At 37.6% G+C, this 60,948-nt stretch overlaps 3 protein-coding genes across 3 annotated transcripts in view; 2 read left to right on the top strand and 1 right to left on the bottom strand.

Moving 5' to 3' along the window:
• Positions 1-6,264: 6,264 nt before the first annotated feature.
• LOC136239874 (uncharacterized) lies at positions 6,265-11,336 on the bottom strand. The gene is made up of 9 exons (XM_066030621.1): positions 11,323-11,336; positions 11,039-11,116; positions 10,913-10,990; positions 10,787-10,864; positions 10,661-10,738; positions 10,546-10,612; positions 6,979-7,021; positions 6,745-6,927; positions 6,265-6,326 (listed from the first exon to the last, which is right to left on the bottom strand). Exons 1-8 carry the CDS (start codon positions 11,334-11,336, stop codon positions 6,914-6,916), a joined length of 450 nt encoding a protein of 149 aa, XP_065886693.1. The 3' UTR covers positions 6,265-6,326; positions 6,745-6,913.
• A 1,264-nt stretch (positions 11,337-12,600) lies between these two features.
• LOC136239873 (uncharacterized) lies at positions 12,601-19,766 on the top strand. The gene is made up of 20 exons (XM_066030620.1): positions 12,601-12,684; positions 12,914-13,118; positions 13,166-13,282; positions 13,342-13,653; positions 14,498-14,899; positions 15,787-15,906; positions 15,974-16,049; positions 16,114-16,310; positions 17,065-17,131; positions 17,201-17,417; positions 17,461-17,664; positions 17,733-17,877; positions 17,920-18,196; positions 18,284-18,355; positions 18,416-18,483; positions 18,535-18,673; positions 18,728-18,767; positions 18,829-18,889; positions 18,939-18,982; positions 19,075-19,766. Exons 1-20 carry the CDS (start codon positions 12,601-12,603, stop codon positions 19,639-19,641), a joined length of 3,414 nt encoding a protein of 1,137 aa, XP_065886692.1. The 3' UTR covers positions 19,642-19,766.
• A 33,921-nt stretch (positions 19,767-53,687) lies between these two features.
• Positions 53,688-60,948, top strand: part of LOC136241691 (uncharacterized) — a 12,983-nt gene continuing 5,722 nt past the window's right edge. The window contains exon 1 of the mRNA XM_066032953.1: positions 53,688-53,794. The gene's annotated coding sequence lies outside the window, so the exon portion shown is untranslated. The remainder of the gene's footprint in view (positions 53,795-60,948) is intronic.

Here is a 60,948-nt window from a genome sequence, read left to right as displayed (position 1 = left end):
ATATAGACTAAGCGCCAGACTAATCGCCATAGTGATTCTCTCAAGCAAAAAAAAGTAGCTAAATAGACATTTTAAGTAAACAAAACCTAACTACTAAACGATGCTAGTCTAATTCTTACTATTCACACTGGCTAAACTCGAATCAGGTGGCATGACAAAACTGGTTACCACAATCAAACGTAAAGGTTAGTATTATTTAGAATATATTTGTTTTATTGAGTCATTGTCGAAGTGGGCTACAGTTTAATCTGGGCTAAGATGGCACCAGACTAGTAAGGTGTATAAGTACGTTTATATATATATATGTAGACTAGAGTTGTGGCCACCCGTGTTGGATTTTTCGATCGCCATTGGCTGCTTGTAAACATTATACGTATTGGTGACGTTATGGCCCACAATCGACCTTTACATGTCAGGCTATAAAAGAATTCGAGCGATCTGTGAAGTGTCTTTCCACCTATTAGGTGAGGTGTCGTAGTGGTATTCGCCACCGGCACTTGTGCTATGCTGCCCAAAACCGCAGCCAGTGCAATATCTGTATATTGCACTGCGGTCGGTGCATTATAACTTATAATGCACTCGTTGTGGTCTAAAAAACCACAACCAGTGCGTTATAAGTTATAATGCACTCGCTGCGGTCTACAGCAGTGCAATATACAAATTATGGCACTGGCGGTGCCTTTGAACTGCCCACGCAGAGTGGTACATATCGTTACACACTGCCTTAACGAGATATACGCAGTGCATATATCTCATTAACTTGAGACATTGCATAACTAATAGGCGTGCACACTATATCCAGAAATTATCAGATTTCTTTGATGTTTTACTGTTATCCTCTTCTCTTACATAGGGAATCAAGCAAGCTGTGATTGTGGAATTGAATTCTGCCAAACAATTTGCGATCGTGGGATTCAATTTTAATACATTAGCAGTAGTTTGTTTTTTACTTTTGTAAATGCAGCAATTAAAGTAACATAATTAACACTAGTCTCTTAAAATTGCTATATTAGCAATAATAAAATCAAACTACTGTTTGATGTATTAAAATTGAATCACACAATCACAGTTTGTTTAGCAAAATTTAATCCACAATCACAGCTTACTTGGTTCCCTATATAAGAAAAGGGTATAGCAACTAAAGATATTGCCAATTAGGTGAGTCTACATGCTAAAGTAGAACATATTAGTTATACTATGGGCACTAGTGCTTTGCCTGTATATACGCACTTGCCCTTGGCTCTGCGGCTCTCGGGTTTGTGTGTATATATCAGGCAAAGCACAAGTGCCCATGGTATAACTATTACATGTACCACTTTCACACCTCAGATCAAAGAAAAGCCAGTGCATATGTAATAGGTATACCATAGGCAAGAGTGCTTTGCCTGATATATATGCACAAGCCCGAGGCAAGTGCGTATATACAGGCAAAGCTCAAGTGCCCATGGTATAACTAATATGTTCTACTTTAGCATGTAGACTCACCAAATTGACAAAATCTTTCGTTGCTATAGCCTTCTGTTATATAGGGAACCAAATAAGCTGTGATTGTGGGATTACATTTTGCCAAACAAACTGTGATTGTGGGATTCAATTTTAATACAGCAAACAGTAGTATGATTTTATTATTGCTAATATAGCAATTTTAAGAGACTAGTGTTAATTATGTTACTTTAATTGCTACATTTACAAAAGTAAAAAACAAACTACTGCTAATGTATTAAAATTGAATCCCACAATCTCCGGTTGTTTGGCAGAATTCAATCCCACAATCGCAGCTTGCTTGATTCCCTATGTAAGAGAAGAGAATAACAGTAAAACATCAAAGAAATATGATGATTTCTTGATATAGTGTGCACACCTATTAGGTATGCAATGTCTCAAGTTAATGAGATATACGCTGTGCATATATCTCGTTAACATCTTGAGTCAGTGCAATATGTGATATATATGCACTGGCTTTCCTTTGATCTGAAGTGTGATTTTGCCAATTAGGTGAGACTACATGCTAAAGTAGAACATATCAAGACTCACGGTAGTGAGTCGCGCGGCCAGTAAAGCAGAAACGCGCGCCGCAGACAATAAATGACGCGACCACTACGTGAGGATTTTACAAGAACGAACGTTGTCAAATTCGGCCTTCCTGTAATCCACCCGTCACTTACGCTATCCCTCTGATACTCTGGAGTTGAATTCATCGCGTCACTAGTAACTACCACACAAGCAGTGAAGCAAACCCATGGCGATTGTTTCGTGATCGAGGTTGCCGACATCAAAGGGGAAGTTTCATTTTTTTTTTGGCCAGCTCTATAGCCACCTGTATACCGGTGGCGCTTAGAGCCACGAAAGGCTATTGCCACCGGTGGACGGTGACAGTCGGGCTACTGTCACCAAAGCGATAGCTAATCGCTGGTGGCATTGTAGCCCTGCAAGCGTTGCTCGTAGTCATTAGCGCTAGGTTGCGCTAAGCCTCCGAACAATAATAGCGCGGTATGGAAAAACTACGCCGCTTGCACGTTAGTACAATTGAACCATCCGTACCTTTTTATAGTAAAGGATATTAACTTCGATTGTGCAATTAAGATAGATACGTTTTGATGACGATCACCATCCCAACGAGGTACCTGATTAGCACGCGCCACCGGTGTACAGGTGCGTTAGAGCTAACCTTATGATTGTGGGTTTGAATTTATTATCAGGACTCTGATCGTGTTGATTACTGGTATTGCAGGATTTGGTTCTGTTGTTGTAGGTGGACTATTTAAGTGAGTTGAGGCATAATTTTTACACCACTGTAACAGAAACGTGGCTCCCTATGTCAAACCACTGATAGATTTAAATCTATGAACCTGGGGTTTATAATGCACCTATCAATTTTAACCCCATACCCCCAGGATGGGAATTTGACAATTCCTTGAACCCACTATATTAGACCCCCTGTTGGAATTCTACTATCATCTGTAAACTGAAATGAAACATTAGGTTCAAAATGGAAAACTTTTCAGTGGAAAATGTTTTACACCTGGGGTTACTTATTCTCCTCCCCAGACCATGTTGGTCTGGTGACACACAATAGAAAAAATTTAATTATAACTGACCAAATTAGTCACCATCAGAATCAAGAATGCGTTTAATGTATTCTATATATTTCATGTGACTAAAACTCATGTTTTTATCATTTCCTGTGGACAATAGTTTTTGATGGTATTCACATTATCACTTGCAGCTTAAGCAGAAACCGCCTATCCCCAATGGAGTAGGTCATGGGCCTTTATTATGTAACATGTGATGTCATAGTAATGTTATATGGCTTTGTGTAACCCAGTCAAGTGTTTCTATTGCGTGGCAACTAGACCCTTGTCTGGGCACAAGACTAGAGGATATTTTGTGGGCAAATATCTCCCCTACATATCCCATACTGGGGGTTATGAATGACAGGTGCATGAATGTACGGTTAAACATGAATGCAGATCAATTGTGCTCCAGTTACCAGCAGGGGGGGTAGGACAGGACCATGTGCACTATGAAGTGCTAAACGAAAGGCTAACAAAAATATTTTAATTTCGTTTTTACGTAGTAATACCAACTGTTGAAAGTAACAAATACAACAACTATTGTATTATGATCATTGATGATCATGGTACTGCTTCTGTTGACGTGAAAGTCATGACCACCACTAATCACCATCACTGTGTGTCTAATTACTTTGTAACAGCTGTGTTTTTCTGACTGTGAATCACACCATTGCAAACAACAAGCTACTGTAAGTAGAACTGAAATATGCATCGAGCCCTGTTGAGTCCCTTGCCCTACTTTTTCAACAGAGACTATTCAACTCACGTGAATATTTTCACTACTTACACGATTTTATTATGCGTGGATGTGGCCTTGTCCTACCCCCCTCCAAATTGCCAGGGCTTAGACTGTGCTAATATACCTGTCAATACTGCCACTTACGGGCAGTGGGGATTTGACTTTAATTCTCAATAATTTCAAGATACTTTTGAAAACAGGTTTCCTTACAGAAGTTACAGAAGGCAACCAGTTAATATTATTATTATTCAGCTTTACAGTGTCCAGCACCGAAATAAATTTGTGGTAGTCAAATGCCCTACCAGTGAGAGAAATTTTAGGTTCAAACCGGATCAAAGCACCTGCCATTATCCCACGTTTACCTGAAAAGAAGGGAGTGTGGCTGGCTCAATAATATTGATAGGTGTATTAGCTATGCTGCCTTATCTATATTGCATGGATTTTTTTGATCCCAAAGTGGACATTAATTACAGTAGGTATTTAGTTTACCTCTAACATATTTGATGTCCTTGTGGGTATCAGTTTTTAAACTCTGTATCTTAAAACAGGTCTAAAATCAGTCTAGCCTGTTCTAAGGTTGTCTTGACTCTCTGGTGGGCTTGAGTGAACCTACAACCATCATTTCACTGTAATTGTTGATATTAATTAAAAGTAGTTGAAATATGCATATTTTTTAATTTTATATCAAAATGCAAACAGTCACCCCAGTGCAACTAAACTTCTTCTGGCTTACAAAAATAACATATTTGTCTTGTGTAGTTTGCAAGTTTCCAGGTACCACAACACTTCCATTCGTCAAATGATACCAACCTCCTATATCACAACAACACTACAATGGAACCTGTTTGTTACAGTAACCTTGGGACCAGATATCAATGGCATTTATGTATAGGTGGCTAGAGAAACCTGCACAGAACGGTCAGCAGCATTTTAGTGATTACGACCATCATAAAAAAGGTAATTAATATTAAGAGACATCCGCTAACCACAACATTCCATAGAACAGTACTTAGCGTCAGTAGTACGGTTACAAAAGAGGTCAGCTGGTTTCCAATGGCTAATAAATATGTTAAGCCTGACAGGTATGAAGTGTTCATTAAAGTATAACAATTGCGTGTAAATTAAACAGTATACCAATGGTACATTAAGTGTTTACCGAACAAACTACCACTAGCTGATCATTATAAGGCAGTGACTGCTAAACATGGAGTCAAAGTTACATGTATGTATAGTGTATACAGAGATTCAGAGAATTTGTGACTGGCTGGTATACACATTAGACAGTTGACCGATCAATACAGACCACAACGCATGCATTTGTATGGGAAGATATTCGGGACTTTTGTCCCTTGACTGCTATATGAAGACAACCACTTAATTCAGGTGACCAGTAACACAGGCTCCACTATACTAATAAATCGTTCAAAGTAAATATTTTGATGACCAAACATAACATTTCAATAAGCAAAGGAAATACAAGGAAGTTACTTAGTTTCTCTGCATTGCTGCTGTATTATACGTATAACTTAATCAATCACAACAGCATCACAGTGTTGCTCTAAGATAGTAGGTGGTGGTACCTTATCCTGAGTGGGAACAACGCTGTTGTAGTGGCTGTTGCTAAAAGACAGTTCAATGTGTCTACATCTTGTAGTTGTACATAGATTGTGGGGAATCTGATTCATCCAATTTTTGGGAGTAGCCTTCTTTTCCGATCGGACAATACCATAAGCATTGTGTGAACAAACATATACTTCCAGATTAATAAAATCACTACACGCTTGAAGTTCTACTTGAGTCCCCAAATTCCAGGTTTTCCAATGTCTTCTACATGTTGGTCAAATAAAACAACTCCCAAGGCATATCATCAATCCAGTACTTGCTGTAAATATCACTGTTACCCTTGACCACTTGCAGTAACAAACTACGTAGATAAAAAATGATTTTCCTCACTGCCACACAATTGATGAGACAAAGCATGGTACATGCAGTTACCATCAGCAGCCACAGTGTGGACTTTACGATTTTGATTTTTCAAGAAATCTGTAATGTTTGTTAGCATTGATGATGGTGGCTTAGACTCGGAGACCAAACTAGCTAGATTACTGGATTCTGGTGCAAGTGACAACTTTGTTGTGCCTACAGGTTTCTAAACATCATTGAATACATTTGTGACCCAATTTTACAAAACCGTCAATGTACGCACACTTTTAAAATTTTATTTTATTGGTTTTATGTTATCTATAGGAACAGATGAATGGGCTTGCCAAGTTTTAGCCTCATTAGTGGAGTAGAGTGTTAATTCACTAACTAGTAAGGCGATAAATACTTGTGTAAGTTGTTTTTGTAGAACTTGTGTTTTTTTACCGATTGTTTTTAAATGCTGTTTATTACATAAGTAATGTAGTGCGCACATTGACGGTTTTGTAAAAAATTCAGTCACATTTGTTATTAATATTATTTTATCTACACACTTATTTCTAACAATTTCTTATTGTCTTTTTGAGAGATGTCTGTTAATTGGAATAAAATGAATTGGGTGGGGTAAAGTAAAAGTCAGAGAGGATGGACACTATTATAAGCACAGCGATTTTTTACAGTTAATTACATATTACTAACGGGAACATAAAGATGACATAATAAGAAGTCATGGCAATAGCCATGATATTACATTTAGTTGTGAAAAACTATAGAATCCAAATAAAAACAAGTGAAAAGGCTTCTCGTTTCTGTGAAGATGTGTTGGCGGTGTCCACTTCTTTTAACCGCAGACTGTAGCATTATATATGTACCACTTTCTTCAATCATTGTTAGGCTGAACTATGGGATGCTGTACAAGGACTTTGGGAATGATTTCAATACAAATGTTTGTGCTCTCATGCACATGCCCATCCTTTCTGAGTAAAAACATAAACCTACATATGTATGTACCTGTGCCATGAACTGCAGAGGTCATGGTTTCAACTGACTGGGCTGAGCATTTTCTCATGCTACAAGCCTTCTTTTTTCGCCCTTGTCCCCCAAACTGCTTCATAACCAAACATTCAGGGCACGTTCCACAGTTTGGGTGCTTGCAACCACTGCACTTGCCACAGCGAGTTCATTTTCGATTCGCTGTCAGTACATAATAGTGTCAAGTATTTCATACAGAATGTACTTCCTTACATGTTGTCTTATTTTCTATTGGGGGGTGTCTTCCCAGGGTGTTCTGTAAAAAAAAATTCAATAAGACTAATTTTACACATACCTTGCTGACATGGTGCTTAAATGATGAAAATTACCAGGTGAAGATAGTAACCACAACTGACCAATACCTATACTAAAATTTATGGAGCAAACTAATGTCCCTTATCTTTGTTGAAAGTTTGTAAACTTATTTTTTAATTTTGGTCAGGGAGATTTCTTTTAAATTCCTTTTGTAAGTATCTTCTGGTCGATTTAATGCTAGATGCACTAGGATTATTCCATAGAGGTTATTTTCATTGCGGAAAACATTCTAAGGTTGGGTGGATGCCATGCCGTGGATGCCATATACACTTAGGATATACCCTAAGCAAGCGCTTCAAATAGCTAAGAAACAAATGTGGGTTTGCTACAACCACTGTATGAAATAGTACAGTAGTACTGTTCAAGTAGGTCTTGCCCTTAAAATGGTGCATACCTGAAAAAAAAAAGACCATGAAAAACCAGCATAGAAATACCATACGTGACGAAAATCACTCTTTTGGAATAGTCCTAGTGCATCTCACACTATATTCAAACTACAAATTATGCACAGGAGTGTTTTATAATCTGCCTATTGTGTTTCCCGATACAAATTCTTTAGAGAAACTGAGAAAGCCACAAGGCTGCCCTTCATTTCCGTTTGCATAAGTACAGGACACGCCCCCTTTCATCACAAATAAATTTGTTATTCCTTGTAGTCTACTATGCTAGATATTCCTTTTCCGGTTGTTTTACTCCTGTACAGCTCATTGTGAAAGGCTTTCACAATGCATTCAAGAACTTGCTTCATCCATATTTTAAGCTGGCACGAACAACCCACCTAGAAGCAAATCTTACTTACCCAGAAAGTAATTACAGGTCTTATACAGCCTTCATATCTCTTACACAGGCTGCTTTTTTGCTAACATGGATTCTGGACAAACACCGTCCTAGATGGTTGCTAAGCAAAAACATTTAAAAACAATCATTTCAAAAGACAACCACACTTAGCAACCATTGCTATAGCCCAAAAGTACATTTATTTTGGCAACAGTTACCTAGTAAGTATCGTTAAGCAACCAGTTACTACATGTATGCCATGTGGTGTTCATCACCTATGGTAAAAGTAGTGAAAATTTTAATCCAAGTCCCGTCTGTCCAGCTGGTTGTCTGTGAGTTATGATTAAGTGAGCGCTTGTAAATTATTTCCCATATTGTTGCTGTGAAAATCAAATTTCTAGCTTTTTCATAAGTGCACTCCTAAATTATTCATCATACAAGACTGAAGAAACATTTGGATTCACTCTTTCATAATTACAATAGATAACAGGGATTCTATAACATGGAGTTTGAGGAACGTGCAAACGGGTCTGGTTTCTTTGCTCAGCTGGTTACATTTCTACAGACCAGTTTTACCATTGTTGACACAAAATAGATGCTTCCAAGCAATACTGGGTTGGTATAAACAGTGGACCCGGGGACCCGCGGGGACTCAACTTTTCGCGAAATCTTTTATACTTCACAATGTTTATACACTCTATACTTGTACCAGATACTTCTGCAAGTCTCAGCATGTAGTATTGCACTGCCAATCCACTTTTCTTCGTCACACAGAGTGCCTAACACGATAGAAATTATAAGCTCCTCTGAAAAAGAGTCTATTACGTCAAGTTTAGAAACTGTGAGCAAACAAAACAGCATCTAGCGATCACTGTAAGTCACCAGCAGCTCAATAAGCACTGAGATTTCATGTGTCATGTGATGCACAAAATCAAAGCCTTGTAAGAATTTAAAGCCCTCGATTAATACCCCGGGTGTGAAGAAGTGGTCTATGCAAGCAGTACATGACACATGAAATCTCAGTGCTTGTTGAGCTGCTATAACTTGCAGCAATCGCTTAAGATGTTTTGCTTGCTCACAGTTTCTAAACTTGATGTAATAGACTCTTTTTCAGTGGTGCTTATAATTTCTGTCACATTAGGTACTCAGTGTGACGAAGAAAAAGTGGATTGGCTGTGCAAGACTACATGTTGAGATATGCAAAGATATCTAGTACAAATATAGAGTGTATAAACATTGTAAAGTATAAAAATTCCATGAAAAGTTGGGTTCCCGCGGGTCCCCTGGTCCCAGGTACTCGGTCCCCAGGTCCACTGTTTATACCAACCCTTCACCTGACTGTTAAGTTTACTCCAGAGTTTATGGAGGGAGTACTTACTCTTGCTGCTTTTACTATTAAAACATTTGGCTAACTTGGTTGGGTGTGTACACACTTAAATACTCCCAAAATAATTACAGCAACTGAGAGCACATGCTGTTAATAAATATAATTAACACTTACGTCTTCTGTGCTGGATTTCACCCTTTTTATAGGTGGGATATTTTCAGAATTTATAACTTTCCTCTTCTTACACCAAACTGTACCACTGTGTTTTGGTCTCCCACACATCTTAATACATGGCTTTACCTTCATTGATGTTGCCAGCATTGATTAAGACAGTCCATGTTGAAATTGAAATAAAAGGAGTGTCTAAAGTATAGCATTGTGGTACTGGTTTTTAGGTTCATATGCTTATTGAGCACACATGATGCATATACTTGTGGTAGACACCTGTTTGTTAAGTGCATGTGATGAAGTAAATGTTAAGATATTTGGGAGCAGCAAAACAAACTAAAAACATCCAAGTACACGTGACACGTTGTCTACCACCTAACTCACTGCCATCACCTTTTAGTTATCAAGACAGACTATTAGAATAAGTCGGCTATTCAAAAAGCTAGCAGAACAATGTGGATGCAAATACTGCTCTACTAACAGAAACTCTGGGCAAGGTAATGCATAAGAACGTGTTAAACATACAAAAAGCTCCTCTGAAAATGATAACTACACGCACCTTATGACCAGACTGGTGTCTACAATTTTCATATGGAAAAAATCCATGTGTGCATTCAGAGGAAGTTGGACGCGCATTAAGCGCTACTTAAATATATTGCTCTTAATTGCATTCTTTGCACTAGTATTTCACGTGATCCTCAATAGTCGCAATACTAAACTGAATAACGATGGGGTTCATTAGATAATCAGATCATCCTTCAATTAGGCTTCAAGGCTATGTACTTTGTTTTCATAAAGCACTCGAGATTTTGGGTGAAATTAATAAATTGCAATTTAATCCATACAATTTTCACCAGACTTGTCACATACGTTTTTCTATAATGAAACAATGACCCTTCGCTGCATTACACTGAGGTCACTGTATTACCCTGCTCATAAAAACAGATTTTGCGCAATTCTTTATATTGGCGCTTCAAACTTTGGCTTTGTTACCGGCCAAATCAGCGGGGTTCACCATGCTGTTAGATTTAGGAATACATAAACTTTCTATTGCACTATAGTTTTAATACAAATTGTCTTGAAACAAAGGTTTTCCAATGAAAATGTACAGCTCACATGAACGCGTCCAACCTCCTCTGGTGTGCATTCAATGTACACTGAGAACTGAGGGTGTGCTACACTAACTGACTTACATTAGTACTTTGGCATGTATTAGCACTGCTATGGTTGTTGCATGTAGGATGAGAGCTTAGTTCATTCCTATAAGGGTCAATTTATAATGATCAAGTTCTGTTAACATTACCATACCTAGGTCCATTAGCTGTACTAACACATTCCAGTGTAGTGATGTCACCACTAAATGCAGGACGAGAGCTTGGTTCATTCCTATAAGGGACAATTTATAATGATTAAGTTCTGTTAACATTACAATACCTAGGTCCATTAGCTATACTAACACATTCCAGTGTAGTGGTGTCACCACTAAATGCAGGACGAGAGCTTGGTTCATTCCTATAAGGGTCAATTTATAATGATCAAGTTCTGTTAACATTACCATACCTAGGTCCATTAGCTGTACTAACACATTCCAGTGTAGTGATGTCACCACTAAATGCAGGACGAGAGCTTGGTTCATTCCTATAAGGGACAATTTATAATGATTAAGTTCTGTTAACATTACAATACCTAGGTCCATTAGCTATACTAACACATTCCAGTGTAGTGGTGTCACCACTAAATGCAGGACGAGAGCTTCGTTCGTTCCTATAAGGGACAATTTATAATGACCAAGTTCTGTTAACATTACCATACCTAGGTCCATTAGCTGTACTAACACATTCCAGTGTAGTGATGTCACCACTAAATGCAGGACGAGAGCTTGGTTCATTCCTGTAAGGGACAATTTATAATGATCAAGTTCTGTTATATAACATTACCAGGCAGTACAGTGGCATTCCATGACCATTTACATTGTAGGTGCCATCGATGAACATGATTTCCGGGAACCTATCAAACAGTTTAGTCATGTGATTTGTCTGCAAATTTCAAGGATATTATTCTCATTCAGAGGTGGCGGAGACACCTATATTTAGGGGGGGGCTGGGGGTCTAGCATGATGATGCCATTGCCTCGTTGTATATCGAAGACCAAAAAAAAATCATTATTTTCAGCTTACTACACTGCTCCTCAAAGAATACTGTGACTGCTCTATTAGAGTATCTCGATCTTGACTGCTCTATTAGAGTATCTCGAATAATGCTATTGAATAATTTTAGGGGGGCTAAGCCCCTCCAAAATTTTTTTCACAGGGGCTGCACCCCCCTTTGCCCCCCCTTCTCCGCCACCCCTGTTCTCATTTACCACAATTCCTGCTTGGGCATCCTGGGTAGTGGTAATATTTTGGAGTGTACTGAGTAGCAGCTGTGGTTCCTCAAGACCTTTCCGGGTTTGCTCTTTTACCTTTGTCTTTAGGTTACTGATGTCTATGAGGGTCACACATTTTCCAAACTTCTTCTCAACTAATTCTTTCACTCGTTTGGTATTGGGTTTCACAGTCGGCATCTCAGAAATTGTGGCTTCTTCTGCTGCAGTCAACCTTCTATTGACTGGATAATGTGTAAATATTGCAGGACCCACTTGATGAGTATGCTCAAGGTGACAATGACGTACGCACAACTTTTTATAAAGACTGCAGTAATGATTACATAAATGACAGCATTGTGTGCGAATTAATGTAGTGCTTACCTGTCATAAGATACAGTTATCTTCGTCTTGCAGTTCATAGCAAAAGTGCGATGGTAACCATTTCGCTTTAAATCGTCCAATGCCGTATGAAACTGTTCAAAAGTGTCGAATTGGGTGCCAACTTCCATTACAAGTTCTCAGTACAGCTCTGAAAAGTGTCCGATTGGGCGCCAACCACCATGACGCGTGCGGAGCACTGCTGAAAAGTGTCAAATTGGGCGCCATGATACGTGAAAATCGACACGTGGTGAGTCTGCGACCAGCATGGTTTAATCACGTGATCACGTGACAGGCGCAGGCCCATCAGCAGATGATTATATGAGGCACCGGTGGAAATAAGATGTACGTGGCTCTAAGAATAACCGGTACACCGGTGGACATAGACACTCCGTTTTTTTTTTTATCGAATCTCGTTATACGCAGAAATCCTACGACCTTTGAACTTCCTGTTTCTACAAAAATCACGTGATTTCTCCCGTCGTCCACTGAGTTTTGGCGGCAAAATGGCTTCCAGGGAAATCGTGTTTGACAGTGACCCTGACACAGATTGTAAAAGAAACGGTTACTCTCATGTTGATCATGAAAAGGTAAAGTAACTCACTGATTGTACTTCTAATCAAATCAGTAGCTCATTACAAAGCCAACAAATCAGTACTGAAATGACAAGTTTAATCTTATAGGTACCTATATATTCTATAGACTAATTGTTACCCATAACATATAGCGTTTGCTAGTTGGTATTATGATATGCACAGTTGTTTTTGTATATGGGCCATTCCAAGAAGGCAGTATGTAATTGTGTGTGTATATAACCAGCTGCAGGTGTTCAAATGCCCTGAGAATGAGTGCTGCAAGTCCTACAACAGAAAGGACAATTTACTTCAACACTTGAAACGAGACCACCAGATCCCAGCTACAAAAAGTGGACGGTTTAAGTGTCACATCCATGATTGCCAACAGTGTTACTTCCATCGTACTGAACTGATAAAACACTTACAAACTGAACACAGCATTCATATAGGTGAGGTACTGATGATACAACATTATATCAGGTGTACTCTTTAATAGCACAAGAAATGAAAGAATTCAACAGCTGGACTGAGTTTGAATCATGGAAAGATCAAGAAGAAGAAAGCTTGCATTGCTACTTTGTACAACCTACAGGAGAGAAGCAACGTACTAATGGTAAGAGACACTGCAATAGTTTATCAGTGACCAATACACACACATCTGTTCAATTACAGAGGAAAAGCGTATAGTAGTTTATACGTGCTGTCGGGATGGTGGGTACAGAGGCTGTACTAAGCAACGCAAGACTGATAAACAGAGGTCTTCCAAAGAATCTCGCAAACTCACACCAGAGAAGTTTTGTTTGGCATCAATCACGGCAACTGAGAATTTGGTATCAGGGAAAGTCACAGTTTGTTACACGGCAACACACACTAATCACCAACTGAATTTGAAAGAATGTAAACATCTGCCATTGCCCAAGGCCGTCATAGAAAGGGTGAAGACCATGTTAGCAAATGGCGTGGAAATGGAAACAATAATGGATGGTATGAAGTGCACATAATTGTTTGTATTCATTTGGAATTGCAGCATGCAACAATTACACAACAATCATATACACATGAGTTGAGCTGAGCCCTGAGAAAATAGCTAAAAAGAATGCGGATTATTCAGCCATTATTGATGACAATACAGAGCAAAACAGATAATGTGCGATTTGACTTCCTGGAAATAGACTATGCTCTTTTATGGAAATGTACAGTGACAACTTTGGTTATAAATAACATGTCAGATTTTGAATGAATAGATTATATTACAAATTGAAGAACTAGTGTAATTTTTCATCAGTATGATGTATTCAATGGCTCAGCTCAACATGTATGTATACCATACGTACTAATATGTACATACTACCTATATAGCACACACACACACACACACTTCTGCATTATTAACACTACACTAACCACAGTTACCCTTATGTTGCATGCATTGCACTTGTTAACTATTAACATAAAAGTTCGTGACCAGACATATATGGGCTGCATGTTTGACCACAATCAAGTTTGGTCAGACATACATATTCTGCACTGTGTGCATGCATACAGACAAAAAAGAAGATGCAGACTAAGGGATGTAGTATATGTGGCCCTCGTTGCTAGGAGATGCTACATTCTGGAGGGTGTTTCAGGCCAATTTTGAGTGATAGTTGTTAGTCTTCATCAGCAGTGTTCAGTGAATAATCTAAATAGTTGAAATTTAATATGTACAACTTTACCTTCTTCAAAAGAACATTAAGGCTGGTCAAACCTGCACATGGCATGGGTCTACTGTGAGATGTAATATTCATCTCTGAATGCTATTTTACATAAGTTATTTTCAACCACACAGACATCCGTGGTAGTGTGGGTAGTCGTGTAAAGAGACAATATTTCAGAGAAACTGCAAGCAGAAAGCACTTCGTTTCTCGCCAAGATTGCAGAAACATACGAAGAAAACTAAATGAATTTATAAAACATCGACACACAGATGATGCCATTTCTGTAGATCGTCTTGTCAATGAACTAAATCAAGAATCACCATCACCAATTATAGCTTATAAGCAGCAAGGGATTACCAATGCCCAGTACCTACTACCTGATGATAGTTTCTTTTTGGCTATCATGACAGAATTTCAGATGAGTATATTTGAAGAATTTTCAGCCAAAATTGTGTGCCTGGATTCAACGCACCGGACAAACCAGTATAAACATAAGTTAGTAACACTGGTAGTCCCAGATGAGTTTCGTAATGGTAAGACAACATTAAACTGCACTGTATTAATTATTAATCTGTTGTTATAATCATTAGACCATACCTATTTGATCTTATGTTGCACGAGCAAAATTATTTTAAATTTGGGTAGGTAGATCAGTTTGAAAATGATAGCAATTTTCATACAAAATGCAGTAGCTATATTTTACATACACAGTTAAAAATTCAGGTTTCATATTATCAGACTGCCTGTTTGCCAGCTAGGCTCCCCACTTTGAGCTTTCCCATTATATCTGTACAATTTTAGACTGTTGGACAATCTTCAATGGGCCCTTTTGGCTGTAACACAATTGTATGGTCTTTTAAATGGAACATGCCATCCACACACGTGATTTTCAAAATTATTTCACTTGAAGAAAAATGCAGTTGGTCGGGCCTGCACAACATGAGATCAGATAGGTATGCATGGCCTAATGAGTATAAGACCTTGAAATGCACATCCCCATGCATATACAGAATTAAGGGATGCTACTTTCACATTAATTTGTTAACATTTAATTGCCCATCTTTAAAGATAACTTTTCATGTATGTAATTTCTTTCCCTCTATAACAATCAGTAACATAGCAGTAGCAAAACATAAGGAGTTTAAAATAACCCCCCTCCCTGATTATTCTGATTTCTTGGCTGTGAGTCCCATATTGTACCCTGTACTGGCTACGTACTGCTATACATGCAGGTTTAATGGTTGGCATTGTATTACAAATGTATTTGGTATAAAAATTACATGTCATGCCAGGCTGCCAGTAATCACATTACAAGATAGTGTGCACACTTGTATTTCTATGAACAGCTAATCATTTGTATAATCCAAATCACAATTCTTAATATCGTTAGAACCTGCCGTGCATACTTATGCTTATCCAGGATGTCCTGTGGCTTGGTTGATCTCTAATAGAGAAGATGAAGCTACACTAACTATGTTTTTCAAAGTAGTTCATGAACGATGTCCTAAAGCAAAGATTACTAATTTGATGACAGATGACGGTATGTATCTAGCTATTGTGTCACAATGACAAGATGTGATATTTCATATTTCCAATGATGTTTGTAGATTTGGCTGGAGTCAATGGATGTAGTACTGTATATCCAGGAGTGAGACATTTGCTTTGTAAATGGCATATTGATAGGTACAGGTTAATGTGCTACCTCATTTTGTTTTTATCACAACATGTATTTATACAAAACATTTAGAGCATGGCAGAGAAAACTGAAAGCCCTAGTGAAGGATTCAGAACAGAAGGCAAACCTATATGCATGTTTATGGATACTAATGAACGAAGAGGACAGCGACACATTTAAAGATAAGGAGGAAACTTTCACAACTTATTGGTCTACCAGACAGCCGAAGTTTATAGAGTATTACAACAATGAGTATAGATCCAGAGCAGGTACTGTCATGATGTAAGTGGTCCACATTCCAAGTTGTCTGGCCAGGCCAACAACAGTACTTCTAATGGTTTGGCCAGAGCATATAATGTTGTCTCAATTGGTTCCTCGTTACAAGTGATCCCCACCCACTCACACAATACTGTAGAAAGTTTGGCAACTGTGTGGTATTACAACAAACTAAAATCTGCCAAATCATTTGTCCAATACAATTAAATCTGTAACAATTTCACCAAAACTTTTCTCACCAGAATCCTACTGCTACAACTTTCCTCCTGCCTAACTATCTAGCTATAATATGGTAGCTAGCTAATGACTCAAACCACAATGATACGGGTGATATGATATGTTCTCAACCAGCACGAATGTGATACTTAAAAGATTTACCATAGCTTTTACCTTTTAGAAAAGATACATGTTGAGTGAAGCAAAATTTATAATAAGGACTGGCTTCTGTTATTGGTGGTATGTATACATGGTATAGTTACTGTACACAATCATAAGTGAAAAGTGACGAACTCTGCTGATTATACAACTCATGTTTGTTACATGGGTTATTGTTATGTTAAATGGAAACTATCCAGTGCTGTAAATGGTCCGTAGGGACCATTTGTGGCACTGTAAGTGGTCTACGGAACCATCAGTAGTTGATATAGGTGGTCAGGAGGACCAACTTTTGGGGGACCAGTTGTAGCAATTACATGTAATAACACTTGTGCACATATTTACTGAAAATGTTCATTTACAATTTAATAGAAAAGTGGGCCATGTGTTACCGTCACTTTGATCACCAGAGCACAGACACTAATATGCTTGTAGAAAGGTAGGTGTATAATAGTAAGAGGTTAAGATGCAATTTACACATCATATATACTACTGCATGTATCTGTAGTTTTCATAACAAGCTAAAGATGAATCCAAGATATCTGGCACATCAAATTAACAAAAGAATTGATGATCTGGTTGGAACACTCCTACAAATTGAAGAAGATTTGTTTTTTGATCGCATGCGTAAGGAGGTCATGAGAGACAGCAGTGAGGCATCACTAAAACAAGAGGGTACTGACAGGCACACCCGTGGGATGGAAATTCCTGATGAGTCAATACAGGTATAGATTATATACTTAGTGATAATCTGTCATTCTACAATAGATGGTCAGTGAGGATATCTTTAAAGTTGTGTCTACAAGCGGAGAGAAGGAGTACACTATTCATGTTTATGCTGAGCAATGTGCACTAGGAAGCAAGTGTGTCCCTCACTGCATAGCCCCCGAGTGTTCCCATTTATGTCGGTGTATCATGGAGTGTTCGTGCATTGACTACAAATGTGGACACATATGCAAGCATACCCATAAGGTCATCTTTCATACTCTGCATATGTACATGCAGTATGAGGGAAACTTTAACACTTAATATGTATGTAGGTTAGAGCATTGGTAGTGAACACACAGGTGGAAGACTTAAAACCAATCAATCATCAGTCCATTATAGAGGATGAACCTACTGAGACAACAGAGACGTCTACTGTATACATGTGTACCCCATCACAAGACAAGCGAAAATCTTCAGGTACTTAATATAATGTGATTTACAAATTGCTATAATTACTAGATATCAATGGACGCAAGGAAGCAGTTAGGAAAATGCTAGAAACCATAAGTGAATCATGTGACCAAACCTGTGATTCAAATGTCCTAGAACGTGTGTTGTGTTTACTGACGCAAGCATCTGCAGCTTTGAAGGCTGTTACCCAATCTTTACCAGAAAATGAATTGTGTAATTTTGAAGTTAAGGAGAAATTTGCACCGGCACAAAAGAATGAAATACAATTACGATTATGGAAAACATCAAAAGATCCTGGAAGAAAACCCTCTAACCCTCCAATGAAGTTTGTTGTGTACTGTACACATGCATGCACAGTTATAGGCAAAGCTATTGTACGTACGTAGTATAATTACCATCTTCTCTCTTCTAGGAAGCCTAGTAATGATGACAAGTTGAAGATAATGTCAGTGATATCTGGATCTCAGCAGACAGCATCAAACAGGTAGCTAAATAAAGCATATGTACATAAAAGGTGATAAACACAACGTACATGTATTTATAGCAATCAGCTTTACGTTGACAGAGAAACAAACATTTGTACAGTCAAAGACCAACAGCCACAAGTTATTGGTAAACAGTATATTTTACAATTACACATCTGCATTGTTTCCATACAAATAGGAAAAAAGCGAAAGAGATGTGGCACTTGCAAAGGCTGTACTAGAGTAAATTGTGAGAAGTGCGTCAACTGTCAAGACATGCCAAAATATGGAGGGCCAGGAAAGAAGAAGAGGCCATGCAGTGAACGGAAATGTGAAAGGTCGATACAAATTTATTGTTAATGATATGGAGATATTGCTTTTTTCACACACAGATTAACACAGGAAACTGATACACTGAACACTGCTAGAAAGGTTTGATAATGATTGAACTACTGTAATATTAACACATACCAATGCACCACAATGTGTTTAGGAGAATATTCAGCCTGTTGACGACACCATTTCGAGGAAATTAACTGACGATTTTATATCAGGTATATGAACAAACAAATCACAATATACAGACATACTTAACATATGCAGGTAGTAACAATGGAAAAAACAAACAGCCTAAGACACAACATGGTGTAAGTCACATTTACAACAAATTTTATTATAATCTATTGTTAAAGTAATATTTAAAGTTGTATTTGATATACTGCCTGAATGTTTATTTTAGGTAGCTGAGGAGTTGATGTTATCATGTGATGCATATTTAACCAGACAAAGTCGTAAAGTGATAAAGATTAAACGGGACGGAAACTGTTTCTATGCATCACTTTCCTTTCAACTATTCGGTACACAAGATGAAGACTTTGAAGTTCGACACGTGGTAACCAGTATGGTTAAAAAAAACCAAAGTATTTTCAGACCTTATTTTATTCCAAGGAAAGATGTGGATACGATTGAAAAACATTGTGAGCAAAACTGGCCGTCAGGTGCATGGGCCACTCAGGTGGAAGTAGTAGCTGCAGCAACAGTTTTTGCAGTACCGATATTTTTCATAGAGCAGTCAGGAAATGAGCACAAGTGGAATGCTATATACCCACTGCACAACCCCACACTCAAGTATCCTCACATTCCTGAGATGGAAGAATGTACTTTGTTGAGGCCAACACATTTTGAGTTGTTATACTACACAAATTCTCATTATGATGCAATAGTATCTGTGGATACAGGAAGGGTGTGCATTAACCAGCCTTTATTATCAGGAGTATCCAGTGAACTGATCGAGATATCTGACTAGTCTCTTATTATTATTATGACAACCACTAGGAATATTGATTATATTGCATGCAGTTTAAATATCTTTGTTATACCTGTCATTGTGAATCTTTTCTTTAAAAAAAATCCTTGCTTGAATCCGGCGCCAGTTTTCAAGCGAGAATGGTTAAACAGCTGGCAGTGTATTCATTTTACTTGACACACTAGTGGTGTTTGAAGGTAAGCTTATGGTAGTTTGAGAGTTGACCTGGCTTTGCTGGGACAAGCCACTCTCCAGCCCTCTCGTAAACTTACCTTCATACAGACAATGGAAAGTCATAACAAGCAAACCTCAGGATAGCATTAAGGTAAAAGTTTTAATAATTTCCTCTGCCACCCAAGAACATGAATTTGTACTAAACATACCTCACGACAACATACGTGGCTGACAAACATTACCATTTGCAATACATTACCCGAGGCTTTCAACTTTTTACAAAACCACATCCAAGATTGCACATCTCAGATGGTCTATTATAGCAAATTCATAAACACGTCACACTGTACACCAAATCTCAAACTGGTGGATTCTGTGTGTCATCTTGCTATAATACTCTGCAAAATAGTTTTACAACACAATAAGCAGGATATGAAAAATAATTAAAGCATTAGCTAGGTAAGTAATTGCATCGTTCCAGCTCTGTGATGTCGGCCAGTTCCTCTGTTGTTGCAATTTCTGAAACACATGCAGCCTACCAGCATGGTTGTAGATCTGTTTCTGCTGTAGAACTCAATGTGGATCACATGGCTGCTGGAACATTTATTCTTCATTGACATGTACATAATTAGCTGTTACAGTAACAACATTTTGTGTAAGTGTACAAGTGGAAAGGACTTATATAGGCTGTGCCTTCTTTCTTGTAATTTTAGCTATTCCAAATGTGGTCAATACAATTCAGTATAATAATGTAGCAGAATTTTAACCTTAAAATTCCAATTTTGGACTAACCGTATATAAATTTCATGGTAAAGTACATTATGTGGCAGTGTGAATTGTAATTATTTTTGGCTTTGCTATCTATTAATAAGCTTTATAGTGCAACAAACATTATGCCAGTTGCATGTGTGGGAACAGGGGAATTGCACTCTAAGCACTCTGTGCAAGCAACTTCTAGATCTACAAGCACCCATCAACTGAACTGATGAACACACAATACAAAACAAAAATCACATTACAAATACACACACAAGTTTACAACAGCTACAATACTAAAAGAAGTCTTCACTCTTCACATTCAAGCTGTGGGCAGAGAGGCAAACTCTGCCCTATCCTGTGATGACTGAACTGATTATTGGCATGATGTGCAGATTATCTTGTCAGCTATAATAGAATGCATAACTATTTTGTGATTAACTGATAACACTGAACACCTTATGATTTACTCACTTTTAGTCCAGAGAGAGAACCATCATTAGTAATATGATGATACATACAATACATTATTAGTCCTCGGTCTTGTGCGACCACAGTCAGATCAAGCAAAATGAGATCTTGTGGGCATGGCAAGTTGTGTACACGTAAAAAGAAAACAAACAAACAAAAAAAAAAGACTTAACAACAACAGCAACAACAATAATTACAAGACAAAAATTAAGTTAAGTGCTCGGTTGACCAATCACTACAAAAAAAATCTTTTGCGAACATGTCATACATTGACGAGCAGCATTGTCGAGGATCTTTCGGATGGAAGATTTGGTGGTTACACAAAATTGTACAAAGTCAATAAAGTTCTTGATGTTCTGAATGGAAGAAGGTAGGTAGTGACCTAGCACACTAATTTCAATAGTTTCATAATAGTTTGGCATTTTTAAGTGATCAAATTCTGCAAGCAGTCGATGATATTCAATCTTATTTTGTTTTCTAGACCTAGCAGATTGAATGCTGTGTTCTGAGTCTAGAGGGCAGGTTAGTTCAAGTAAAGCAACAGAGGGTTTGCCTGAGTTATATACAACAATATCTGGCCAGTAAGGTGTGATTAGTAAAGTAGATAGAATAGTGGCTTGAGGTGCTTCACTAGCTCATAAACCCTGAAGGTCAGCAAAAACATGGATAGATGGATTGTCACTAAATATTTCTTTTGAGTTTAGAGGCCAGAAGGTGAAGAACTTGATCATGACGGTATGTATATCTCTGTTGTGTTAAGGCAACAGGACAGCCTCCTTGGATGTGAGCTGTGGTAGGATGAGTCGAGTCACACAATGTACACTTAACATCAGATTGAACACACCAACGCCTTAAGTTAACTGCATGGTAAGGTATCTGAAGCAGCCCACAAAAGAAATGACAACTGCCCAGGATGAAAACCAGACATCAGCCGGACATGTTCTGTCCAACCACTTCTTCAGATAACGAGTGGCAGTTGATTCCATCTGTGAAATTGTCCTATTTGACACTGCATCAACACATAGGTGAAATGGTAACAATGATATGATGTAGTTTCTATATATCCAAACCTTGTACTCTCCACGAATACAGAGAGAATCAGTTGCATTCAGTAGGGTAGTCAGTCTAGTAATCATTTGTTTACCTGCAGCTCTTTTAGTAGCACTCAAAGATCCACAATCAGTCGATGCGAAACTGAACCAAAAGCATTTTATGGTTTACCGTAGAAGCCGCGTAGCATCAGTTCGAAGTAACCACTTGAGGTGAGAATAACAGATAAAACACCAAAGCACCAAAGAAGAAGAATCTCACTTTTAGGAACTCGTGTGCCCGGATGACTGAGGAACCGAAATGTGATCACGTGATTTCGGTACCGGAAGTTCAAAGGTCGTAGGATTTCTGCGTATAACAAGATTCTTTTTGATCGCATGCGGTTAGACGCAACCGCAGGTGTATGCCTTGCGTTCCTTTGTGCATTCCGAACATTGATCGCCCTGTTATCGCTTCAGTATTCGCTCAATCACCTCAAGATTCACATCATCGATCTCACCATACATGATTACCCTACAGTCATGATTTCAGCACCAAACGAAGTTTCAGTCGTCCCGGCTCAGTCGACCTAGAGGCCAAATACAAATCCCAGATTGTTTTTTTCCGCAATACTCGCTTGGCATGTAGGGCAATGTGTCTTTAAACTGTTCTGAAAGTTTCGTTCAGATTGAAACATTTGTTTTCGAGAATGGCTAGTTTGAAATTTGAATTTAGTCGCCCCCACGTCATTTGCTCTCTAAGAAGAATGACGCAGAGCACAACTGCAGGCCTGCCAACCTGGAAAGTAAAAAAATCTTGAGATTTCTGTACCTTTATTGTAGTATTGCAGTGTGTAGTAAAAAAAAAACTGGTAGATGCTATGCTGAGACCAAAAAAAAAAAAAAAAAGGTCTCGACTTTTCTCAAAAAACCGTGAGATTCGATCTGCTGCCCTTGAGCAGGGTAGTGAAACCGTGAGACTCACGGTAAACCCGTGAGAGTTGGCAGGCCTGCAACTGCGGTCACTGGGTATTGATGAACTGGCGCTCTATGTAGTTAATCAGTACATATAGCCACCAAGAAGTGTGCTGCCATAGATTATAGTCCATAGATATAATCTATGGTGCTGCATACCATCCTTTGTTTTGAAATTAGTCGCCCCCACATAATTTGTCCTCTAAGGGCGCGGCTTAAAGAATGACACAAGAGTACAACTGTGGTTACCAGTTGTTGACACAAGCTGTGAGTAATTAGCACATGTAGCTAGCTTAAAAGGAAGCATGCAAAATCGCTTAATACAAATGTCACCATGCATTGTTGCATTTTATAGCACCCCCACACAAAATCACACATGTAATTACAACATACAGAGGAGACACATGAATACCAAACACTTTTCACAAAAATAATGTAAGAATTGTACAATAATGACTGTAATATAACTGCTATGCAAATGTTTTCCAGTGGCCCGCCATGGTAGCAAGTCTCACATGACGGCATGTATATTCATCCAAACACAATGGGAGTAACGAGTAAGTATGATGACAACAAGTTGGTATGACTCCATTTGTAGAATCCAGATGAGTGGGTGTGGCTCCAGTATGTCTAAACAGTTAACAAACATTCCTGTTATAAATACGTGCTAGAGTTGCAATATAATAGTATAGTATTTAAATGCAATAATACATAGTCTCCATTGCATCACTATCAAACGACACTAAGTGGAGGATATTGTTGCATCTCTAGTATGTACACTCTATCAGTACAACCTATCTTAATGGCCACTAGTATAGAAAGACAACCACTCTTGAAAAGCCAATTCCAATTGAGAATTTATACACTGTTACCTGCTGAATGAGTGAAGGTGGCAATAAACAAGTTCCACTGTAATTTATACACGTGATCTGATCCTGTATATTCTGTCAGTGGATGAGATCCACTTGGCCAGGAAAAAATGTGACTCAAGTGCCCTGGATGATCCATACTCAACCAACTTATGACCCAGTGGCACAATGGAACTGACTATTTATAGAGAATACAATTATATTTATTTCTAAGATGTGTGGATGTGTGGACACATTACAACACATTACACGTACATACAAGACATGGTACGTACTGTTTTAGCATTTCAAGTCACCACATTATACACGTACCAGTCAACAATGCTTCATAGTGCCCATCAGTAAACCTGAAGAAAAGTTACGAAAAATAAAAATTCACATAAGTACAATGAAACCTCATTAATATGGCCAGCTGTGGGACCAAAAAATTTGGCCTGAATAACAAGGTGGCCTTATTAATGAGGTCATAAGTAATGCTTAGCTATATTTGGGACCTACTAGAGGTGGCCAATATAATGAGGTGGTCTTATTAAAGAGGTGGCCACTAAGTGAGGTTTCACTGTACATATAGTTCACAATATTGTGAACAATATTAATGGTTAACAATATACACTGAAACTTGCAGGTCACTTCTTGTGGAAGATTGCTCTCTACACAAAATGACACATTCAGAGACTGTATTTAGATGGATGATACAGTAACGCATTGCGACTTCAATACTCGTGATGTGTCACTGCTAGGCAGCAACCATATACACGGCACTGCCACATCGCACTTGCTCGCACACACAATTTTGCTAAAGATTTTACAAATTGATAATTAAGGGGTGTGGCAACTAGCTGTTTTGCTCACAAGACTGTGTGGCAGCTGTTTCCCTTCTGTACACAAGTGGCCACCAAGACAGGTCCACTGTGGATGAAAGCCAGGCATTAGATATTTGGTATTTCATGTGTTGAAGACATTCCAGGGCTTCTGGTAGTCTCAAATCTCACCACAGTTTAACTCAGGCAGTGTTGTGGTCACCACTAAACTACTGGAATGCTGTGTTATGTTCATCTTATGCTTGGCTACTATATTGTAGAACTGAAATGGATACTCTGAAAAATATATCCTATGGATAATGACTTCATCACTTTCTTCATCAGGAGCTTATAAGGACCAATAGTGAAACTTTTTACACTTGGGGCTGACAGTCAACTACCTATGTCTGAAGCAGTGCTTTTGGTGCTCTAACAGATTGGCTGCCCCCTTGCTGCCAGCACTCACTGTCTCATACGCTGTCATACACTAAATCCATCTCTATAGCCAGTTAGAACAGCATGCTTCTTACCTTTTTTTAAGGCCGCATAATGCAGCCACCTCTTTAAAAGGCAAGGTCAGAGAATTTTGTCCCTACGGCCTGAATAATGACCAGTTTTCACTGTACTATTAGTGATTAGTGATCATGGGGGATTATTTATTAAGATACTAAGATATACAAACGCTACAACCTCTAAATATAGCAGTAAATTTTTTACCCTGGTCCAATGTCTCGTAATAATCGTGACTTCTTGAGAGACTCTACTGTGACAAATACATGTTTATCATGATATGTGCTAATCGCCTTTTTACAATTAAGTTTTACAACACAAATACATGTATAGTTAAACTCACCAATTGCGACTAAATCCCTTCAACACGAAAAGACCAATAATGAGACAACCTTGGAGACAACAGCCACACAAGCCTATTCTGGTGCGTTTATTTAGTAGTAATATAAATTTTAAAGGCGTTTATTTACAACAGGACATAATTACGCGCCCCTCTATTGTCTCTGTACATACTTGCCTTTTCTTTACTATTCTCATTTCATTTCACAAAATCTCTTGGCAAGGGCGTAGCTTCTTCACTTGAATTAGTCAATGCTTGAAGTAGATCGAGATACTCTAATAGAACAGTCACATTTCTACAAGTGCCATATTTTTATATTGTAAAGTCTGCAAGTAGCTAGTAATTTAAACTATACAATCCGATGCTAAGCAGAAGTTGTAACTATGCTAAATATTGATTGCTGTGTTACAGCTGTTTTGTGACTGCTCTAATAGAGTATCTTGATCGTTTCAATGCAGTACAAGATGAAAGGCAAAGTGTTGTTAAGGGTTTACTAGTTAAAATGGGTGTTAGTTGACTGCAGTTGCATGCCACTAACAGGGCCGTCCAGATAAATTAGAGGGCCTAGGGAAAAGAGTTAAAGAGGGGCCCAGGGGCAAAGAAGGGTCTAGATCCTGACTGCTCTATTAGAGTATATCCATCTTTCTTTAAACAGGTATTCAAGTGGCCCCTTTCGGGCTGTGGTAGGGGGCAAAATACCCCAGTTACCCCCAATGTGGGCGGCTCTGGCCACTAAAATTACAGTTATATTTTAATATTCTGTCACTGTAGTCTGGTGTTTCTGTCAAAACCATGGAAACTCACCTACTGTTATCAACAGTGCATTGCTTATTCTAACAAAAAGTATTGAAATCCCATCCAAAAACAGCTTATAGCTGTAAAAAAAAGTGCTCGTCCAAGTAAAGCAGAGTTAACTGCGACAAAAAGTAACGATATCATAATGCGGCCATGTGCGAGGTGTGCAAGTTGTAAAATTAATATTAGCTAATCAGATAATACAATGTTATTGTTAAAGTGTTAATGAGAACTATGTGATGCTACTAGTTTTTAAGTGTGTGAGCATCTTCATAAATGCCACACAAATTTAATTCTCAATAAAGCAATGTGTATAGATTCTCTGATAGTAATAAATAGTTTGAGTTTGGCCGCCTTTCCTGTATACAGCAATGCTACGAACAAAGGAAAGGTGGCCAAACTCAAACTATTTATTACTATCAGAGAATTTATACACATTGCTTTATTGATAATTAAATTTGTGTGGCATTTATGAAGATGCTCACACACTTAAAAACTAGCAGCATCACATAGTTCTCATTAACACTTTAACAATAACATTGTATTATCTGATTAGCTAATATTAATTTTACAACTTGCACACCTCGCACATGGCCGCATTATGATATCATTACTTTTTGTCGCAGTTAACTCTGCTTTAAGCACTTTTTTTACAGCTATAAGCTGTTTTTGGATGGGTACACCTTACAGGTAAACAGCAGCAAAAACCAAATACATAGTAACGATCATAACTTTAAAAACAGCAAGTTCAACAAACAGCTATTTGAAAATGAGATTAGATTTCATTAAACTGCATTAATATTAATTGTAAAGCCATATGATTACAACCCTTATTTTTTGCTTCCTCCTATATATCATGACTGACATATTACTTTGATTGTTGTAAACACTAGTATAAGTGGTACTAGGCATTTTCAGCAGACTTTCTGAGAAGTTGGCAATTCAAAATCCTACCATAAATAATTATTTTTCACTAGACTACGTGGACACAATCGGTATTGTCATTATTCATTGCAAGTTTCAACAAATAATGACAACTGCACATTTGCACTGGTAAAAATTTTCCTCAACATGGATACTCTAATATAGAGCAGTCATAATGTAAACTATTCATCTCTACACATTTTGTAAATAGGCTCTTGCCCCACTATCTCTTGTCTATGATACAGCCAACCTCAAGTTAAAAGCTATCTAAAATGGTGGGAACTTACGTAGCTGTTGGCTACTTATACGATTGATGCTCTGGATGTGTGAAAATAAATTTAGTTTTAAAAAATAAGAAAATACAATAGCTTTAACTAACCACTGGCAAGCTACAACACACTGATTACTTAGGCATCATTATTATAATTATTCCTTGTTTCCCATCACTGCACATCAATTTGCACCAAAGTTTAATAATTTGAATACGTGGATGCACTATTTCATGATAGAAGGGAGCACATAGTAGAGTGAACAAGTCTTAAGCAAGAGTCGTAGAAAGAGTATGCCTTTCATTTATCCAGTTATACCAAACAAAGTTATATCTATGCAAACGAATATAATTTGTGTGTTAGAGTTCCATTATTCTCCTCTTAGTGGAATAAACACTGTTCTATCCTGTAACTTCTTGCCCCCTCAGACCCCCTATAGCTGTGCCCCCTAGATCCCAGCCACCTATATATATAGCCATGGTTATAGGTCACATATTATGTTCACAAACGTTTGTAATCATGCATGCAGTTACTACGTGCTTGCTGCAACAGTTACACAATGAAAGTAGCTATAGGTTTTTAACATCTAAAATTTTCCTTTGGCTAGACTCCCAATCTGATATGATATTGTTGCTCTACTGAGTAACTTAATTTTGCCTGTTTACACTGCTCCACCCCCTCTGCTTTAGAAGCTCCAAGTTGGAAAATTCATTGCTTGTTACTTGAAAGGGACGCCTGGATTCAGTCAGTAGAATAGAATGTTGGACTGGAATAGGTGTATTAAGATAATTTCACCTAGTGGTCACCTCTTTATAAAGACCACCTCCCAACAAAGATCACCTCTTTATAATGACCGTTTTACTTTAATACTGACAACCATGCATGTATAATTATTTACAAAAATCATACAACATTGGCCCCTATCATTGATTCATGCAGTCTTGCTGAATTTCTACAATTCCCTTTAACTCTAATTGGCTAGTAATCTGGCACCTTTTCAAGTCAGTGTAAAGGAGAAAAAAGGCGGCCAATTGAAAATCACTAGCAAATTAGAAATACAGAAAATTAATTAGGAATGCAGCAATGCTGCATCAGTCAATGATAAAGGACCAATGTTATATAGATTATCTTTATCTTTATTAGTGCTTTTTCTTGTATAGTTAATTTATATTCTTGTTCTTCTTAACACTTTTTAATTAAAGCAAGTTCTTCCTATTACATGCGCTGTAGCTCTGCTCTATTCCCATATTTCTGTACATTTGTGCAGCCAAACTACAATAGTTTCACTTTGGTGTTCTTGCTGCAAGTCAACAAGTTCAAATTTTGAAGGGGGTTTCAGGACCCCCCAGTACACTCCTCGCATTTATCTGTATGCATACATTGTATCTTGTTTACAGAGTTTACTTCCATGCACTGACCTATATAGTCAGCAGGTACAGTGTATATCTATACAAAACTTTCTTAGTCTCTGGCCTAAGAGACAATACCAAAACTAAGATCACTGTGACAGTCACAACTTTGCATATCAGTTCAGCAACAATAACCTAAGGAATGGCTGGAGGTTATGTACATGCAACCTACAGTATAAACATTGGCCAATGTCATTGCATACCATTAAACTGAGTTATATGACAAATTTTATAATTGTGCAGAGGGTACTGAGTATACAACTATACAGTGCTGCCAGAAATAATGAATGGATTACTGTGATAATTATTTCAGAATCTGCATCTGTATTTTGGCACTCCTCTTATACAACCCTGTAAGTACAAACAATAATTTATAATGTGTTAGGCATTATAAACTCTTAGTACAAATTAAACCTATACTAAAAATTAATCCAGTTACATATAAGATTTCAGGCAATAACTTCTGGAAGTCACAGCAACTCACCGCACACACCCACACACTAGCTCATTGAAGTCATTAGTGCATTCAATCAATTTCAATGCATGGACATTTAAGAAGGATGACATTTTAAGGTGTAGACCCCCTCTGCTGTGTTCGCTTATCAGATCTACCTTGGTTATGGCTCTGTATTCTGCCAAAAATGTATTCACTTTACCAGCATGCAGCTGTGACACCGTTAGTTCCTTAAAATGTGTCTTCTTGTATAAATGGTTTGCTACACTTTGAGTTTCGATTAATGGTCATTCTGGCTATGTGCAATTGGTAGATTCACAATCATAATAATGTATATCCTACTGAAGCCATACCTCAATTAATAGTATGCTTTACCTTAGTTAAAATGCCTGGTAAGGTGCTGAGATAAAATCAATGCAAGGAATTAAAACAATTAAGCAGTAGTATATAGAAGTCTGAAAACCCTAGTGTGATAGAGGCCACATAATATTGCATGCAGCTATGATATATGTGACCAGATTTGCGAAAAGGTACCTTTTTCACACACAAAATTTGACCCATTTCTTGAACTTTGAAACTTCATAACATTTTGATCTTGGAATATAATTGCTTGAAATTTTCGATGAATGTAGCTACAGTATCTGGCTAAATTTTGTTACTGAGAGCAAGTTAATCAATATAAGGATTCAAGTGTTACATCATTTTGTTTGCTGGTATGTCAGATGTGTGAAAAAGGTACCTTTTCGCAAATCCGGTCACATATTATCTTATTGGCACTTGTCCTCTGCTTCACCTTAGACTAGTATTAATGACTAATCCTACTCTGATATACTGTACTATAACTTATAGACATCATATATAGTTACTGTGCTAGTTCCACAACTCTTCTACTGTACTAGTCATAAAATGTGTCAAACACATCAAGTTATTCAAAGTTACAGTATACAGTATAAAAATGATAGCAGGTTTAATTTTTTGCCACAGATACAAAAAGCTTATACACAATGCACTATCAAATTTTGCTACCATGAAAATTTTGCCAGAGTTATGTATATACCAGTATATAGTCAGCTTTTGCTGGCTGATGTTTCCCAAGCTCACTGGCAAGCTAATTTGAGGCCTGAATTGATAAAGGATGCCTGTGTACAACTGTGTACATGCATGATGTTGGCTAAAAGACCTGCACTGCATGTATATACTTTCCTCTTATTTTAATCAGCTTTGTCCCACAACTCAATGTAATTCATCTGTATACATATTCCTCTGTCATTGTGAAAAAATCCCTTGACCTTTCCATCACTCATCACTCCTGTAAACTTGTACAATACTCTACAAGGTGCTGTCTAAACTTATGGCAATGCCAAGCTAATTTTAATAAAAGTTTTGTGAACATCTAAAAAATCAGTTTGCAAACTAATTGCCCAAATATGCAGTGTATACAGGTACTTGTTAACAATTAGAACTTATGCAGTTAAAATATCTATGGCATGTGTACAATAATACTATGTGTTTTGTTTGTCTTAATAGATGCTAGTTGTTGATAATGACAGCAATTACCTGTAAATTGGCAGAGATGCTTCAAGTACAACTGAAAACCTTAGTGTGAATGAAGAAGTAATCAAGTGGATTCAAGAAACTGAATTGCAAAATAATAATGAAGAGTGCAAATCTATTGTTTCCTACAGAACTACTGTAACAAATGAAGAAATGCTAATTTATTTCTATGGATACGAAAACAGCTCACACAAGAGTGAGAAACACCAAATTTTTCCAGGCTCTATCCCTAGTTTTTAGATATCGGACACAATTTGATTATCACAAAAGCAAACATCTAGCAAAAGAAAGCATTGGGTAACTATCACACACTAACATCAATCACGGGGTTGCAGCAGTCAAAGCATCTTGTACTAAAACTAGTATCCAGGAGAGCTCTATATAAGTTTATTAGTAGATCAGATAGTAGTAACCCACTTCCTGGTCACAACATACAAGGACAATACTTGGACTATCATACTGCAGTTAATTTTACTGCTAATAGTGGCCACGGCAGCATTTCATCACAACCACAAAATTTTACTGAGGCAATAACTACTGCGATTTTGCCAGCAGACAATGATTGTGTTTTTTTCATGTACACCATCAGATGGAAACTATGTTGATAATGGTGTTGCCTTCTCTATGGATAGTGCCATTCAGTCAGTTAATAGTGGAGTAGATCATCCCAAGTCTCCATCAATTCCTCCCTATTACAGAGAAGCCAGTACTCCCCATGATACCTCTGTGTCAGATGACTAGTGCACTACACCAACCACTGGAGTATATCAGTCACACAATATTGCAGTTTACCACGATGATATCACTGTAGATAATGCTAATGGTTTACAGTTGATATGACTAAATCACATTGTATAATCAACTTGACATCATGATCAGTAAAGCTTTGGATACTGTGTCTCATAGTATTTCCGTGGTTAATTGGCATATCTGGATTTATTCTTCTTTCTCCTACTTTTCAAACATACTTAGTGCAGTTAATATAAACATCTTAGGCCTTTATAAGGCCTTCTGGTATACAGGCTCTGCCTTTACCAGGTACTTTAATCATATATAAAACAATGTCCATTTGGTTCCACTTGGGGTACTTAGAGATAATAAGTCACTCTCTAGGGTTCCTATGGATATACAAATACATGAAAATAGTAAGACAAAAATATCCTGACCACCTGGCAGACTCCTGTAAGCGTTCGAGCGGTAATCAGATGACTGCAGGTTTGAGGCTGCCCAGGTCCAGTCATGGATTTTTTCTTCTTTCTCCTACTTTTCAAACATACTTAGTACAATTAATATAAACATCTTAGGTCTTTATAAGGCCTTCTGGTATACAGGTTCTGCCTTTACCAGGTACTTTAATCATAATAATCATAATTATAATATCTGGTGTGCTATGGACTTGGTTTAAGAATTACTTGCTGAATCATTACCAAAGTGTTTAAATCACCAACTGTCTCTCTGATTTGCTGCCTGTTGTTTCAGGAGTGCCACAGGGATTTCTTGGCCCCCTGTTATTCCTGGTATATATACGTCAACTTATATTCATTTAAGTAAACTACTTAAGACACAAAGTCATATTGCTTCTTCCCAACCACAATTCTCTCCAGGAGGACACCACTGCCTTGTTTACTTGGTCTAAGAACTTAGACTTGGACTTCAATCTGAGGAAATTTGTACATCTATCATTCAATTGCAATCATATCTTTAACACAACCTATACACCATATCTGATACACCTATACCTCCCTTAGGGCTAATACATTGCATATTTATTCCAAATCATTCACCCACTGCATTAACTAAAATTTCATTGTTAAGGTCACAACTTCTTTATTGCACTCATTTGTGGTGCCCGCATTTGACAAAAGGTATACTGAACCATAAACAAATTCAGCATCATGCCACAAAGTTCATACTCTTATGTTAGCAGTTATGAATCTGGACTGGCTAAACTGAAGATTTTCCCATTGATGTACTTGTTCAAAATCCAGAACATACTCTTTGTAATCAAATCCATCAAGACTCCAATCAACCTGTTTAATATTATTAATCCTATCAAATTTAGCTCTGGCAATACTAGATCCGATACTTGCAACACGCTAATTCATCCTTGCCAGTTAAACTACATGTCTATCCACTCCTACTTTCACAGATTACCATCACTTTGGAATGCTTTGCCTGTGCTTGACCTGAATTTATCATTTCTTGTGATTAAATACAAACTTTAAAATATCTATGGAACCAGTTTTTAACAAATTTTGGCAACAGCATTAAAATTTATGTGACTTGATTTTGGAAAATTAGTCTTAATGTCACATGTGAAATACATATAAATCTACCCTTTATGTATCATCATTAAAGTACTTATGCACCTGTTAAAATATTTCACAGAATTTCGTGTAATTCATGGTAATGACTACTGATTTATATCACTGTAAAATTAAGTAGAAGTCTAGTTGTAATGCCTTATTATAATCATAAATATTCCAGTTGTAAAATGTGACATTAAGGCTGATTTCCGTTCACTACATTGCCTTTGCCCCAGTTGAGGTGTCATCAGTCCAAGCCACCCACCTCTAACTTGCATCTCTTGCAACTAAAGTATGTCTGTATGTAAATATAATACTTACTGTAATACTGTATCACTTGTAAATGTATGTAAATTAAGTAGTTAGGTAAGAATGTGTAGCATAGTTATAGTAAATAATATTGTAATGTACTTTTGGCTGTAGGCACATGTTGCCAACTGACTATTAGTGTTATATAGTGTATTGCTATATCCCCTGGGTTTCATTAGCTACATACGTAGCCGTACACATCGTGAGATGTTAGCACTATAGCTATAGTAGCTATAGATAGTCAAACCCCACATGCGCTCAAACATGATAATTATATTTAGATTATGGTAAGGAATTTGACTCTTCCCATATCGTAGATTGATTTCTAAGCTCGAGGCATAATATGCATATGGTATTCATGGTAATTCATCTCTATGTATGTATGGCTATCTAATTTTCTTGCTAACTGTCTTCAAAGAGTGGTCATCAATGGATGTCTACATGTGTCTAATTGGGTTAGTATCTGGAGTGGGGTACCTCAAGGTTCTTTCCTAGGACCATCATTATTTATATTGAATGTCAATGATATTCCTGACTTTAGTGAGACCAATGCTAAAATGTTTGCAGATGACACCAGGATTTACTCTGTCATCAAAAGTTTTGGTGATAGTCTTAAACTGCAGTACAACATTGATAGGTTGATTCTAGTATTTGGTTGTTTATTGATATTAATTGATTTATTATAATCCTCTAGGTAGGTAATCAGCATGAAAATTGCACCATGTGTGAAACAGGTAGCCAGTTTAATTCCCTATGATGTGAAGTCACATAATCAAACTTACTAACGATTAGGTGATTCGGATGGCACGATTTTGTAGCCATTGCACATGAGCAATCTGATCTTTTCTTAAAAATGGACCCCACACTGGCAAAGCATATGTTATTCTGGAAAAGATCAATGACTCAGATAACAGTTTCAAGATTGGGAATGTTAAAGATTTATGGTGAATACTTAATAAATGCAGATAATATGCTACTCGCTTGCAAACATCAGTGACTTGGTGATCTTATCGTAACATCTTGTCAAAATTATGCTCAAGAAATTTTGGTGGTCAACCTCCTGCAGCTTATTATCATCCATAAAGATAGCAGGGCAGGAAATATTCTGTAATATTTTAGGTGTGAACCACATAACACTAGATTTATTGATATTAAGCTTCATTCGACTCGAAGATATCCAATCAGATAGTAATGCCAAATCATGAGATAACGCTGATTGCTTTTTCACAGTGTCAATATCAGAACCAGAGCTAATTAGGGTTGTGTCATCTGTAAACTGTAACAATTTACCAAACTTTACTACAGAAGGCATTGCATTGACATAAACAAGAATCAACAGTGGTCCCAGAGCACTGCCTTGAGGTATCCCACCCCTTACAGTTGTCATGAAGATACTTTACCATTGAGTTTAACCCATTGAAGACAATTGGAAAGGTAGTTCATGAACCATTTAAGCTCATTTCCAAGTACACACAGCTTGCTAAGGCAGTGTAGTATAATTGAGTGATCTAAAGTATCGAAAGCTTTGCAAATATCTAAAAAGACTGTGCAAACAATTTTCCCACAGTCCAAAGCATTCACAATAGTATCCACAGCATAAAGAAGGATCTGTTCTGTTGAATTATAATTACCTCCACGATATGCACCTTGAAAGGGACTTAAATATTGATTTGTTTCAAGGTACCTATCTAGCTGATTTGCGACAATTCGTTCCAAAGTTTTAGCAATTACTGAAACTGGGTGGTAATTGGAAGGATCATTTTGAGGCTCTGCCTTATGCACAGTGGTAACATTACACTGCTTCCATTCTAATGGAATACCGCCCAGCACCACACCCATGATTCCAAAGGCTGGGAGAAGATTAGCGACCTGTCAACGCACCAATGGTCCGGGAAAATAAGGTCTGGGCGGACCATTTATGCTGTCATAAAAGGTCCGGCCGGACCGCTTGTGCTTACATACTTGGTCCCCCCGGACCACCCATGCCAGTGCATAAATGGTCCGGGCTGAACATAAACGATCTATTTCCCCATATTATCAGTCCGTAGAGAGACAAACAAGACACTATCATCCCTTGCATTTTATCCTGCCCACACCATCAACAACATCTTATCAACAATCATTTTACTCAAGATCAATCAAAGAATGGAATGAACTGCCTGTATTTATTATAGAGATGACAAACTATGATGAGTTTACAACTAACTTGATATCACACTTCACAAACAATCAGCACCACACTAGTTAGTATACAATTGTACCTAATATTGTGATTCCCTCCCCTTCTTTTTCCTGGGCATACCAGCTGTGCTGACTGCCCAGTAACCATAAATAAATAAATAAAAAACGGTCCGCCTCCAGTTTGTCATGCATGCACCCAATAATTATGCTGGCGTGAATTTTGCAGCTAAGTTAACATATCTGAAGCAATATGGTTGATGCTACAATGTAAATATTAAACTCTTACTCACGACGTAGTTCCTGAAAATTCGTGCCGGTATACGGCTCTTGACCCCCTCCAAAAATTTAGTGTATATACTAAGATCGAGATACTCTAATATAGCAATCACTCTAATAAAGCAGTCACAGTATTAGCAATATTGTAGCATCAACCGTATTGCTTCAGATATGTTAACTTAGCTGCAAAATTCACGCCATCATAATTAGCTATCGCCAGCAAGCTCAGAAGCTGAGCCACTCAATAGCAATATTATAGTTTGCTAGGCGCCAACTTCTTCAGCAACTGTCTGCAACTTTGTGGAGGTAGCTACAATGCGAAGATGGTACTCGCGCCAGTATTCGCTAACTCAGTGTTGAGGACGAACTGTCTCCAGCCTTTGACTTTGGTTAAGTTGGTAGTAGCTTCGGTTAGGTAATTATTTTGTCACTCAGTATAGCTAATCACAACAAGTAGTATCGAGTGGCTTAGCTTTAATAGCATTAACATTTATAACTCGGACCAGTTTTGCTAGGGTAGGACCATTTTTGTTGTCATAGCTGGTCCGGCCGGACCATTTATGTCGAACATATGACCGGACCGTTTATGCACCCGGACCAAATATTTTGTTACAGACCATGCACTGCACGAGCAACCATCCGCAGGTCTGCTACTAATCGTTTGTGCCCAGATCTTCGTTCAGACAAGTGCCAGTTGCCGCTGTAAGCCGTCCCAAGTCGCCATGCCAGCTGCCAGTACATCAGTGCATTCAGATGGATTATTAACAGAGGTAGACTATGTTTTCATGTTGTAATACTGTTCAAGGGCGGAGGAAGTAGTTGATATGAGGGGGAGCTGGGCTGACCCAGACTTAGCCTCTGGTTTGATATGGTGAGACCAAAAAAAAAAAAAAAAAGGTCGCAACCAGCTGACAATAGCTGCCCACCTCACCAGCTACGCATTAATAGCTGATAAACTACATAAAAATCCTTACATAGCTCGCTACACACTGCTCTAATACTGTGACTGCTTTATTAGAGTGACTGCTCCATTAGAATATCTTGATCTTTATCGCGGTTTTCAGCCCCACTCCGAGAAGAATAATTTCGGCGTGGTATCATTCTGAGGGGGGCTTTAGCCCCCTAGCCCCCCCTTTCCGCCGCCTATGATACTGTTTGCATTGTTAGCTTATAACTACCCAGTAACGATAAATAAAATATTAGCTATCTCCTGTTGCTGTGAAGTGCCAATCACTACTGTAGTTACCATTCAGTGTATGCACGTACACCACTGATGATGTGCCATATCCATGAGTATTCCTTTGAAGGCACTGCCACCTTTCACAGCCATCTGCTACACATTTTATTTCATCTTGCAGTGTATCCATGACACCATCTGACCATTTTTTGACATATCGGCACATCTCATACTTAAAAATGTTACTCAGCGGATGACCGGTTGTGTGTGACACATAGTGGAATACTCGGCTTCTTTTGTCCCAGATATCACTGTGGTCTGCCCTTGGCAACTCCAGCCATGTCTTAATCCATCACCCCGATCCATCCTCATTTAAACAAATGGTATCACGTAAGTAGGACAAAAAATTGTGTAAGATACATAAATCAATATCCTAAACTTAATTAAGTATGAATTCTGAGGGCCTGCTATTATGTATGTATAAGTAAGGATTGCAGTGAAACTTTTGCGCCGCTCAAAACCCCGCCTTTAAAAATCACCCTAGAGACATTTTACGCTACCAAAATCACCTTTACGGAATAGTACTAGTCTATTATTATTATTATTATTATTGGTAATACTGTGCAGACCTCTATTAGAGTATAGTGCACAGGTCACAACATACATACAAGTATACAAATTAAATAATTGCTAGTTTTTGTTTGAACTGATCAATATCATTGGAGTCAATCACATTTTGGGATAGATCATTCCAGATTTTGATTTCCGAAGGGAAAAAGGAGTACATATAAGAATCAATTCGTGTCATTGGTTGCATAAATCTCATATTATGACCTCTGGTACTATGTACAGTGGATATGGATGTCAGAAACGGATTTACTGGGATGTCAACAAGGTGGTTAATTATTTTAAACATCATTATGGCTTTCAGTTCATCTCTGCATCGTGCAAGTGTAGGCCAATTAAGGTCTGTAAGCATTTGTGTGACACTAGCGTAACGGGAGTAGTTGCTGGTCACAAATCTAGCTGCTTGTCGTACATATAATACACAAAACAGCATCAAATTCAACAAAACACTTACAGGTGGCCGGATAATTTTTTTTAAATCGCCAAAGCTCGAATATTAACCTCACTGCCTCTCTCACTGCCCACAGTCGCAAGGATACAGGCCAAACGAAGCAGCGCATGGCCACCATTTTACGCCACAATAACAAACTTACCAGTGGGATGAGCCTTTTGGGGTTCCGACGAGTGTAGGTCCTCTGCGCCTTGTCTCTTCTTTCATCTTCAATCAGCTGCTTGTCTTCTTCATACAATGAAACCATATCCAGGCATTAATTTTCCGTATCAACACTTTCGCAATAGACAAGATTTTTTAAGGCTCTTAGACTATGCTACTGTACGGAGGTACTGTTACTAGATAGACACCTGTATCTTCATGATAGGTCACAATATCAAATAATAATAATACGCATTATCAATCTATCGATTGAAACCACGATGACACACCCCTTTTACGCTAGGTGACGGAATAGCTAGTCAGTGACCACGCACCTTCCAGTTGGAAGGCTGACTCTAACAATCGATTGAAATCACCATGACCACGACCCGTTTGGGCAAGCATACATCTTTGCAGACTGACTCGAGATACTCTAATACAGCAGTCACCCTAATTCTTTATTATTAATTACTAGGCAGGCAGCACAGCTGGTTTGCCTAGGATGTAAATCACAGAACACGTTACAATCAATAAGTTAAAGTATGTATGCTACATTGTGTATGTTACAGTTACTAATAATAAACAGTGCATGTATTGATTACAATTACTATTCATAAATAATAAGTTACAGCATACAGTACATACATATAATTACTAGTTATAATTAATCAGTGAGTTATAGTGCATATATTACAATAAAAAAGAAAAAAAAGAAAAGTTATGATAATATAGTTATACAATTAATAACTTACGTAGTTGATTAGTAAAATTATCTAGAGTAGCAGCTTCGATAGCAGAAATGGGTAGTAAGTTCCAATCACGAAAGGATTTTAGAAAGTAACTATTATGATAAAAATTATTTCTAGCAGTAGGTATGTTCTATACCATATGCGTATTTTGTACCATACGCGTATGGTACATACCATATGCGTATACGCGTACGGTATAACCATACGCGTATGGTACGGAAAATCGTACCATCTGAGTATAGGCTATAGCTAACCTGCTTTGTATATAATATCAAGCAGAAGGTTTTTACACTGTCGTACCTATTGACTATGCCGGATGGCACTCTGCTTTCATTTCTTTTTGGGCGGAAGAAGGAGTGGGAAGGGGCCCGGCTAGTCTTTTAGCAGTTTCTGTAATTCAGTCAAGATCGAGCTAGCTAGGTATATATACCTCTATAGAGCAATCATATTTTGGTCTGATTAGCTATTCTATTCTCTAGAGCTGAGATGTATTTTGTAATTAAGATATAATTTGCTTTACTGCATGATGCAAACCTATCCTTATCTAGTGGTGTCCTCCCTGATGAGTGGAAACAGGCACACGTTGTTCCTGTTTTTAAAAAGGGTCAAAGAAACCAAGCTTCCAACTACAGGCCAATTAGTTTGACATCTTTAGTTGTTAAGATCCTGGAATCTATTATACATTCTGAATTGGTAACCTTTCTTGATGGGCAAGGCATACTTAATGGTGAGCAACACGGTTTTGTTAACAGGAAGTCCTGTTTTACTAACTTGTTATCAACTTTTGAAGAGTGGACTTCTGCTTTGGATCAAGGATTTGGCATTGATGTCATATTTCTAGACTACAGTAAGGCATTTGATTCTGTACCTCATCATAGATTGATCTCCAAGTTGGAAGCATTTGGTGTTCGTGGTAATTTGTCTTTGTGGCTATCAAACTTTCTTTCCAACCGCTTCCAGAGAGTTGTGTTGAATGGTCACTTGTCGTCTTGGGCTCAGGTGGTGAGTGGAGTCCCCCAGGGGTCTGTTTTAGGACCCTTGTTGTTTATATTATATGTTAATGACATTCCAGACCTTATTGAAAGTAATGTAAGAATGTTTGCTGATGATACAAAAATTTATTCTGTTATTCAGAGCTTTGACGATCACCTCAGGCTGCAAAGTGATGTTGACCGATTGTTGCAGTGGTCTCACACATGGTTGCTTCGGTTCAATATAGCTAAATGTAAGCTGATGCGGATTGGTAACTCTGCTCCATTCACCTACTCTATGCTGGACAGTTCCACCAACTTACCCTTTGAAATCACAGAAGTGCAAGAAGAAAAAGATCTTGGTATTTGGTGCACTGAAGACTTGAAACCATCTCTACAGTGTCGTAAGGCTGCAGCAAAAGCTATGCAAGTTCTTGGTTTGCTAAGAAGGTCCTTCAAACTTTTTTCTGTTGACTTGTTGACTTTTTTGTACAAAATGTATGTCAGACCTCACTTGGAGTATTGCATCCAGGTCTGGAGCCCTTACTTGGCGAAAGATATTGATCTCCTAGAGAAAGTACAGAGACGTGCCACCAAGTTATTACCTAGTTTATTTGATTTATCATACGAAACTCGTCTAGAGAGACTTGGTTTATATTCACTGTATTGTAGACGTCAAAGGGGAGATCTAATTGAGACCTACAAGATATTGAATGGTTACTATGACATCAACCCTACCTCATTTTTCACTTTGAGTAATACGGATACCACCAGAGGTCACCACCGTAAACTCTTTAAATTTCGATCTCGGCTGCTAGTGAGGCATAATTTTTTCACCAACAGAGTAGTTAATTTGTGGAATTCTCTTCCAGCAGATGTTATTTCTGCACCAACTGTGGCATTGTTTAAGAAGAATCTTGATGATTTATGGAGAACAACAAGATATGGGCACTCTCAAAGGCCTGCGGCCTAGCTTGACAGTCTTGTACTGCCAAGCAATTTTTGTCCATTAATAATAATAATAATAATAATAATAATAACACTGTTAAAACTAAGGTGGTCATAGCACACTTAACCAGCAGCACACCCTTTGGGTGCAGGCACACTTTCAGGATATAGTGTGTGAAGCACACAAGACAAGCAGTGTGACTGTATATTGGTTTAAATGGCATCCTTTATCATTTAGAGGTAGCTAGTAGGATGTATAGAAAAGCATCAATTTTTATGTGCTATAAATAAACTTATTTTGTGCTAAGCCATTACACTGACACACTACAATAAAATGTGTATTCGTGCATAATTATGTGGTATGCCCTAAATGTGCTGTACATAGCATGTACTCTTGTGGTGTATGTGATATGTAGGAGATGATGGTCCACATTTGTCCATTAGTTAGTAAATATGAACCCATTTGTCCATTCAGTAGTTAACCATCATCTCCTACACATCACATACTTCGCTGAAGTATGTGTGATTTGCACAAAAACACATTTATTGTAGTGACAGTTCAAGTCGATGAACAAAGCCAGTATGTTTGTATCAATAAAGTAACCAATTTGCATCAACCAAGAATAAAACTCTTGATTAACATTAACTCATAGAATTTCCATTAGATTAATCCAGTGAACAGAAAAGATAATCAGTGGGGGCCCATACATATCTTAAGGTAGCTTCAGCTGAGTGAAATTAAACCCACAATCAAACTCCAAGCTTGGTGATATAGGTTTATTATACATTTTGAAACAATGTTTCGGATTGGAAAGCAGTAAGTTGCGAACTGACTAATAGTGTTGTGTACTGTTTGTAGATTGTTGGCATTCCAGGAATGTTACACCAATTGTGAAACTGCAGATGATGTAATATTTCACAATAATACTATGATGAGTGGTTGACTTTGATAATAAAGCTGTCACATTCTACCCTTCCACTCCTGAATGCACAAGTGCTTTTTTTCTCCACAGTGGAAATGCTATATATTACTTTGAAAGTACACAAGCTGGTATACTATAGTAATGTATATTCTTTAGAATAGTCAAGTTAATTATCTAGCTGTTGCATAGCAACCATATACACTGAAAACGCATTGTAAATTTTAATTTTTATTTCTTCTTCCACGCAGTACATTGTGGCTGCAATTGCTACACATATATTACTTCCTATTGGATTTATGATCTATTGTTTAATTGATATAATGAAAATTCAAAAATCAGGCCATTATTACATAATGCTACTCCTCCTTCATACCTGTAATAGAGTTTATGATGTAATGTAATGATGTGACATGATGTAATAATTCATTATGCATATACTTGTAATATTAATATTGTGTGCCGTTGTTGTAAGAGTTATAGTTGTTATTGTGTGCTTTCCATTATTGATGAATAATATTATATACAGTGGTCTGTTCTGCTTATAAAAGATTTGCCCAAGAGCCTACACTTCCCTACAATTATAGAACAATACCCACAATATGTGATAGCAGCCATATTAATTAATTTTCATCCATTGGAAAATATAGCCAATTTTTTACAGTCACATATATGTATATTATTTCATTAAATATTTTATTCTATTGTTGTTACATAATCTATTGTTTAGCTTTAATTTGTTAGTACACTATAGCTTCCACTTAAAAATGGATATTTATGCCTGATGGCACGCACTAAAGGAGTGTTGAGCAGACAATTTTAATCAGATGAGCTCGAGAAGTACAATGTAATGATTGCTCAAACAGAGGAAGATCTGGAGAATTCTGATACAATAACATCGAGGGAGGCAACAAAGAGATTTTACTGTAGAGAAAGCAATATTCCAGTTTGCAAATTTAATGTAAATCTAGCTGTAGCATAGCATTATTAACATAATTAATCGCTTGTGCAACAAATTCTTTTTAAACTGAATCTTTGCTATTGAATGAGGTGTGTACATTGCCTACTGAGGAAAACATAACATGGCAGAGATTTTATGGTGAGTTTATGAGTTCTAATGAATATTTCAGTAATGAATGTATGTATATATATATATTATCTGGCATTGTTTAATTGTTAAGTGTGTTGTAACCACTCACTACTTACTGTGGATGGGACAATGTGTTTAGCTACTCTTATCTGAATGTATATAGCTATACTCTTTAAAGTTAACAACATCCACGTTAATTTGTGCTGTAGGTCCAGTGTGATGAATGTGAATGGTGGTACTACTTACAGTATGTACAAACAAGAAAAGTACGCAAACATAAATTGGATCCTCAAAAGAAGAAGAGTGTATATAATAGATAAAGATGCAAAGACAGTGAGGGGCCATGTTGCACAACTGATAACACTTACAAAGTTCATTTGTCAAGTTGTTAGCTTTGCACAAGCAGTGCAAAGCTAGAAATGCTTGTAAAGATAGCCCATTGTAGCTAGGTGATGGCAAGGCTAGAAGACACTGAGAAAAGGCATAATACGCATATGGTACATACCATACGCGTATGCCTATACCGTACGCGTATGGTACGGAAAATCGTACCGTACGCGTATGGTACAGTAGGTTGCAAAATAAAGTTTACGTTTCGTAATTGTAATTACGGTGTGATTACTAAGTAATTACCATGTTTGTACTGTAATTACATTTTGACCGTAATCTGTAATTATGCAAAAAAGTAGTTTTTCACCAGCCATATATACAATATACTCATAGTTACCAATAGAGCATAATTCGTAATTACGCTTTGTAATTACGCTACTACAGCGTAATTAAAATTACGAAACGTTAACTTTTTTCTGCAGTCTACTGTATGTACCATACGCGTATGGTACATACCATACGCGTACGGTACAAAATACGCATATGGTATAGAACAGGTATATTGAAGTGAAAATAATGTTCAAATCTAGTGAAGGGTGTGGTGGTAGTGGCTGTAATATAGGTAGGTATTTCTAGTGAAACTGAATTGTGTAGTCCTTGGTATAAGATAGAGAGCCTTGAAATTTGTCTTCTAATGTTCAAAGCGGGCCATTGCAACTCTGAAAGCATGCTGGTCACACTGTTTTCCCAGTTGTAGTTAGATTTTACCCATCTGGCAGCAATTCTCTGCACCCTCTCAATGGCTTGGATATCTTTAGGTAAGTGAGGATCCCAGACTGAGGATGCATACTCTAGTTTTGGTCGAATTAGTCCCAGGTAGGCAGCGGATTTAACTGATTCATCACAATTGTTTAAGTTATGTCTCACAAAGTTTAGTGACTTTATTGCATTACTAGTGATTTTGCTAATGTGTGGAGAGAATGACATTGATGAGTGGAATAGGACTCCGAGATATAGATGCTGATTTGTACGAGTAAGTGCTTCATTGTCTATGTAATACTGGAACTCAGGTGGAACAGTCACATGTTTATAGCTATTAACAAAAATTAAACAAACTAGATAGTATATTAAAAATTATGAATTTAAAAATGAAGTAGGGATTCAAGCGGTAAAAAGTAGCGAAACAAGAGATGAACAATAGTAGCTATTACAGCATAGCTTGGTGGGAAATCTCTACTTTGGCATTGGACACAAAATAATTGTTATACCGGACCATGCCAAAGTAGGGATTTTCTACCGAGCTATGCTGTAATAGCTACTATTGTTCATCTCCTGTTTCACTACTTTTTACTGCTTGAATCCCTACTTCATTTTTAAATTCATCATTTTTAATATACTAGTAATTATATTAGAGTGCATGTGGCTGTTGTCTTGATTATACCCAATAAAACTTAAGCATCTGATAATTGCATTCATGTGCCAACACACACACACACACACACACACACACACACACACACACACACACACACACACACACACACACACACACACACACACACACACACACACACACACACTCATACTGTACTGGTCATGCACTGCCTTATTGGTAGGTTGTCCCATTGGTGATTGTACTTGGCTGTATGTGCCCCGGGCCTAGTAATGATAATAATTATAATAATAACAGACGCACATGCAGAGACTTAGCATTTTGTGGCTATCATGTGGTCCAACTACTAGAAATAGTTAATTATCTATACAAAAATAGCCAAGCTGTTAAAAAGGGTGAGTCTCCAAAAACGCCATGTAATGGTGAAAAAAAGATGCGAAATCCAAGGTGGTGGCTAAGAAATGGCTATGATGGTAGGTTAATGGCAAAAATTTTAATAACGACATTTCAGGTGAATTTGTGTTGCCTTCTCCTTGGATCCGGTGTCACAGTGATATATGTTTCCCCGGGTAACGTGTTTCCCGCACACATGATATCACTAGGGATCCGTGTTTCCCCGCACACATATCACTAACTCGCTAGCGACCTACAAGTCACAGTGATTTGTTTCCCCGGGTTATATGTTTCCCTTTTATAAAATTCACCAAATTCACCTGAGTTTTCATTAAAATTTTTGCCATTAACCTACCATCACATGCAGCCATTTCTTGGCCGCCACCTTGGATTTTACACCTTTTCTTCACCCTGGCTTTTTTGGAGACCACACCCCTTTTCACAGTTTGGCTGTTTTTGTATAGATATCACTTCTTTTTGTATTTGTATACTCCAAAGCCAGCCTGTGGCCAATTATGTAGTTCTTTTACTTGTCTTTTTCTGCAGGTCCTGAATTCTATGGATACTTTTTATGATGCATTTTTACAAGAATTAATACTGTATGAATATTATTATTTATTTATTTATTAATGCTTTATAGTACACACATACAAGCATGAGCTTAGGTACACACACAGATACAAGAATTGACAATACACATGGTGTACTAAAGGTCTGTAGGCTTGTTCCTACAGCCAAAAGTAGTAATTATAAAATAATAATAAAAGAACACATGATAAATTGTCTAAAACAGTGTGTAGTTAATTGAGAAATGATCAGTAACACACCGACTACAGGGACAGTGGTAGTGCAGTGTATGGGGGTTGAGGGGGTCAAAGTTATGAATGAAATGATTCCAGAAGTGTGACTTGACTCTGTTCCTGATAGTGTCAATAGACAGATTAACGTCAATTAATGGAAGCGCATTCCATAAGTGACAGATCCTTACAAAGTAAAAGTGTCGTTGCTTGTTAGTGGTGGAGGGATTGTAATGTAATTTGAAGCCTCCTGATCTGGCACTGGTAGAGAAGGAAATGAAATGGTGAATGTTGAAACTACTGGTTGGATTTTTGATAGATTTGATGAAAAACATGATGTCTGAAAGTTCAAAGGTGTACATTAATGGGAGAAGCTCTAGTTTGAGAAGTCTAGTTTTATAGTCGGAAATATAATCGTTCAAAATATACTTTGTGGCTCGTCTCTGAAGATGTTCTAGGTTACTGATGTCTTTCACTAAATATGGATGCCAGATAGGGGAGCAGTACATGAGCTGAGACCTGATTAGAGATACGTATAGCTTAACTTTAGTCAGTGGTGGTATAGATGAACTGAAGGTTCTTCGTACAAGACCCAATGTCTTATAAGCTTTACTTAAAATAATGTCATGATGAGTTTTCCATTCAAGATTATCACTTAATGTAACTCCGAGATCTTTATGTGATTGTTTAGTAATGATTATGTTACCACTAATAGTATATGATGTAGGAGACTTCCGGTTAAAAGATAAATGGCAGCTTTTAGATGAGTTAAAATGTAAATTAGAGGATGTACTCCAGCTAAAGAGGTTGTCAATGTCACGTTGTAACAGTTGTTCGCCAGGAGGAGTCTTAATGTGCCTGAAACATTTGGTGTCATCTGCAAAGAGTAAAGCCTCACTGTCAGTAATAGAATTAGGTAGATCATTCATAAACACGATAAAGAGAAGTGGACCGAGAATACTGCCCTGGGGTACCCCAGATTCAACAGATAAAAGATCAGAATAACAGTTATTAATAGAAACAAACTGGGATCTGGTACTAAGGTAGGCTTGAAGCCAAAGCCACAAGCTACCTGAAATGTTAAAATTATGAAGTTTGGACAATAGATAAGAATGGGAAACCGAATCAAAAGCCTTACTGATATCTAAGTAGATGGCATCAAATTGGTCACGAGAAGAAAATGTATTGTGTAGAAATAGAAGTAGCTGTTGAGTAGTAGACCGATTGCGCATAAATCCAAACTGAGCAGGGTTGATGTAGGCCGAAATGTGATCAACCATTTTGTTGTAGATTATACATTCTAGAACTTTAGATGTATTACTGAGTAGAGAAATTGGACGGTAATTTTTCACTGAGGTGGGATCACCTGATTTAAAAATTGGAACAATCTTATGGACTTTCCAGTCTCTAGGCAAGTATGAAAACTGAAGCGTTAAATTAAATAAATAGCAGAGAGGTTGATAAAGGGCTGTGGCACACCTTTGTAAAACAATTGGTGATATTCCATCAGGTCCCATGGCTTTGGTGGTATCTAAATTAAGAAGAACGTTAAGTACTTCACTATCAGATATATTAAACTCAGATAACATAGTATGATGATCAATGTCATCAGGGGGTACAGGATGGCTTGATGGTTTGGTGAATACTGAATAAAAATATTTGTTGAAAAGGGAGGCTTTAGCTGAGTCAGAGTTGGCAGAGATGGAGTCATAATAAACAGAACATGGAATACAATTGGAATTTGTTAAACTTCGAATGTACTTATAGATTTTAGAGTTGCTGTAGGAAAAGTTAGAGATCAAAGTAGATTCATAGTCAGCCTTAGCATTGCTTATTTCAGCTTGGAGTAGTGTTTCGTTATTTTCAAGTTTGAGTTTATTCTGTTCAGAGGGATGCTTATTGTATTTACGTCTAAGAGTTCGAACACGATTAATATTGTGTCTAATAGAAGAGTTGAACCATTTAGGCTGATTGTAGTGATTGACTCTAACAGTGGGTATAAACTGTTTTATCCCATCCTTGATAAGTTCACTAATGTAGCACCACACATGTTCAATATTGTCAGACTCAAGGCAAGGGGAGAAGTCAGAATTGCTTAAAAAGTAGCAGAGACTGTTGTAATCACCTTTGGTAAAGTCAAATGATGTTGTTGCTTGGTTATGTACATAATGATTGAGAGTTTGCACATCAAAAGTTATTATGTAATGATATGAGGGAATAGACAGAGGTGGTACAGAATGAACATTTACATTGAATATGTGATCGGGAATGTTTGTTAAAATAAGATCAAGCATGTTTCCAGCAATATGAGTTGGTTCACAGATTAGCTGAGAAAGATTCAAATTAAAAATAATATCACAGAACTTGGCTGAGGCAGGAGAAAGGCCACACAAGGAGTCCCAATTAACATCGCTAAAATTGAAATCATCAAGAAGTAGTAAGTTATCAGTAGAACTGTTGAGTGACTGTAAAAATTCTATTAAGTACTCTTCAGGGGAGTTTGGGGGAATATATACTAAGCAGTAGATAATTGAAGAGCTTGATCCAATACTAACTGAAAGCACTTCTAAACAAGGAGGAGAAGGTAAAACTTTGTATGATTTGGAATTATGGACAGCTAGCATGACTCCACCACCACGAGAGCCACGATCTTTGCGAATCAGTGAATAGTTCGAGGGTAGAATTTCATTATCATAAATTTTGCTAGACAGCCAGGTCTCAGTTATTCCTACAGTATAACATCAGGGGATCTTGAATAAACATAGTTCTGGAAAAATTTTTAACTTATTTACTATACTACGTATGTTGATTAGACAGACATGATCTAGTCACTTGTCACTACTGACTTGGGTAGTGGTGGTTGACTGGGAGGGATCAGAGGTAACTAGATTTGGTGAACTGAGATTGATTAGTGGAGACTGGTCCATCTGTTGAGGATGGGAAGTTGTGTTTTGTGGAGTTGGAATTGTCTGTGTAGAACGTTGGAATTGGGAGTTGATAACTTTCCCATACAGTTGGTTGTTGAGATAAATGCAGCTGCGTTGACTGTTAAGCTTGATTGATTTTCTTGAGTGACCATTCTGGATTAGAGACCATCTTTCTTTTAGTAAGATGGACTCGATAGCTCGCTCAGTAGGTGACAAGTCAGGCTTGATAAATATTGGAGGTGCCAGTGAGCTTCGGTTGGCAAGAATGGTAGCTGCATCGATTGCATGGTGTAACTTCACAAGGATCGGTCTGGGTCTGGTTTGTTGGGACTTAAATTTTCCCAGTCTAAAGCAGTCCAGGATTTGGTTTGGTTCGACGTGAACATCAATGCTACCAAATATCTTTGATACTTCTTTAGTATCTCTAACTATACGAGCACTCCTTAGAGTATTCTGAGGACATTCTTCAACACCAAACACTACAATATTAGACTTGCGATCATTGGATGTCACAGCAGACTTACTGGGGTGCTTTCCGATGACATTGGAAGTATCAGTAATTTTGCTACTTAGTTCTAGTTCTTGGGCCTGGAGATTGTCAATCTTGGCAGACAAGTCAGACACAGCTTTTTGTAGAGAATACTCCTTTGAGAGATGCTCTTTGGTGAGATCTGAAACAATGGATTCAATTTGTAGTGAGACATGAGACTGGACCCAGTCAATTGTGATATTCTTTATATGACTGGCACAATCATTAACTTGACAGTAATAAACAAAGTTACTTAGTGAAGAAAGTGATTTAACAGCCTTGAACTGTTCACGAGATATGCATTCACAGGTGGTATGTGCCCACATGCCACAAAGATCACATTGAATTGACTCACCTTTAGCAGACGTACACTTCTTATTACATTTACCACAAACATCAAGTGGTTTACTAAGTATCTGTGCTGACTTATCTGGAGAGACATCTGAGTACGGTCTTTTCTTGGGATTTCCAGACGTAGACATTGGTAGATACGACGATATTTAATTAGCGCACACTAAGAGGAAAACAGATACAAAAATAAGCCGAGAAATAAGCTGATTACAACAGTAAAGTGGACTGGCCTTTACTGGTACCGTTATATGCCACGGTACAACGACTTTTGAGGCAGTCTTGAAGGGAAACAGCAGCGGGAAGAGAAGCGTTGAAATCGACTCGTCCAGCTGCGGATAACGCGTTTACACCTCCTCTCTCCTACAGGTAGAATACTTTGTAACAGAAATCTCCACAAGGTATCTTGCTTGTAGCTGAAGTCTACAGGGTGACTTGTTTGTAGCTGAACTCTCTCCAGGGTGACCTTTTGTTACTGAACTCACTACAAGGTGACTTGTTCGTAGCTTTTCTAATTTTTTTCCTGGGCTGGATGTACTGCCCTTGCCTACCACCCCAACACCAAGGAGCAAGTGTGCTGGACAACTGAAAGGGGACAACTAAAAGTCCCTAGGGCCAGCAATATGGCCCATTTTTGGGGGGAAGCATTGTTGGAACGATGAAGGATGGATCGTGTTCCCCGGATGCGCATTGTAGCAGAACAAAGCAATGAAAATGACAGTGTGCAGCGAATCCACGCCAGAGTACCACTATAAGATGTTGAGCTGTGGCGAGAAAGCATGTCGGCCAGACGACGATAGAATGTTAGTGCTTCTCCTCCCATTCCGCCGGTTGTGGAAAATACTAAAGGGGTAAAGGAAACCTGTTCCACCTCTCGGACACGTTCGCCATACTCTTGCTTCTTCTGTAATTCATGACGGCGATATACAAATGGTATGCTGGAGTTACGGTAACTTGGTGCATTAGGGTGGAACACCCTTACGTCAAGAAAGGCACTTTGTCGCCGTCCCCAGAAACCGCGTGTATGAATATCTGCCCTTGCATCATCCTGTCGGTTGGCAGACTTGGGAGTGATTACTTCACCACTGAGGAGCTGTAAAGGAGGCTCAGTAGCAACATCTGAACACACCCTTGACAATAAACCTGCCGTGATGTCACGAAAGTCATTGTGTCGTACAAAGGTTAAGCCCCCATGTTGACAGACCATGGCATGGTCGATAGTAAAAGAAGCCCCACAGACACAGTGACTGGGAACATTCAATAACTTCCATCCGTAGCGCAGATGAACAGCATCCCAGAACTCTTGTTTGTTAAGATGGAAGCCCTGCTCCTGTAATGGAAGGGCCAGTAACCAGGAAGATGCACCGGGTTCACTGTTCAAATCAACCGCCCTTTGAAGTTGGGAAGAAAGATGACCTTTTACATGCATTGCGAGTTCTTTGGAAGTTCTTCGCCGATTAAGATGAACCTGGGCCTTGAACTTGTTCGTAGCTTAAGTCTCTCCAGGGTGACTTGTTTGTAACTGAACTCTGCTGAGGGTGACTTGATTGTAGTTGAACTCTCTTTTGGGTGTTAGCTGAACGTTCTAATAGAGTGACTTATTGTGAAGCTGAATGTTCTATTAGGGTGACTGCACTATTAGAGTATCTCGATCGCCACTTATATATATATATTTGTTAATGTACAAACTCAATCATGAGTATATTCGTACATATGTAGTTAGCTACTTATTTACAAATTTATATAATTGTTAAATAAATCAAGAGATGGAGCTTGGATAATATGATCATCTAGTTGGTTCCATAATTTTATTGTAAAAGGAAAGAAGGAGTTCATATAAGCATCTACCCTTGTTACATCTAGTTGACTTTCGTAGTGTAACTCAGTGGTTTTATCTGATTCCTTATAAACCACTGAAAGCTCGTTCTGAAACAATTAATCTATCTCACTACCTATTTTCAGCTGATTTTTAATTAACAAAACTCGATTGTGCGCTTTTTACACATAGTTGGCGTTTTTGTTATAACTCCATGACTGTAATGCGATTTCTTTCAAACCACAAAAGGTTTGCACTACAGATAGTTACTCCATATACAGACCGAATTTCAAGTATTTTGTAAGGTGGTTCACCCTGGAGGTGTGACAACAAGTTGCCTTTGGATTTTTGAAAAATCGCACATAACTCCCTTGTTCTTTGTCTGATCTATACTAAAATTGGACTGTAATTGTGTAGTAATATGGAATGTTTACCAATAATAGATTACAATCTTAGCCTACCTATTATCAAGTACAAACTTACATGAACTAAATTTTGATCTTGACAATGCATGCACTTTTTCTTTTGTTTGTCCTTGTTGTAATTGTAATAAGTCCCCCAAACCTCCCAACTTTGATCACCTGTAACCCTTGCTTTAAATGAGTTTTATATAATATAAGTAACTATAACTAATCTTAGTAACTCCTTACTCCTGGCCACTGGTACTGGATGCCAGTGGACCTTCAGCATACACTAGATTTTAAGGACCAATGTTTATACTGTACGTATCTTGTTGTATGTATGCTGTAAAGCAAATAATAAATAAATAATAACTTATGTTCCTACAGCCCTCTAAATTTTAAGTGAATCAAAGTACGCGCGAGTTATTACAATTTTTCTAAAGTGTGCAAGATGAAGAAGAAGAAGATAGAGAAGAAAAGTTGAAGAAGTATAGAAACATTAAAAAAAAAAATTTTTTTAACAAGTAGAAATATACGTACATACTGAAAACTACACCATACTACTACTTATTACCTAACTATATACTTATTACTACCTACGTACTTAACTTAACCAATGTCAAAGTCAGGAAATTCGTCATCAGCAGTAAGCGAATACTGGCGGGGTATCATTTTTGCATTGTACCTCCACAAAGTCACAGACAGTTGCTGGAGAAGTTGGCGCCTAGCAAATTTTTGAGGTAAACCATTTCTAACAGTTGTTCTGTCAGCTATGGATCCTAAAATTGATAGGGCATATGGTGACCAAACACCAAAGGTCTCACATACAAGAGGGATAAAATCTCCTCCAAGACAAGTTGAAAAAGTACAGCGTCGAGCTATCCGTCTCCTCCCATCATTATTATAATTACATGATAAATCCTATACTGAGAGGCTGTCAATACTATCCTTACCATCATTGTTGTATAGATGCCAGAGGGGTGATTTAATTTTCTATACAAAATTCTTAACGACTACTGACTTTACTAATCTATACCCCTACTCCACTACTACTACCAGGGGGCACCACTTTAAATTGTTCAAGCAACATTCAAGTTTGTTATATACAGATCTAATTACTTTATGAACAGAGTGATTAATGATTGGAACAGTTTACCTACCTCTGTTGTAGAAAGTACTTCAATTAACACTTTTAAATCGCTGTTAGATAATTTTATTTATTAGATTTTAGATGTACTTTTGTATAATGCATTGATCGGGTATACAGGCTTTGCCTTTACCCGTATTTAATCATAATCATAAAAAAGATAAGAGGAAAAATACGAAGAAAATAAGACGACATTTGAAGGCGCGTATCTCAGTGATAAATGGGTGGATCCACCTCAAATTTGGAACGGAAGGTGCCCTATCACTTGGGAGTTTCCACAGCAAAAATGGTTAATTTCCATCTTCCAATTATTGCGCTATGGATGCGTGAAGATGGCGTTCTCTTGGTTCCTTAAAAATAATACACACTTGTCTGTCGCGCGCCCGAAGTAGCTTGTACTTGGCCGCACGACACACTAACGTGTGTCTTGATTAATAACGTCACAACAACAAGAGTTATAAAAGAGTTAGCTATAGCTCTATAGGTGTACACTTAAATTGTGACGAAAGCCAATCGCAACTATTATTGACCTGGTCAGAAAGTACATCTCCAAGGTTGTGCGAAATCAAGATTCAAGATAAGGGGCAGAAAGAACTGAGTAAGATCTTTACGCATGTTACTCACAACACATTAATTTTGCCAGCCATGCACTGTACGTCGAATGTGACGTATGAGCACAGATTGTGATCTAACTTGAGTCTTCACTGTGTTTGTAACTACAGAAAATTGACCAGTTTTGTAAGTAAGCAGTTTTCCATAGCTGCATTCTGAGCTATATGTATGGCCACTGTTGAGTGGCGAACTGGCGATCAATAAAATGGAACTTATCCGCAATGAAGTCATAATTGATAAAATGGCCGTGTTTATTGTGGGCACTTCGTTTGTTATCAATAAAATGAGCTTTGTTTGTTGATTTCACGACATGGAACTATTGGATAATAAAGGTAAAAAGCTAGTTAGCTAACGTGATGTGGCGATGAGAACAGACGAAACCAGGCTTAAGTTTGCTATCGACGCACAACTATGCATGCGCATTTGCCTTGTAATTAAGTATGTATGCCTCACTTTTCCCCTTGCTGAAGTATGTAAACGTTAACATAGCGAATCGCCATCTCTCCCAATAGCATCCATGCACACTATCGGCCGCCATTTTATGCTATGGCGTCATTGTGGATAAGAGTTAGCTAGCTATAATTATCAAACATTAGCTATAGCACATAGCATTTTCAAGTATTTGTCAACCAATTGCAAGTTCCCTCCCCAGAATAAGATTTGCACTTGTCATTGAAAATTGAGACAATAGGAGATTTGCAGCTTTGTACACAGTTGTTCACAGGGACTCTCATCATGCATTGCGGTGGACCAGGGGCGGATCCAGAGTCTGGAAAGAGAGGGGGGCACCTTGCTGAAAAAAGTTGAAGACCAAAAAAAAAAAAAAAGGTCACAACAATAATAGCTAGTTATCCTTTACCAAATATATTATATCACGTATGTTATGTAAAATAAAATCCTATTTATAGCTTCATAAGTAAGCTGCACTGCCTCATGAACATTGTGACTGCTTTATTAGAGTAATTGACTGCTCTATTAGAGTATCTCGATCTTGTATGCAATTTCTTGAAAGGGGGGGGCATTTGCCCCAAATGCCCCATCCTGGATCCGCCATTGTGGACTGCCTTATATTTTTGGTTTCATTATTTAGCTAGTACCAGTATTCACTGTGAAAAATGAGGGATATAAGATGGTATTTTCAGTGGCTTATTGAATACAAAAAAGCTTGATATAATATGTAGTATACTAACAATCATATGTAAGGTTTTAGTTAATGTGTTAAACATACTGAAACCACATATGTGATGGTATAGTGTGGGCATTATATTAGATATAAGCTATTTCAGGTAATGTGGTAAATAAACTGAAACCATATATGTAATAGTATAGTATGGATTGTACTAAAGTATAAGATGAGTATAATGCAGGATATATATTAAGGCTTATTTGTATTCAATAAACCACTGGAAATACCATATTATATCCCACTTTTTTTGCAGTGATTCATATTAGATCACTATGTAGCTGTGTCATATTTAAAAAGTCAGTGGATACTGAGCTGATAGTCAGTTCAATAAGCCATACTGGTTATTGAACCGACAGTAAAACTTAGACAAAAAGGTCACTAAATAAAAAATAAAATCAACAAAACACAAAACTCAGCTAGGACTTAAACCCTGGACTACTGGAGCTTTAGGTAAGTGTACTAATAACTGTGCTACTGCTGCTAGCAATCCACCTCCCCTACTTTCCTATCTTAGAAATGTTACTCAAGTAGTAGTCTCAGTATATAATTATAATAAAAAGAATATAACCTAAAGGTGAAGAAGAAACCAAAGCTGAACCCAACCCTAATGCTAATACTACTTTTCGCGCCCCCTAAAGTCAATTGTTTTGGGCAACTACTAAACACAAAAATAAAAACCTTTCTGTTCAGTAACCACTTCCGTTTAAAAAATACATTAGTTTTTGGCATATATAAATATATATATATATATATATCTAACTATGTATTATACTAAGTGTCTTTAATAAATTTGAGACATTCCATACATCATCTCCTCTCATGATTCCATTAATGATAACTCTACAACCACTTGTCTACTGTTTCTATGGACTCACACATTATGAAATCACTATATGTGTGCATTAAAACCACTATACCTACCAGTGGTACATACTGACATTTGCATCGGTATTACTGACTAATGAAAGCGTAGCGTCATGCGTAGTGGTTGGCATGATGCAAACTCAGCATCTTGCAGCAATGATCAAAGCCTATGCTCACACCCCACACAGGCATTACACGATTCAATCACTGATGCAAACATCAGCATGTTCTATTTTTTACAGGCATTTAAGCAGTGCTCAATTAGGGTAATAATAATCATGGCTATTTTTCAGTCACCACTTTTTGGCTCTTGTTATGTTTTGAGGTTGTAAACTTTGATATGCAAGCCCCAATATAAAGACAGCATTTTCTGTACTTGTTTGTTTTATTGTCTTTTAACAACTGTGGAGATTTGTATTGTTATAGTATCCTTGGATGACCAAGGTCATGAAGGTCACATTCTACTCAAGTATTACGTGGGTCTCATCCAGTTTGTAGAGTATTTGGGTCTGACTCATACCTGTATGTGATGATAGATTGATTACATGTGACCAGTCTGGGAAACTGCTCTTATCGCCTATTTAAAAGTATCGAGAAACACCGGTTTAAGTATTTAGTGTGTTGTAGTTCACCAATGGTTGAAGCTATGTGTATCAAATTTTCACAAGTTTTACACCAATTCCTTACCTTCTAGAGCATCCACTGTGCAAGTAGCCAACAACTAAGTTTCCCGCCATTTTAGATAGTTTTTAAATGGAGGCTGACTTATCAGACGAGCTGCAAAAGGGGTGGGAGGCAGGGGGCCTGGAAGGTGGGAAAGATAGTGTTCAAAAACTGATAAGGAAGGCGCAGGGATAAATTAGGCCAAGTTTTGGGCCATTCAGGTCTCAAAATTGGCTAAAATGAAAGGAAATTTACAGCAGAGGTACTTATTCAACACCACAGAGCTGTAAAACCACATACAGTCATCCCCAGGCTGACCAGAATTGCATTAAGGCCCCACACTGCACGTATGGATTGCCACTGGGCTTGGGAAAAGCAGCCAGCAAAACCAGATCACTCTGATTTAATTGTGGAATTAGATATTTTATTCATGTAGCTTTGTGTCCTTGGTAAAAAATCGAATCTACTGACATGGACGATAAGACCAGTTTTCTCAAACTGGGTCACATATGTCACTTGAGGTCTCAGAGTGGATCAAAGTGGAGCAATGAGCTTATAATACTTTAGTCGTATTCAAAGGGGTGGTTTTGTTGGTTAGATATAGCCTTGTAAATGGTAAGTATATTATGCAATAGTCGGGAGATTGAAAACTGTAGTATGGGATTAGTCAAGCTGTAGCTTTGGTGGTTTGACATAATCACTGTAGGATTATATGGAACCACTCCCATTTGTTGGTTGCTCAAGCTCAAAAGTTTAATATGTTTTAGTGTTTGACAATAACTTTTGATTAATATGAACTTTACTGCATGACTATCCTACGCTCTTGTGCATAGATGATTTAAAGTAATCACACTGTACACAGTAGGGATCATGAATGTTGGCTTTTCTGATCAAACTTTCACCCTAAAACCAGCCTTACAATATCTTCATGGTGCCTTGGCAGTATTGATTTGGTATAACCAAGCCCAAAGTGCCTTCAGTATGACCTGAAATGCTTCCAAAAAGTTGCTATGAAATTTTAAAGAAAAATTATTCAGTGGAAATTTTCTGACTGACTGACTGACTGAAATACTGACTGACTGACTAATGCCTTCAGTCAAGTGTAACTTGATAATGGCTAAGGATACGAGCTTGATATTTTCACAGTTTCATGTCGCTTCATCCCTGAGACATGCCTTATGGCATAGCACAATATGTACAATGCATGCTTCATGTACTTACCTTTGTCCTCCTTTGTGTGCCATTTCTTTTTGCTGATAATCCAAGGTGTTGATTTGTGGTAGCTCGATGACTTCCCTTCATCTGCAAATGGGAACCGTCCATATTTTCTGTAGTGACTGGATTTATTTCAGAGGTGCTTCTCTTCCTGTTCTTTGTGTAACAGGCTGAACATTGTTTGTAGCAAAGCGTAATGGCCACTTCCACTTTTGAGTCAGTAATTGATAGGTTAGGCACGTGAATCATCCATATATTTCATGGTGACTGGATTGATTGCAGAGGCACTTCTCCTACTGTCCTTCATTTGTAGAACGTGCTGAACATAGTTGAAAGTGAAATGCAATGGCTTTTCCATGTTCAGATGTGCGTTCAGACAAAACATTAACTCTGGTGCCATTCTTTCTTTTGATTCAGTATGTTCAGTATGCATGAGTTCACCAGTCACAATGATGTTGCAAAAAGTAAACAAACAAGTATAAGGAATTATGAATTTAAAATCATAGACATAAAAAGTAGGGAAACAAGGGAGGTCACCTACAACTGCAGATATACTAGTGGCCATTTAATCCATAATTCAGTCTATTCTATGATCCCCAATCGAACTTATTAACTGCAGCCAGCATTGTACTTGAAATGTACCTTTTTGTTCACATCTCTGTATTATATAAAATTAATGGGTTAGATTATACTGTTTTGCAGTGAAACTTCTAAAGTGAATATAATTATATACAGTCTAATTATCTCATGGTGAATATATTTGGGTATGTTTGATATGTAAACAAATGCAGTTTCTATGAAATGAGCTAAAGTTGAATGTAAACCAAACATATAATAATGTCTCCAGACAGGTAGGAAATAAAAATATATCCAGTCAACACTTAGTTACTGCCTCATTTGCTAAAGGGAAATGTCATATTTGTAATGTAGTTACCATTTGTTGTTTCTGAGAATTGGTTGTTTCCAAGAATTGACTTCTTGTAAGGTTCATGGCTGACTTAATTTTATTATGTTTAATGGTCTAAATCATTAGTGGGCTTACATGCATTATTGTGCATGATTTTGATTGTCTTATTGTTGGTAGCTTTCGTATGCCCTGAGGAGATTGTTGAACAGTAAGTACTGTACTACTAGTAGCAGATGGCCTTCTGGCCAGTGCAGTGTCTTTGAGCATTTTCAATGGCCTGCTTGAACAGAACCCTTGTGATAGTTGGGAAGAAACAGAAGTGAAATGTATTCCCTATTTAGCCATCTTTTGTGAGCTTCAAAATGTGAAATGCAAAACTATAACTCACTGGTTTCACTAGGAACCAGATTGTATTCCACATTAGTGTAAAAGTAGTGTACTTTGTTTTGTAAATGTGCTTCTTAAAGTTTTGGGTGAAATTAATGTATAAATATATTTCATAATAGTAGCAAGGATTCCACAGTGACACTATACTGTTGATATGTAATCTGTGGTTCCAACTTTCTCTGGTATGCAGCTGAGTTTGTTCATGCAGTTCCCCATAAACACTATTATAAGGCTGCACAGGATGTGGACATAACACATGAAGTTACAGTGGAATAAATGCATGGCTGCCTGTGAGGTCATGTATGTGTTCAGTAGAGCAATTTATTGTTCTTGTCTTGCACATTTATCACTATCTGTCACACAACTTTGCTACATGAATCATAATTTCATATAAGTATTCAGAAATTCTGTTTTAACTCTGCCTGTTTCTCATTGTGGTATGATTCACAACATCAAAAGTGACAATAGAGATGCATAAAATTTATTTGTGCGGTGTGTGGGTTTCATAGTTGTGTAAACCATTCTGGTAGTTTCTGACCTCATATAAAACAATACTTTTTCTTATGGAAGCATATAGGGTTGGGCATAACAAAGGTCTTTGTACATTTATCACTATCACTCAAACAAGTCTATCTGTCACACAACTTTGCTACATAAATCATAATTGCATCTTTTTGTTGTGATGTTGTAAAGTAGTATTGTATGCAGATGAGTTATGCTAAAATTGTGTAAAAATCGTAACCATGCCCAGCAGCATTAGAAAGCTGAAACCTGATTTATACACGAATGTGCTGTACCACCCAACAAATTGGAATTACTTTCATCTAAAAGTACTGTTTCCTATTTAACTGCTTAAAGTTGTCCTTTTATTACCTGGTAGAAGCTAACAAGTTATTCTTTCAATCATGGATGTGGAGATATTGTGTACTTGATGTATTTTCACTTACATTTTCACCACAAATGTAATGTTGTCTATGTAAAGCTACCTTGGACATTTTCCATTGTTTTAGTCAGTTTTTAGTTGTGTTACAGTAAATTACATAAGGTAGAAGGAAGAGGTGATGGCTATATATATTGTAAGGAAGAATCTAAATACAGTCATTCATATGCTGAAAATTCAGAATGGAGAGGGAAATTTTCACTTTAATTTTTGGTGCCAGACAGACACTAATTGTGGTCAGACACAAAATGTATCTTCTAGGAAATGTCAGGATGTTTAGTCAGTGTATTCATAGTTTGTGTACTCTTTAGCTTCCTGTGAAAAAGGAAATAGTATTAATGTACTTACCTCTTAATTAAACTGCATGACCATATAAATGTTGTATGCAGCATACTAAGTGCAAAACTTACATTTATAACCTACTGTATGGGTTACTGTGAAGCATACAGGTGATGTGGTATCTGTTATAACAAATACCAACTGTCCATACATCCTCACATAACAAGTGGGCTAATACCTTCACCCACTACTGTGGGGTACTATTCCTACCTCCAGGAGGATTTGTCTACCTACTCATCATGTGACTCATGGTATCTGGATAGTGCACCACTGGTTAGGCATGGCTGTGTGTGAATGGCAGCCAAAGCTAAAGTCTTCTTTGCCTGGCATGCTGAGTAATCCTGATCACCTGGCATTTGTTGATCACACTCATTAGTCAGAAGTTGCCAAACTATTAGTCATGTCCATACAACATTTGTATACCTCATGTCTTAATTGAGCAAGCAATACTGTAATTCAAATAGGAAAGATCTGTACCTTAAAAGTGTTTTGATTTCAACTATTAATTTCATGTGACTTAAATGAGAGGAAGTATAATACATAGCTATGTAATGAGAACATAAGAAGAACATTCTCTACAGAGATTCTCATAGTTGGTATGATAGTAGACTGAAGCTCTCATGTAAAAAGCTGCTCTCT

The sequence above is a fragment of the Dysidea avara genome, chromosome 12 (genome assembly GCF_963678975.1).
Source record: "Dysidea avara chromosome 12, odDysAvar1.4, whole genome shotgun sequence".
NCBI lineage: Eukaryota > Metazoa > Porifera > Demospongiae > Dictyoceratida > Dysideidae > Dysidea > Dysidea avara.
Note: the sequence above shows the minus strand (reverse complement) of the source record. Positions and strands in the feature narration are given on the sequence as shown.

Excerpts from the sequence above, each read along its gene's own strand:
- LOC136239874 (XM_066030621.1), bottom strand. Across the intron at positions 10,613-10,660 it reads AGTACAGCTAATGGACCTAG|GAATGAACTAAGCTCTCATC; the intron begins GTATGGTAATGT and ends TGACCCTTATAG. Across the intron at positions 7,022-10,545 it reads ATACATGCCAAAGTACTAAT|AACACCCTGGGAAGACACCC; the intron begins GTAAGTCAGTTA and ends TTTTTTTTACAG.
- LOC136239873 (XM_066030620.1), top strand. The coding sequence starts at position 12,601 with ATGGCTTCCAGGGAAATCGTGTTTGACAGTGACCCTGACACAGATTGT. Across the intron at positions 13,283-13,341 it reads AGAGAAGCAACGTACTAATG|AGGAAAAGCGTATAGTAGTT; the intron begins GTAAGAGACACT and ends GTTCAATTACAG. Across the intron at positions 15,907-15,973 it reads TAATTTGATGACAGATGACG|ATTTGGCTGGAGTCAATGGA; the intron begins GTATGTATCTAG and ends TGATGTTTGTAG.